Raw genomic sequence first — 72,089 nt, 5'->3', positions numbered from 1 at the left:
CCTTCTCTCTATCAACATGTTTCTTCATCACCATATTCTTTCCCTACTGTCTTCAAACATGACCAAGTCTCTTTCATTACAAAAGAAATCTTGCAAAACTTCCCTCTACTCTATCATCCCCTTAAGTTATTGTTCTATATGTGTTTCCCCTTTCTCAGTCAAACTCCTTAAAAAGGTTGTCTATACTTGATGCTTCTACTTCCTCTCCTTTCACGATTTCCTCAATCCTTTATAGTCTGGCTTTCAACTTTATAACAGTTACTATTGATTTCTTAATTGCCAGATCTGACAGTCTTTTTTTTTTCAGGAGAGACTTTAGGTAGAAGGCATCTCAGCTATATCTTAAAGGAACAGAAAGCAGCTGTGAGCTAGAGACAAAGGGAGTACATCTCAAAGGGTGGCAGTTGAAATGTCATGAGTGAGGAACCGAGAGAGAAGCCAGTTTGAATGGATTTTGGAGTGTGGGAGGAAGAGTAATATACAATGAGACCAGAAAGATAGGTTAGATGCAGGTTATATAGGGCTTTAAAAGCAAAACTGAAGAGTTTATATTTTATTTGAAGAGCATTAGAAAGCTATTGAAATTGTTAAAAACAGAGGAGTTACACAGTCAGGTTTGTGATGAAGGAAAATTGCTTTGGCAATACTGTATAGTTTGGACTGGAAAGGTGGTAGTCTTGAGGCAGGGAGCCTGGTGAGGAGATTGTCACAATAGCCTAGGTAAGAGGTGATGAGAGTCTATACAATGGTGGTAATTTTGAGTTTAGATAAAGGGTCAAATTTTTTTTCTAAATTGCACTTAGCCATGAATTACATGAATGATAAAATTTAGGAGTACATGGCTAGGTACAGTTAGGGACAATGAGTTATAGAAAATGCTGAAATTCCAAACCTGAGGTGTTGAAAAGATGGTGGTGTCTCCAGCAGAGACAGGAAAGTTTGTAAGAGAGGAAAAAAGTCAATAAGCATTTATTTAGTACCTTAGAATGTTAAGTGTTCTGCTAAGGGTCAGGGTTACAAAGAAAGGAAAAAAATCCTTTTTTTGAAGATCTAAAAATTGAATGTGGGGAGATGATACAAATAAATAACTTTGTAAAAATGATAATGTAATCTCATTGAAAGTAGAATTTGTTGTATTCTTTGAATTTGTATCTTCAGCACCCAGCACAGTGCCTGGCACAGAATAAGTGTTTAATACATACATGTGATCCATTAATTTCTCTCTGGAAATAGGAACCGTTTGGTGTTAAGTTGCATTGTCTAAATTCATTTCCACAAATATTTATGAACTGCTTCTTCCGTGTAAGGCATTGTGCTAGCTGATGGAAATAAATATAAGATTTAGAATATAATCTCTACTTTCCTTCCATAGTCTCAAAACTTACTTTCTTAACCACTAGATCTCTTTCCATTATCATCATTTTAATCCCCATGAAGTCCAAATTATATGCTACTTAGACCTTGACCTCCAAAGTCAGTTATTCTTCTATGTATTATTTACCCATCATTTCAAATGTTCATATCTGATCCAATTTCAGGTTGGAGCCTATGGGATAAAGGTCCTTTTTAGCCTAACTTTAAAGATGTGATATCTGTAGCATATATCATGAATGAAATCCTGCTGATTCAGTTATTATACCTTCACCAAGGAGCCTCACCTCAATAGGTATGCAGGTTATTGTCATGAAGATTTTTTAGAGATGGAAAAATGAAACACATGGGTTGGTAGTTATTTGATGGTTAAAAGCATCTGTGATCTTTTAGAAATATTTTGTGTCTGAAATTCAATGAGGACAAGTACAGTGGCTTACCTAAACTTTGTATCTTGCTTACCGTTTATCTTAGGTCTACACAGAATAGATGCTTAACCAATACTCTCTGAATGGAATTGATATTCACTTTAACTGATCTGAAGTGAGATCTCAGATACATAAGAGTCCTGTAGATACATTAAAATGGCTTAATTCAGTCTGTACTCTACTATTTAAAAATATATTTTTTTGTCATGTAAAACATACTTCCATATTGGTCATTGTTGTAAGAGCACACTCATACATAACCAAAATCCCCAAATAAAACCATAAGTACATTGATGTGAAAGATGACTTCAACAGTTGTTTCTCTGGAGGTGGATAGCATTCCCCACCATATCTTTTAGGGTTGTCCCAGATCAGTGCATTGCTGAGAGTAGCCAAGTTTTCCCAGATAATCATCATACAATATTGCTGTTATTGTGTACAATGTTCTCTCAGTTCTGTTTATTTTGCTGTGTATCAGTTCCTATAGATGTTTCCAGTTTTTTTTTCTGAAATCATCTTACTTATAATTTCTTCTAGCACAATAGTATTCCATTACCAACATGTACCACAGTTTGTTCAGCCATTCCCCTCCATTTCCAATTCTTTGCCTCTACAAAAAGAGCTGCTGCTCTAAATATTTCTGTGCAAGTAGGTCCTTTCCCTTTAAAATTATACTATAAAAAAATCTCCATTGAGGTAAAGTTATACAATTGATTATAAATTCAGCACTTGTCCATTTCCTTTCCTTCTACACCTTAACTATTGTGTTGTGAACACAGTCTGTGATGAACATGGTTTATATGTGGTTGCCTTGATTAATATCTACTTACCTACAAAGGACTTCTAGCTCCTGAATAAGTACTTTCTTTTAAAACAGAGAACAAAGTTATAGTAAAAAATTAGTAAAGATAAGTCAAAATGGGAATTTTACCATTTTACATATGAAATATTGGAATGGTGAGTAAAAGACAAGTTATCTGACCAGAGTAGTTGCATAATTATCTGCAGCATAAATGAATATATCATACAATAGGGAAATGGGTCTGTTTATTAAAGAGGAGGTTAAAGAATTATTAAAAAAGACAAAGCCAGAAAAAACAAAGACAAAATGCAAGAAGCTAAACTGGGATGAATAGGAAAATGGTGATACTTAGGAGGAATTTTTAATACTTCTGGAGACTGAGAGAGGAGAATAATCAGGTTTATTTGCAGTGCATACAGAGTGCTGAGTCTTTATAAAGAGGTCCCAATTTTCTACCTCACCTCTCAAGAAGCATTTTTTGGCATGCTAAATAGAGTGGCATGGATTTGAGACAGAAATATCTGAGAGTCAATTTTAGTTTTGGCCACATACTGCTATGGTTAACGCTGAGAATTCCAGAAGCAGCAGCAAGCTGGTAGCTTAGAGAAGAAGACAGCGGTTGTTCCACATTTACTTTGGGACCTGGTGCTTTTGAAGCATTGAATTACCACTTCTTGGAGGTGGTCACCTCTCTTCCTACTGGCCCCCTGCATGGGCTCAAACTTTGCTGTTGTGTAATTGTTCAGTTGTTTCTTCATCTCTTTGTAATTCCATGGACTAATTTAGTTAATAGGTTTTCTTGGCAAAGATCCTGGAGTGGTTTGACATTTCCTTCTCCAGTGTGTGTCCATGCTTTACAGATGGTAAACTGAGGCAAATAGAGATTAAGTGACTTGCCTAGGTTCTCACAACTAGTAAGTGTCTGAGGTCATATTTGAACTCAGATATTCAGGACTTTAAGCCTGGTGCTCTCTCTACACCCCCACCTAGTTGTCTCCATGAGCACAAATTTGGCACTTATCAAAACATGTAATTCTTTGGATACTGAGTCTAAAGTAATTGAGTAATCATGATAATGGTAATTATTATTATGTACATATAGTTATTTATGATTACAAAGATTTTTGAATTATCTCATTCAATTCTCATAATAATCCCATGAAGTGGGGTATTATTTCCCTTTTGCAGATGAGAACACTGAAACCTTAAAGTAGAGAGCTTGTATGTCAAACAGTTACAGTGGAATTACCTTAACCCGAGTGAATGAATGAAAAACATACATTTAGCACCTTACTATTGTTATGCCCAGAGAATTATCCCAATAAATGAGTCTTGAGCCAACAGTGCAAGATGCAAAGGGACTTTATTGTCTAGCTCGAGCTAGGGTCTCCCACCTAAAGTTGGTGAGTGATCTGGACTTGTGCCTGGGCTTGAGTTTTTATGGAGTAGTAGTCAGAAGGTAGAGAAATGTCTTTAAGTTGGGAAATCCTGCAGATGAGGGGAATGTCCTAAGGTATTCTTGTAGATAGGGGGAATATCTGCAGGGAGGAGATCCTGGGGAGAAGGGGAAAGTCTGCAAGGTAGATAAGGTCAGTCCCTGGAGACTGGAGGTCTGTAAGGTTTGGGATTCCTGTGGATAATTCTATTTCACCATAATGTCATATAAGGGTCAGGCCCATAATGTCACACAGGTTTTGGGATTTTTAATTCTGACTCTTTCTAGGTTCCACACTATGTACCAAGAGCTGGGGATACTCTATGAAAGCATGGCAATCTTTGCGAAAAGGAACTTTCATTTGATTTGGGGTGTGGAAACAATGCATGTAGGGAAGTGAAGACTAATGAAAAGGAGTAATGGCATGGAAAGTCACCAAGATGATGAGTAGAAGAATAGGGCAGTCAATTAACACCCTTTCCAGTCATGGCAATTTGATTGGAGTCATTGGAACAAAAGTAAAGAGAAGCAAGGGATTGAGTGAAAGATGGTGGTGCAGAAGAAGAGGCAAAGCAGTGTCAGGGAGTAGAGCTCCTTAGTTCCTTTTCAGTGTATTTTCTTGTGGTCTCATTGAAAGAGGGAAGTTACAGCAACAAAGGAACCTGGACCTACACCTTCAAATCCACACTAAGTGTTCTTTCCTCTGTGGAGTTTTCCTTGGTCAAATGCCTTCCCTCACTTTGTTTTCTTCCCCTCAGTGGTATAAGTTATCATTCTAGTAGGCGCCCACAGTTAGAATCCTTCTTTCCTACTTTCTTTCTACCAAAGTTGTTCTCAGGAAAACTCTGATAAACCTTTGTGAATGCTGTTGTATTAGCAAACAAGGCTTATCTAGGAGGATTAGCAATGGTGACTTTGAATGATACAATGCATTTTCTTCTCTTTCCTGAATTCTAGAAAAAATTCAATTCAACAATCATTTATTAGTTGCCTACCATGTGCCAAAACTTAATACATAATTAATTTGATTTAATTCATAAATAAAATAATGAGAAAAACTTACTGCTCTTCTCCCAGAAGATACAGAGCATCTCCCAGTGAGCCAAGATCTACTGCGATAAGATTTTTCGGTGTAATTTCTCCCAAGGGTATTTGAATTTTAAAAAGAAAATAACATAGCAAACCAAAGGAACAAATCCAAGTTGTGAAATTTCATGCATAAGTTATCTGGTGGGAATCCTACTGGGAATGGAACAGGGAAAGACATTTCCTTCTTATGGCCTCATTGAACACATAATCTATAATTTCATTCCTCTTGAACTTGAAGGCTATAAGATTTGGAGAGAAGTGCATATTTACCTGAATATAATCAGATACCTTCTTAAGTTAGTGAGGCTTAAAAATACTCTGACTTTTGAGATACCTTATATTCATGTGTACATACATTTTGTATATTTATGTATACCTATCTTAGCATATAAATTCCTAGTGTTTAGGGGCTGTTTCCTTTTAACTTTGAATCTCCAGTGCCTGGCACAGTTAGCACTTAATATATACTTATTTGTAGAAAAAGGAGAGAAGTATCTTTTCATAAGGTTCTGTCTGAGGAAAGAAAGAACAATTAACTAAAAGAAAGAACACATGTCAAAAGTTATAGCTTCCATCAGTTTGATTTCCACGTCTTAAAAATAATGCTAGAACAAATTATCCCAAAAACCAATTGCAAACAACTAGCAGATCACAGAAAACTAGCTGAAAACAGGACCTTGTATTTTACCATTTAAAAATTATTTTTTTTACATGTTGAGAGCATTTTAAACAATTGTTTTCTGATATTTTACAGTTCATGTTCTCTCCCTCTGGTCTCATCTCCCTGAAATGTTATAACATATGCTGTCATATAATACATATTTCTATGCTCGTCATGTTAAAGAAGACACTATAATATTTATAAAAGAAAAAAAACTCAAGAAGGAGATAAAGTGGGAAATGCTATGGCTCAATGTACTTTCAAATTCCATCAGTTTCTTCTATGGTAGTGCTTCTTTAGCATGCATCTCTTCGAGTTAACTTGGATTCTTGCATTGTTAATAATAGTTTAGATATTCACAACTGTTCATTGTATATTATTCTGTTTACTGTGTATAACATTCTCTTGGTTCTGCTCATTTCACTTTGCATCACTTCATATAAGTTTGTCCAGGTTTTTTTTTTTTATGATTATCCTATTTGTTATTTCTTATGGCACAATAGTATTCCAATACAATCATATATCCCAAATTGTTCATCTATTTTCCATTTGAGGGATATCCCTTCAGTTTCCAATTCTTTGCTACCACAGAATGAGCTGCTATAAATATTTTTATACAAGTATTTCCTCTTCTCCTATCTTTGATCTCTTTGGGATATCGAGCTAGTAGTAGTATTTCTATGTCAAAGGGTATAGACACAGCTGTATGGTCCTTTGGTCATGGTTCCAAATCGTTCTCCAGAATGGGTATATAGTTCACAGCTCCACCAACAGTATACTAGTGTCTCACACATGACCATTTCAATGATCTCTGACTTAACTGGTCGTTATTCCTTCTAACAGCATAGATCAACAGAGTCTAGAACCCTCTATACCTTTATAAACTGTTATAGCCAAAATAGTTCATTGCCTTCTAGTCATCCTTCGAGTGTAGAGGACTCCAAGCTTTGGTTCCAAAGAGAAAGATGAAAGGGAATTGCTAGATCTGTACTTGGAGCCTATCCAGCTTGAGAGCACCTTTCAGGGTTTGTGTTGCACTAGCCTAGAGACTGGTAACCTTGAGCCAGCTCTACAGCACATTTATATTGAAGCAGGAATTTAATAGAAAGTCCTAGCTAACCATCTGTTCTGTGCAGGTTCTAAGCAACCCTCTGGTAGATCAGTCATTTAGGGACAAAATGAGACACTTGTAAATCACTAAAGATGTAACAAAAGGTTTATTTATTTAGTTATTTATTTATTTAGAAAGGATATGCAGCATGGATACAGAGGCACTTAGCTTCTAAAGACTCTCCACACTTTTCCCTCTACTTCTCCCCTTCCCAAGTAAAGGTATCTGGTGAGCAGATCTTCAGATATCTACCCGGTAGGATCAGAGAGGGCCATTTTATGCCCTTATGCAATTAGAAAGCTGTGACAAGGGAGGAAGGAGCCAGTCAAGTCCAGGAGACAGCTTTGTTGCTACATAGAGAAAATTAATCCCTATTGGAAAAGGGGGAATTCTAGTAGATACTGGTCCTATCTCACGTCAAATACAATTTACCATGGATAAACTCAGAATGAATGGGTTTAAATTGCTGCAAGTGAGATTTATTTAGGATCAGAGATAGCAAGATAGCATAATTTTAACCTGCAGGTTTACTGTTCCTCATTCCCTTTTGTTAAAATAGAGCATAATAAGAAAAGACTTGAAGCTGGCTGTTTCCTTACAACTCTGGTGCTAACAGCTATCAATGTGAAAAGTATTTCTTCAGGGCAATAGGAAATTTTAAAATTCATAATTCACTTATTGGAACATTGATTTATTAAAGCATAGTTGTATTATCTTCTCTCTTTATCTTCCTTCTTTCCAACCCTGAATATTTATTCCTTTCTTTCATCATAATTTATGCACATGTGTGTACTTATACAATAAAAATGATGAAATTAAGTCATCTTCAGGCTAAGAGGAATGGTATTACTTTGTGTGTTCATATTCCATGAGAAGCAACCTCTGCAATAACTCCGTGGTGTTTGGCTCACAATTCTAGACTGGAGAAACAAAGAATGGGAAAAAAGGCAGCTTTTTTTTTATTGCCTATTGCCCCAAACAAGGATTGCATCCAATTCAGAATTTGAAGATAGCTATTATAAGAAAGAGAATGAAGCTCACAGATTTCTGGATTAATCAAGTGATTCAGTCTAACATTAACCTGATGAAGTCTTGGGTGCTCTGTTAGGGACAAACTTCTAATGTATACACTGGTTCTGTACACTCTTCTTATCACTTGGACCTGATTAAGCCACTGGGCTTATTGCATTCATGGGGAAACAATGAAAATTTTAACAAATGGACTATTTCATATAAAAGGAAATGGGACCAAAGGCATAACATTTTTTAAAAAATGAAAAATGACTTTTTCTCCAAGCCGAGAACAGCAGCAGAAGGATTTAGGAACATAAACATAACCAATCTGTCTATTCCAGGGGATAAAGGCTGTTTCTTAAATATAAAGGAACAAAATATCTAAGCAGCAAGTGAGTAGGAAGCATTTGCATAATGGATTTTATTTACATAAATTACATTGCTTATACCACTTGTCTGATATGACTTGGCAAAGGTGGAAGACAACAGTTTAAATGGAGTGTAAAGAGATGAGTAAAATGTCTTGGTATGGCACCCTTTTCAATATTTCTTCAATTTCCCCCATTTTCTGTAACCTGTGCATATGTAGGGGCAAATATATGCATTTATTTTCCCCTTCCCCCTCCAAATGTAGCCTCAAGGGCTAAGAAAGAGATCTGATCATTCACGAACTCTTCATACTTCTTATCTTGTTTCATCTTCTTTTATTGAAGGGAAAAATAAATGCATCTGTCAACTACTGGGGCATGTTAACTCCTGTATGTTGGGATTTGACAGCCACTGGCTGTGAATTTTCTCACCATAACAACCAAATGAAAATGTCAGCAATGAATCCTTCTGCTAAGTGCCAGATTTCTTCTTTCTTATAGGAACCATTTCCCTTTGACCAAGTAGAAAACTTTACTTGTACAGAGGCCCAAAGCAAAGCGCTGATTTCTAGTCATGTGTGACACATTAACAAAAAGGCTTACTCTTTTTCTCCAAGAATGGCCAGCGTTGGTGTCTGCTAGGTAGAGCTACAAGTGGTGAATTATCTTTAACCTTATTTGGGTGTTTTATGGGCATCTTTGATGGTCTGGTGAAGCTTATGGATTCCTTTTCAGAATAATATTTTAAATACATAAAATAAAATATATAGGATTACAAAGGAAAATTTTAAAATGCAAAGATCAAGATGAAAACCCCTAAGAAACAACGTTTCCAAATTAGGAACTCTGAGTTGATATATCTTGCAATTAGGTCCTGTAATGACTTTTTTGGCCTCAAGTCATCCATAGGATACAGAATGTTTTTCAGTATTCAAAAGGATCTCATAACATTTCCTAGAGGAAGGATTATTTTTAAAAATCCATCTAGTAGAGCAGTACTAGATAAACTACTTGGATTGCAGTAACTCTATCTTGTATAGCCTGATCCAAATATAATTAGGAAATATTTAGCTAAATAAATGTATAATAGAACATAGGTAATGATAATAAATGATTTTCTCATTCATTATGGGACCCTCAGAGATCCTTGTGTATGGTTTAGTGGTTTCCATTTATTTTTGAGTTTGACACTAGCACAGTAGAGCATGGTTTCCTTAGTAAGAACATTGGTTTAAGCAAAGGAAGATCTTCCTATGGATAGAGTGGTTTAAATAATCCATTCTTATGGAGTGACCAAAGAACTCAGAGGGGGAGCAATCAGATCTCATTCAGGCCCTGGCACCATAGGATCAAAGTATTCTGTGGCTGAATTATTTTTCTTTAACCCTATAATCTCAGGCCTTGGACAACTGGTGCCTCCCACAGTTTTCTTATGTTGTTTCCTCCTCTCTCTGGACAAGGCTCTCAATCACCAAGCTCAAGCTGTGGGATACATTTCTCCTCCTTTTTCTCTCCTCCCACCCCCTGGCTCTGCTCCTTAGAAAACAGCTGTCAATCCTTCTTTAGGTTTTTCTGCTATACAGCATAGAATGGTTGTAGGAAGTATAGCAACACACTTAGGAGTTAATTATGTTATGAACATTTTATTGTTTATTCCTGGTCTTCCATGCAAGGAGAGGAAAAATAAATGGAGAGAGAACTGGCCTTGAAGCCAGGAAACTCTAGGTTCAGGTTTTGTCTCATACATATTAACTGTGTGACCCCAGTAAATCACTTAATTTTTTTAATGTTCCAGTCAGCTCTCTCTGTTAAGACTCTAACTTGCAGAGAAAGGGTCAACTTGAATTGGTTGAGGGAGGTTCCCTATTTAGGGGCTGTCCATACCAATGAAATCATAGGTCCAATGCTATTCTTGGCTTCTATGTGCAAATCACAAGGAACCAGCTCTTTATGCTTTTTAGGAGTGAAAATGCCCACTTGTGTTTGGGTTATAGACAATCTCAATTTTAGCTCTTTTTTGGTGGATTCTGTTTAGCAAATTTGCTTGGCATTTCAAACTTATAGAATCCATTTTCCCAACTGAAATATGTGGTAAATTTTGCCTGACTCCACATATTCTCAACCCCTGAGTCCATCCTCTTCATTTATAATACAGAGTTTACAACTTCCTTTTTTCGCCCTAGATTCTCTGGCTTTGGACCAAAGGGAATGATGTCTTTGCCCCTGACTTTCTGGATGAGAATATTTGGACTCCTAAGCTCTTTCCCATTGAGTTTTAGGGATTCTAAGCTTACTCCTGGATATCTTAATATTTTGACTCCTGGAAACTCTCTTTTACCCTTGACATTTCCTGTTGACTTGCCAGAAGTGAATACACAAACTACAGAATAATAACTGATTGTCTTTGGCAGTGAAACTGCCTCTTGCACAATTCACCCTCTACACATACAGAAGACATCCCCTTTATAGAGATCCCGTCTCATTTCAATAAGCCTGGCCCTCAATGATCTTTCTCTAAGGCTAGAGTCCTTATTTGATTTTTAACATAAGTTAATGATGATGATGATAGCTAACATTTATGCAGTGTTTTAAAGTTTGGAAAGCACTTTAAGTATGTAATCTTATTTGATTATCACCTATTAGATAGGAGCTATTATCTCTTCTTTACAGATGAAGAAACTGAGGGAGGTGTTAAATGACTTGCATAGGGTCACATAACTAGTGAGTGTCTGAGGTAGGATTTGAACTTTGGTCTTCCCAATTCCAAGTGGAACTTTGGTCTTCCCAATTCCAAGTGGATGGTATCCATGGTTACCATCTCTCTGAAGTTTTTCTTTCAGATCATGCTTTGTGGTCCTGGATACAGATCATTAACTCCCTCATAACACAGGACATGAGTCTTAGAGATCTGTTTAAGGCCCAGAGAGGTTGTCTTGTTCATTTTCATGCAGCTGGTAGGATTAGAAGGCAAAGAATGTCTGTTTCCTACTTCTGCTCTCTATCCGCCATGCCATGCTGTATTGTGGCCTGCATAAATAATTCTTCCCTTGGAAGCATGATTGGGCATCTTGGTTCAGCTCTTCATCCCAAGGGCTTTCATGTGAGTTTGAATAATTCTGGAAATGTTTGCTTCTAATTTGGACCTGAATCCAGTAAGTAAGGATAGAGTTGGGGACTCGGACCCATAATTTCATTAGTTACAAACATTTCTCAAGTGAGAAAATGAAGTCAATGTAGTTTCTCTTATGATGTTAAAAAGAATTGCCCAGAACCCTGAGCTGAAGGGATTTATTTGGCCAGAGTCCCCCAGCTGGTATCCCTTGGAGGCTTTACTTGAACCCAATACTTCCTGACTTGGAATGTTAAAGAATTGCCCAGAACACTGAGCTAAAGCGATTGGGCCAGAGTCCCCCAGCTAGTATATGCTGGAAGTGATTCTCGAACCCAGAACTTCCTGACTCGGAAGCCAGCTCTTCATTTATCACACCACCGTGCCTCTCTGGCAAGAAGGCATTTTTCAAATTTTAAACTACTATCAAATTGACCAGTTGGGACGTTCAACATTAAGGGAATGAGTCAGCCCCCTGTGAGGTATTTGGAGCTGCCTGCAGATTAGTAGTTCACGCTACCTGCCTGTTTTTCTGAGTACTTACATTCTCTACTGTAGGATGCTTAAAAAAAAAAAAAAGCCGTTCTCTCCCGCCGCCCAAGAGCAGTGGTCACTGCAAGGTCCTACGGGCTGTCGCTTGGCTAAGTCAGAGGGCAAACCTAACAGGGCATACACTATCCCGTGCAAGCCCTCTTCCCCCTTTTCTGCAAAGACTAGGCGATGCATCTTGTGGAGAAGGGACAGACGCTTGGAGCTCTTCACTGGCGTGGCGCTGGCGGCAGCCGAGGGGAGCTGGCTGGCAAGCTTCCCGGAGCCGGAGCGGGGCCACAGGTTAGGCTGAGGAGTGCTCGCCATCTCATTATTTCATTGTGGTGCGGCTGCTCAGCACACGGGCTGACATGCGGAATCAAAGTAAAAATTACCACTGTCAGAAAGCGATAGTAATGGCAGTGCCTCGGCTCAGTCCTTCAGTGTCCTCTGGGGCCAGTCACCTCGCTTTAGCAGACCTGTTTGCGACAGCATTAACCCCCTGTGGCTCCGGCTGGAATGGGTCTCCAATACGGGGACACCAGGTGATTTGTTTTAATAATGGCTTTAGGGCCTGATGAATTAGTCACTGTCACTTGAAGGAGCAGGAGAGAATATTCAAAAGCTTCAGATGTATTACCCTCGCAGAAAGGAAATTAAAGCTCAAAGCCAAAGCTAGCGAACCCCCCTATCTCCTTTTCAAGAGGGGAATCACAGAATGAGAGACTCTTCGGTTGCCTCTACAGAACAGTGAAACGTTTTAAAAAGTGAAAAGAAGAAGCTGAAACAATCAATATATTTGTCTTCAGATATTTGAGTTTAGTGACAAAAAGACCGCCCCTCTCTCCACCAGTCTTCCCTTCTATGGTTCTCTGGGACCCTTTCTATTAAGAATACAGATTGTTTTTTTTTTTTAAAAAAAAGAATATAGATTGTTGAGGATGATATAATTTCTCAAGGCTTTAGTAATTAGGCAGCAATAGCTGCCTGTAGCTTCCCTGTTTCTAAGTCAGGCAAAAAAAAAAAAAAAAAAAGACAAACAACAAACATTTATTAAACATCTGCTATGTGCCAGACCTGTGCTAGGAGATGGGGGTACAGAGGAAGGTAGAAGACAATCCCTGCTCTCCAGGGGTTCCCGATCTAAAGGGAGACACAACATGTAAACAGCTATGTACAAAACTGCTACTTACAGGATAAATGGAAAATAATCAACAGAAGAAAGGCACCAGAATTTTTAGATGGGATCAGGAAAGGTTTCCCGAAGAAGGCTGGATGTTAGCTGGGACTTGAAGGCAGCCAGGTGCTCTGAACATAATAGGCACTTGGTACGTTTTTGTTGAATGAAGAGATGATGGTATGATATCACTGCCAATTAGAGTTTCCAGACAGCTGGCACTTGACTAGGTTGGCCAATATTTTATTACAGAAGGCCAGTTATAGTTATGATTACATAGAAGCAAAATAGTATTTGAGTTACACCATCATTTACAGTAAACAATTTACCAAATTAGATGGGAATTTAAGGGATGGTGATTATTCTGGAAAAGACAATTCTTAACTTAATGAGATGTTTGGTGGCCTCTATTTCGTGGTTTTCATTTTGATGATCAATGGGAGTTATCAAAATTGAAATAGCTAGATGGCTCAGGGAATAGTGCTGGATTTGGAGTTTAGGAAGACTTGGATTTAAATTTTGTCTCCAGATCTTATTTGCTAGGTAACAAAAAAAAAGGCGCTTAATCTCAGTGAGTCTCAGTTTTCTTATCTGTAATATAGCGATAACAAGAGTAGTTACTTCCCAAGGTTTTTGTGAAGACCAAATGAGTTAACACAGGAAATGTATTTTGTAAGCCCAACAGGGCTACATATATACTATTATGATTATCGTGCAAGTCAAGAGATTTATATCTCTTGGTGCAGTAGAGCAGGCTTTGGAGTGAGGAAAGCTGGTCTTCAGCCTCTTTCACAAACTTTGTGTGATTCTGGGAAAATTATTTCATCTCTCAGTTCCCATGTCATTTCCCCTAGCTGGAAGTCCTTGAATTTTTAAATAATTTCAATATATTTAATGCATTTCAATATATTCATTTTTCAATATGTTTAATATTATTCCTTTTGTAATGTTAAATATTTCATTTTATACATTTAAAACATGATTTAATAAGGTCTATATTCTATCTTATCAATAGGATTCATTAGGCTGGTAAATGAGTCCATGATACAAAAAAAGTATAAGAACCCTTGATAAGTCTGTGTTAAACACAAATTGATCATCTACATTGGTAGAAAAAAATTTCTTAACTAGGAGTTCCAGACATAGATGAACGACAGGTTCAGGCACTCTTTGCCCATCTTTCTTTGTTTCTATGTTTCTTTCATTCTCCTCTCTCTATATCTTTCTTTATTTCTCTCCTCATCTCTCTCTTTCTTTCTCCTTTACTTTGTCTTAGAATCAATACTAAGTATTGATTCCAAGGAAGAAGGGTGGGGAAAGGTTAGGCAACTGAAGTTGCCCCAGGGTCACATAGCTAGGAAGTGTCTGAGGTCAAATTTGAACACAGGACCTCCTGTGTTCTGGTTCTCTATCTACCTAGCTGCCCTTCTCTTTGCCTTTCTTAAAAAACAAAACAAAAATAAAATATAGATATTGTAGAAATTCTATTTCCATCATTGATTTCCACAGTCTTCAAATCCCTAATACAAACAAATATTTTTTAATAACACCATGAATAAGTAACCTAAAGTTTGTAGCCTTATATATTTCAAATGGAGTCACATCAAAGAAATAAGAGGAATTTTTTAGTGTTTTGAGGTGAAAGTCTAAACTTTTTTTTTAAATGAGGCACATAGCATTCTTTAAAACCACATAGTCAATTCTGCCTGTCCGATAATAACATCTGAGGATGGCTTTCATGCTTGGATGATTGGAGTTGGTTCTGAAAGATGGAAAAGCTTATTTGTTTTGGTATTCAGAGAATCTGTAGTCACATCATGACAAGTGAGGATAGTGCCTATAGATGAATGCAAATATGAATATATATGGTGCTTGAAGTGACTAGAGTGTACAACACAGAACACTATGTAACCTATGGCAAATTGCTTAATCTCTCTGAGTTTTATGTATTCAATTGTAAAATGGGGATAATGATATGGAAAGATAATAATATTTGCATTGCCTCTCTCGTGGTGGTGTTCTTTTAAATTTTTTTAAAATTTTGAATATTTTCCCATAGTTACATGTTTCATGTTCTTTCCCTCTCCTCAAGTCCCCCCTGTAGCTGATGCACAATTCCACTGGGTTTTACATGTATCATTGATTAAGACCTAATTCTGTATTATTGTTTAGTGTCTGCATCTCCAATAATATCCCCATCAGTCCATATGTTCAAGCAGTTGTTTTTCTTCTGTGTTTCTACTCCCACAGTTCTTCCTCTGAATGTGGCTAGTTTTCTTTTAAGGCCCTCAGCCTTGCTCTGGATTCTTGCATTGCTGTTAGTAGAGAAGTCCTTTATGTTTGATTGTACCACAGTGTATCAGTCTCTGCATACAACACTCTCCTGGATCTGCTCCTTTCACTCTGCATCAATTCCTGGAGGTCATTCCAGTTCACATGGAATTCCTCCAATTCATTATTCCTTTGAGCACAATAGTATTCCATCACCAAAAGATACCACAATTTGTTCATCCATTCCCTAATCAAAGGACATCCCCTCATTTTTCAATTTTTTCCGACATGGTGGTATTCTAAGGAAGGTCTTTCATAAATTCTAAAGACCTCTACAATTATAGAGTCACCAAGGCTTGGAGTTAGAAGAGATCTCCGAGTTTGGATTGTCAAAGTATAATCAGTGTTGCCAAAATATTTAGGTGAAATATCAAGCAAACAATTAGAACTACAAGAGTCACTTTCAGTGGATAAAATGATAGAAATTTTGGGGAGTGATCTGCATAGGAATACCCAACAAGTGGCCCTGGATCTTTGATTGAAGACCTCTCCAGGTACAGGTGCCCTCCCAAGGCAGACAATGCCACTTTTAGATAGAATTATTAGTCAGCTTTGCTTTATCTCATCAATCGATCTCTGCAATTTCTTCTTACTGATCCTCATTCTATCTTCTGGTCGGATTCAGAAATAGTCTAATCTATCTTTCAGGTTTCATTTTTCAAAAACTTAAAGACAGCCATCATGTGTCCCCTCTAAGTCTTTTCTCTAGGGTTTTCTCTATCCTCAGCTTTTTCCCCTTGATACTTGTTTGGCAGTGACACCAAAGTCCTTTACCAACTTAATTTCCTGGCTTGAGGGTATGATCCAGCTGATCAATGTTAGCTTTAGAGATAGTGCACCAGGATGGAATTATACTCCAGATATTGTTTGATCTGGGCACAATACAGCTGTACTCTTACCTCCTTTGTTATAGACACCATGCTCAATGGAGTATAAAATTGTTTTAGATTTCTTGGCACTGTTGACCTATACTGAGCTTGTAGTTCACTTAAACCTCTAAATATTTTCCCAATGAACTGCTCTGGAAGGTAACAGGATAAGTAACAACACATAGTATCAGAAAATCCGAGTTTGGGAAGTGGTCCCTGGGCTGAGTGTGGAAGGAAGTTAGGGACTTGATGAGTTAGAACCAGGCAGAAGGGAGCAGGTTTCAGATCTAGGAAACAGCCTGTGCAAATGCAGAGAGTTAGTAAGTCTTTTGAAATCTCCACTTTATTCTTCATTTGACTTTGTAGCAGGCTAGATTCTTTTGCGAAAGGAGAGGAGAAAAGTAAGCCTTATTTTCTATTCCGGGAGGCATCTACTCTAGAGCTTTCAAGCAGAAAGAATCAAATAGATACTTGGAAAAAAGTTTTGCTACAAACTGGAACTCTTGGAACTGTTGCAAACCATTCTGGAGAACCATCTGGAACCATGTCCAATGGACCATAGAACACCGTATGTCCTTTGAATAGCAATACCACTACAAGGGCTGTATCCCAAGGAGATTAAAGATAGAAAAAAGAACCTATCTGTACAAAAAATACTTATAGCAGCTCCTTTTATGGTGGCAAAGAACTGGTTCCTGGAGATATGTCCATCAGTTGGGGACTGGCTGAACAAGTTGTGGTATCTGATGGTGACGGAATACTATTGTGCCATAAGGAATGACAAACAGGATGATTACAAAAAAATCAGGAAAGACATGAGGAATGCAAAATGAAATGAGCAGAACCAGGAGGACATTGTACACAGTCACAGCCAAAATGTATGATGATCAACTGTGAATGACTTAATTATTATCAACAAGGCAAGGATGATCTAGGACAACGCCAAGAGACTCATGACAAAAAAATATATATATCTATAGTCATAGAAGGAATAGAGGGAGTCTGAATGCAAATTGAAAAATACCATTCTTTACTTTATTTCCTCCATGAATTTTTATCTAGTGTAAGCAGTATGTATCTTGTTTCACAACATGATGAGCATGGAAATATGTATCATATGATAATATATGTACAACCTATTTCCCATCTTCTTGGTTTCAGAGGATTCTTGGAGTGGTTCAAGCTTTCGCTGCTACTAAGCCACCATCTTGGTGCCACCTAGCTTCATGGGGAGTGAGTAGGAGGGAGGGAGAAAACATGGGCTGTAAGATGTCAGAAAACAAATATTAAAAATTGTATTGTGTAATTAGAATTTTGTAGCCTTGAACTACATTTCCCAGCATTCTTCTTTCATCCCCACGTTGCATCATTACGTTTTTGTAGATAAAAGTTTCTGTAACTCTGCCTCTCTCTCTTCAACTGCTATTGTGGCTGGGAAAAGTTCTCTTTACTCAGGCTATTTTATTCCTAACTTCAAGTGATTATTAATAAATCTTATAAAATATAATACTTGGAGTTATTGTATATGAATTTTTAATCTTTCAGTATTGACATGTAATATGGCAAAAAACAAAAAAATTATTACATTTTTAAAAATGTCCTCTTGTTCCTTACATCTGGCACAGGCTTCCCCTTCAGATACTTTATGACAAAAGTGATAGTCCAAGACATTTATTTATTGTGAATAGCCAGGAGAAGTTTTAGGTTAGAGAATGACCTTTGCCTCTTTGCCTATGTGGGCCACTCCTCAGTATGTAATTCTGTACATAAAGGGTTCATAAACTGGGATAAATTAACTTGTTTTAAAAAATATTTTGATATCTATATTTCAGTATAATTGGTTTCTGTTATGATCCTAAGTATTTTACTCTATGCACTTAAAAATATTACTTTAGGAAGGGACACCCATAGTCTTCAGTATCTATGCATATCCTCTTTATGTATATTGTAGATGATTTCAGTGATGTAGATTAAACTGTAAAGACTGTTGGCTAGTCACGTCCAAAGGTACTGCCATGTTGGAAAACCCTCTTGATTTACTTTGTTGACAATTCATCCAGGTGGTTCCAGGAGTGGCCTCTGGCTATGCAGGATCCTGTTACTCACTTTCCTTTCCTTCAGGCATGAGCACATTTCTTTCTTTTTTCTTTTTTCTTATTATTTTTAAAAACTCTTACCTTCTGCCTTAGAATTAATATCGTGTATTGGTTCCAAGGCAGAAGAGTGGTAAATGCTAGGCAATGGGGGTTAAGTGATTTGCCCAGAGTACACAGCTAGGAAGTATCTGAGGTCTTTTTAAAAATATATATATATATATTTTTAATTGATTTTTTTATCACCTATACCTATACTTATTATTATTATTAGTTGTTTTTCTTATTGTTGAGTCATGTATGACTCTCAGTGACCCCAAATGGAGTTTTCTTTACAAAGATACTGGAGTATTTTACTATTTCCTTATCCAGCTAATTAAAAAAAAAAAAACACAACCCAACATTATTACCTTCTGTTTGGCATCAAATTCAGCGAGGACTAGGCAATGAGGGATAAATGATGATTTTAACCCTGAACCTCCTAACTCTAGGCTTGGTACTCTATCCACTCTGTGCTACTTAGTTGCCCCTTCAGGTTGTATTATGTTTGAGGAAACTGAGGCAAATGGGGTAAAGTTACTTGTTTAGGGCAATACAAGTAGGGTCTGAGGCCCAATTTTAATTTATGTCTTCCCAACTCCAGGCCTGATGCTCTATCCTCTAGACCACCTGGCTTCCGCTATACATAGTATGTTCCTCCCCATCTCATGGACCTAGTCTTTGTAAAATACAATAAAAAAAAGAAGGGAGGAGATAGTTTAGCAAAACTAACAAAGAGATATAAAAAAGTCATCAAAAGGGAATGTCCCACACGCATAGTTTTCTGTTTCTGGAGATAATTTGGGGGATAAATGCCTTCTGAGATCCCTTCTGAGGCCAAGCTTAGCCATTATAATTACACAGCATTCATTTTTAGGATTGGAGTATTCTATAAAAAAAAAGGCTGTTGAACTTTGTGAATTTATTTTGTGACCTTCTATTTTACCCACAAAATGAAAGTGTTTCTTTATAATAACAAAATCTAGGAGGGGATAATAGAGAGAGTTCACATTCAGAATAACCACAAAATGCATAAAATATCTGGGAGTCAATCTACCAAAACATTCTCTACACCTGCATAGATACAATCACAAAGTACTCCAGAATAAAAAGAAAGGACAACTTAAATATTTGGAGAGCTATTCAGTGCTCAGAACTAACCTGTGTGGTAAAAATGACAATTGTAATGAAATTAATTTACGGATTTAGTGCCATACAACAAACCACCAAAGGGATACTTTACGGGTCTAGACACAATAATTACACAAGCCATTTGGGAACAACAAAAGACCTAGAATATTAAGGAAAATGAGGGAAACAAGGAGAAAAGATGGAGAAATAACATTTCTCGGCCTCATACTCGATTATAAAGCAATAATGTTCAAAATTACTTGGGAGTAGTTACAAAATAGAAAAGTAGACCTGTGGAATAGACTACATTAAATAGAATCAGGAATACATATAAATATTGAAGAGGATCTCTTTAGAGAGGCTTTGTTTTTGTTCTTCTGCCATCTTTCATTCTTACATGACTTTTCTTGGCCCCATCTGGGGTTTCTTGGCAGAGATATTGGAATGATTTGTCATTTCCTTTTCCAGCTCATTTCCCAAATAAGGAAACGGAGGCAAAACAGGTTAAGTGACTTACTCAAGATCACACAGCTAGTAAGTGTTTGAGGCCAGCTTTGACGCCCAAAAGATTTTTCTCAAACCCTGAACCTTAAACTTGTGTATGTCCACCCGCCTCATATGTGTTTCTTGTAGACAACATATGGTAGGATTTTGGTTTCTAATCCACTCTGCTATTTGCTTCCGTTTTATGAGCAAGTTCATCCCATTCACATTCAGAGTTATAATCATCAGTTGTGCATTTGCTGACATTTTCGAATGCTCTCCTATTCCTACCCCCTTTTTCCTTATACTTTTTCCTTTTAAACCAGTGGTTTGCTATTGAGCTGCTATCCCTTATCCCCTCCCTTGATTAACTTCCCTTTCTACGCCCTCCCTTATTTTCCCCCCTTTTTATTTTTAAAGGCCTTATGAATTCCCTCCCCCTTCTTCTCCCCTCCCTTTTTTTGACCTCCCCACTCCCCTGCTCCCCTTGGTTTATCCCTTCTTAACTTTCTCAGAAGGGTTGTTGTAGGACTTCAGGGCAATTTTGCTGAATAATTTCTGTTAGTATGGAGTCCAGGTTTCTATTAATTTCTGGTTTTTCTGGAAGACCAATGATTCTCAAATTGTCTCTTCTAGACCGGTTTTCTTGGTCTGTCACTCTCTCATCGAGATATTTCATGTTTCCTTTTATTTTTTCAGTCTTTTGACTTTGTTTTATTTGTTCTTGTTGTCTTGAGAGATCATTAGCTTCTAATTGCTCAATTCTAGCCTTTAGGGATTGGTTTTTGGCTATAATCTTTCAGTTTCAGCTATGATCTTCTGGTTTTCAGGCCATAATCTTCTGGTATTCCTTTTCAATCTGGTCATTTCTGGTGATCAATTTGCTTATCAGTTCATTTGGTTTCTGAGCCTCACTTTCCAATTGCAAGATTCTACCTTTTAAACAGTTATTTTCTTGCCAGATCTCTTCCATTTTCCTCAAAATCTCAGTTTTGAACTCTTCCATAGCTTGTGAGGAGTTTTCCTTATTTGAGGAGGGTCCGGATGCTTGTTTGTTCTCCTCCTCTGTTTGCTCGGTTGTCTGGATTTTCTCTGTGTAAAAGTTGTCAAGTGTTAAAGACTTCTTTTTCTTGTTGTTAATCTTTCTCTTCTGAACTTCCTGAGACTGGGTAGCCATCATTAGCCCAGCAGCTTCTCAGGTTTATCCTCGCGCTCAGGGTCTGTCCGCGGTCTTTTGGCTCCTGAGGTCTGAGTTCTGGTTTTTTCCAAGGTCAAGCCCCCTGGTGGACCCCTTTGCTTGATCCTCTGCCTGAGGTTCCTTTACAAGTCTCAGGGCACTGCTTCCACAGTCGTATACCCGTCTGCACTGGTTCCCCACTCAGGGTTTCAGAGCTTTAGCTCGTGGCTGTGTCTGTCTCCACCCTCGCCTCCATCTGTGTCTGCGCTCTGAGCCTGCGCTCTGTGCCCTGCGTCAGCTCTCTGCAGCCTGCTCCCACGTTCAGATTTTGTGTGCGTCCGTTAGCTTTTTGGGGTCCTAAATCTTGCTGCTCTCAGGAACAGGCCCCGGAGCTGCCAATGACTCAATGGATGCCCCAAACTTGCTCTATTTCTTTTTAGCTGGCTTCAGCGCTATAGGTGGTGTGTGTGTGTGTGGGGGGGTGTTGCTCAGCCAGCGATTTAGTGAAAGCTGTTTCACCCCTTTATAGCATGGAAATGCCTCGATTCCACGTATCTTCCACGCTGTGCCCTGTTGTAGGGTTCCTCCGTTCGTCTGGACTTGTTTTTATGTCCCCTTGAGGAGTTTTGTGTGTTTCGGCCGGGAGAGGTTAAGAGCTGCTTCTTACTCTGCCACCATCTTAACCCGGAACTCTTGAGGCTAGCTTTGAACACAGATATTCTTGATCCCACACCCAGTGCTCTATTCAATGCACCAGGTAGCTGCCCCTGCTAAAATCTTTAATAATACTTTGGCAATTCCCATAGGCTGAATTAGGTATGAAGTGTAGTTTAATGTGAAAAGTAATGTAGTTTAATGGTAAGAATTTTGGATGGAGCCAAAGGAACTGAGTTTAAAATTTAATTTTGCCACTTGTTATCTGTGTCAAATTAATTAGCTATGTGGTCTTGGGCAAGTCATTTAATCTCAGCCTCAGTTTCCTAAAATGTGGATAATAATGACACCTACTTTTATAGGATTGTTTCAGGGACCAATTGAGATATTTGTAAAGCATTTTATAACCTTAAAGTGTTATACATCATGCTAGCTATTATTGTGATATAATTAGTATACATGTTGTTCTGTAGTCCCTATGAGAGGACTTGGATTTGAATCTTAACTTTCCTACTTTCTTTGTAGGAATTTCAGATAATTCATTTATTATCAAGGCCTCAGATTCTATATTTACAAAATAATAGAGCTGGTACTAGCTGATATCTCAATTCCCTCGATTTAGGACTCTAAATCTGTGGTCTTTGAAAGCATTCATGTATGTCTTTCAAGAATTATTTGTCACCTAGGCAAAAAAAATTGGAAAATGAAGTGGTGTCCCTGGATTGGGGAATGACTGAACAAGTTGTGATATATGATGGTGATGGAATACTATTGTGCTATAAGGAATGAGGAACTGCTTGATTTCCATAAGATCTGGGAAGACCTCCATGAACTGATGTGGAGTGAAATGAGCAGAACCAGGAGAACATTGAACACAGAGAGTGAACCATTGTGGGATGATTGAAGGAGATTGACTCTGCAACTAAAAGCAATGCAATGATACCAGGACAACACTGAGAGACTTATGAGAAAGAATGCTATACACCTCTGGAGAAAGAGCTGTGGGAATAAAAATGCAGAAGAAAACGTGATTTATCACTTGTTTATATGGGGATTGGATGAGGGGTTTTGAATTCGCAAAATAAAAAATATGGAAATAGGTTTTGAGTGATAATATATGTGTAACCTAGTGAAATTGCTTGTCAACTCTGGGAGTGGGGAGGGAAGAGAGGAAGGCGACAACAAGAATCATGAAATCATGGAAAATTTTTAAAAAAGAAAAAAAGAATTATTTGGCACCTTTTTTAAAGTTTAATTAAAGCTCTCAGGTTCCTCCATGTCAGGGTGCTGGATACTTTTCATATAAAGCCAATGTGTTTAGGACTTTTTTCTCAAGTGGTATTATATGTCAGGATTATTCCTGTTCCTATAGTTCACCAAGATTCCTCCTTTACTTTAGTTAAGCAGCTTTTGAAATCCAAATTTCTATATGAAAACTTCCCTAATTGTAATTAGCAAGTTTCTTTATTTCTTCTAGCACATCCAGAGAACAGTGATAAATCAGTTCAGATCAATGTCTCTTCCTTGAATCTGTAGAGGAAAGCAAAGTTAAAAAAATTGTAGCTGTTGAGAAAGGGAAAGGTAGAGAAGAAACCTCACTTTTCCATGTGTGGTGTGAGTGATATCCTAACCACTTGAAAATTGAACTTCTTTTCCTTCAGATTTGATTAGCTCAGGCTATTGATATCACTGCCTGCTAATCTGAGTCCAGATCAACCATGAAGAGATCCAATTTCTTCCTGAGGCTTGGCTGCTAGCCCATGATGGGCAACTTAGAAGTTGAAGAGTGTCACTCAGTTGAGCCAATTTTCTTTTTTTTATGTCTATCTTTGTTGAATGTCCTTCCCCTGTTAGTAAGTCTTCCTTTGTTAATTCTTGAATGAGCCGCAAGTGTCTAATTTCATTCAAATATTAAACCTAAAATACCAGGGAACTGGTCTGAGTTAGGCCTAGCTGAGAACAACCCATTCCTTAAATTATGAAATTTTATCTAATGCCATTTACAATAAGAATCACTCTCATGACTTCTTTCTTGCCTGATATTCTTCAATGCATTCTTCTTGTACATGATAGTCATCTTTTATTTATTTATCTATTTAATATTTATGCTCAGTATATTCTTTGCCACTGACCATGTAAGCTTTGGTCCTCTCAGCGTGAGAACTCAAAGTTTCATGAAAAAGAGTGAGTTTAAGTATTTCTCTTGTGTATCCTGAACATGAAAATAATATTGTGTAATGAAAAGAAGTCTAGCTGGTGCTGGACATAGGAAGGTCTGGGTTCAAATATTGTCTTTTATATGTGCAAGTTGTATGACCTTGAAAAAGATTATAAATTATAGATAAATTATTGAACTGCATCAATAGAAGTTTTCCTATGAAATTTTAGTTTTTGATTGTCCTGATCCATTCTTCCTTTCTTTTCCCACTGCCAAAAAATCCTGACTTAAAAAACATTAAGTACAACTAGTAATAGGACTGAAGTAATCAAGTTAATTAAGATGGCAGATTTGCTTGGCAGTTACATCAATCTGTATCTACATGTATAGGACTCTAATCTTTAAGAAATTTTTATTTATTTATAGACCATCTATACTATATCTATCTTCTATTGACGTCCTACACTAATTAATGCTATGTCTTGGGTATAGAAGTGACCTTGAGCTCTTAAAGATTATAATAATCGTTCATTAACTATAGTTGGTCCTTGAAACGGGGACCAAGTACAAGGAGAGCCCTAATAGTCCCAGTTACAACTCATGAAACTTGCTGGGCCAAAATGCCGAACAGTATTGCCTCCTCCATTAACATGTAAACTCCTTTAGTTCAAGGACTATCCTTTCTTTTTGTCTTTGCATCCCCAGCATTTGGCAAAATGCTTGGCGCATAGTAAAGACTTACTGATTCCTTTTTTCATTGATTCATTAATTTACTGAAAATAACAGAATGGGAACTATACATTTATATTTTCATTTCAGTTCAATATGAAAACTTTCTGTTAAGGAATGTGATTCTGATTCTATTTACACTATCGAGAGCTGCTATAGTCAATTACATCATTTCATGTTTGGGAGAGAAAAAAATTACTTTTGGAGAAAATGGAAATGCAACTACCCTTTCCAATTCTGGAAGATTTTGATTTCAGTTGCAATACATCATCTGATTTCAGTGAACCCCAAGAAGAAATTTTAAAATATCTAATTTTTGCAGGTAGAATTTTAGCTAATATTCTGAAGTCTTCCCAAAACTGTTTATGTTTATGGGTTAGTGTACTATGATTGAGGTCCAACCATCAGTCATTTTTATTTCAAGACTGTAGTTGTTAAACTCTTATAAGCTATAAGAAGGTGAATGGCAGTGATATTATTGTAGAGAATCATATTGTACCAAGATGAGGGAACTGGTTGTATTTTCTCATCTCACCGAAATGTTGGACAAAAGTCATGGAACAAGGACAACAGGTAATAACACTTAAATGGCTTCAGTTATCTGTTGCCATGGCAATTTCGGAAGTCTTTATCATACTTTTCCTCTTGACCACTTAGTGATTCAAATGTAGATTTCTTAAAATTACAAACTTGTTTTTTTCCTCTTTAAATTCATCATTGTTAAGTGAGTTATATTATCCATTGTATAGGTGCTATATAAAGACCTTAAGTTTTCATGACAATTTTTGTGTCTTCTTCGTCATTATTGCTATGGCTTTGGAGTATGGACATACTTGCACCCATTTCTCTCCTTTTTTCTGACTCAAAAGAAAAATATGTTACTACCCACTAATCTTTGACTCTATTAGCTAGAACCTACGACTTCTTTATCCAGAAGGGTTAAAGTGCTATTTAATTTTGGATAAGCGGCTCTTTATCATCTTCAGAAAGTGTACCCAGCTGCATTCTCTGCTCTAAATTACATATAGGTCAAGTCTATTATGATGTATCAAGCATCATTTTAGAGTCATTTTAAAGGATTTCCTGTTTAACTCTTGTGCTCATAAAATTAATTAATCATAAGCATCTTCCAACAGGTCAATGCTTGGAAAAATGGATTTGGCTAATTTTTGGAGAAATGGAGGTAAAATTGACTAGTATATTTGTGTTAAAAATCAAAACCAGCAGCTCTTCTTTCCCTAACACCCTGCCCTATTTGCTCATTAAATTCAGAATCCAAGAGTAAGGAAAATCATAATTGACATAGAGATCCAGAAATACAAAAGGTCCCTATTGTTACCTTGTCCCTCTATTAATGCTAAGTAAATTTCCAGGGTAAATTGTAAGACTCTTGCTCACTGCTTGAATCATGATGGGAGACTCTAGGAAGCTCAAAAAAACCACACTCCCTCCATTTGACTCTTATGGTATTATTTGGGTACAGCTTTGGGTCCAATTCTCAGAGGAGCTGAAAAAGTCCCAGTTGGGAAAGGTGTGGGGATATTAGTCTGTTTATTAGTAATATCAGAAGGACTGATCTCTTCTACAACTGGTCTTAATAATAATAATAACTTTTATATATCTCATTTTAAAGTTTGTAAATCACTTTAGATATGTTTGCAAAGAGAATGCCCAGAAAACTGGGTTAAAAGAAACTAAAAGAACAAATATTGATTTGTGATGTTTCTCTATTGTGGAATACCACTTAGAATATACATCAATTATCTGTTCCTTAGAACTCATTTAAGTCAATTTTGTTATTTTGTATTTAAGGAAAATACATTGAATTTCTCTTTAATAGCTCAAATATTTGCTATTGTTGTTTAGTCATGTCTAATTCTTTATGACCCCATGGACCAAATGTCCATGGAATTTTCTTAGTAAAGATACTGGAGTGGTTTGCTATTTCCTTTTCTAGTTTTTGGCAGCAGTTAAGTGACTTTCCCAGGATCACACAGCTAGTAAGTGTCTGAGGTGAGATTTGAACCCCAGTCTTTCTGACTCCAGGATCAGCCTCTAGCTATTTTGCTGCCCTATTTTACCTTCCTTTCAAATTCTACTCTTTCTTTCTTAACTGTCCTATTTTTGTCAGTGGGCCATATATTCTCTCATTCATAAAGATTGAACCTAACTCCTTCCCATTTTTGCCCATGTAATTCAACCAATCAATAAGTCTTGCTGAGCTTGCTTTCAAAATATTTCTCAAGTCAGTCTTCTTTATTTTTCAGCATAATAATTCAGGTCTTTATAATAATTTGATTAGATTATTGCATAGATTTCAACTGAAAACCTAAGCAAGTGATGGAAAAAATCAGAGGTAGAAAGTGTCTGAGGTATGATACGCAAGGAAAGGAGAATAAACAAAAGTGGGATAAAAATGGCAGAAAGTTATATTTTTAAGTAAAATCTTGGTAGGAACTTCTATGTAATACTTAGGTAATAATTGAATGTCCCTTCCATTTGTACTACTTTTTTTTATTAATTACCTACTTTTATATTAAATATCTTTGAACAAACAAGCAAGTAATCTCACATGTGAAAAAAATCAGGGAATGCCCAAGAAAGTCTATTATACTTAAGGTTTTGATCAAGCCCCCCCCACACACACAGTAAATGACTAATTTGCTGTAGTAGTCAGTAGTAAAAGTTGACCTTAATAGCTAGCAGCAAGAATAACAAATTGGATATTTTCAATTCCAGTAAATATAAAGTCCAAGAAGAACTTTTTAGTGATTTGTGAAGTGTCTGCAATGTTTGTGATTCTGTTAGTGACAAGAAATAACCATGTTTACACAAAAATTCAAGTTGATTATATTACTTAAAAAGATCTTGGGAGGTCATGAAGAATGATTTTCTAGAATAGACCAGGATTCTTTCTAAAAGAGAGAATGAAAGAATGAGAATTTTCCTCAAGAGAATGAATGGAATAGGTGCCAAGAAGGAAAACAGAAAGAAAATGTAATCTGAAGGCAATGTGTGGAGTCTTATCCTGTGCCAGGAAGTTAGAGGCTAGAAAAATTGATAGAGAAGGTTAGAAGAAGAGTGTCTGAGTATTTGATCATATGTAGAAAGTATGAGAATCTTTCTATAAAGGATGGAGATGGAACTTATGAAGAGAATCATCTTCTGTTGCTTATTAGAGGACATCAGAAGAGAATGACAAGTCTGGGGAGTGAATAGCAGTTTAAGAAGTTAGAATCCAATTAATTCACTTGATTTAAAATCCCAAATCTGTCATTTACTATCTATTCAATCTTGAGAAAAATCACTTTTTTGGCTCTCAGTCTTATGTGTAAAAGAAGAGTTTGATTAAATGATTTCTTTATTCCTTTACAACTCTATATTTATGATTTTGCCATAATTTAGATGTATTTTTATATAAATCCTGTAGATATCATAGTTAATTTCCAGATATTTTATGTGGTTTTTAGTTATTTTGAATCAATTTTCTCTCATTTCTTTTTTCTACTTATTATCAACTTTTGCAAGAACGTTTTTTTCCTCCTATTGCTTCTACCACAGCTAAATAACAATGCAAACGAAAAAATTCAAAAATATGTGTAGTTTGGTAAAAAAAAAATCCTACATTGACCATGTCTAAAAATATACATCTCATTCTGCATTTCAAGCCCATCACTTCTCTGGCAATATGTGGGAGGTGTGATTAAATTTTCACTTCTCTGATCTTGGAGTTTATCATGGCATTAATCAGGGTTCTAAAATCTTTCAAAGTTATTTATAAATCCAAAATACCACTGTATAAATTGTTCTAGTTTTGCTCATCTCACTCTTCATATTAGTTCTTTGAGGTCTTCTGAGCTTTCTCTGAAATTGTTCATTTTGTAACTTTTTTAAAGGCACAATAATATTCACTACATTTATGTCATTTTTTGTTTAGCTATTCCCCAACAGGTGTGTAATCCTTTTAGTTCCCCTATTTTGGCCACCAGGAGAAAGGGCTAATATAAATATTTTTGTACATATAGGTTATTTTTTTCCTTCTTGGGTTTTTTAAGGAGCATTGGGCTGGCATTAATATTGCTAGGTCAAAAAGTAAGCACAATTTAGTAACAGTAGGAGCATAGTTTCAAATAGCTTTCTAGAATGGTTGGACCATTCATAGCTCCACAAATAAAGTGTTAATATGTATGTTTTCCTATAGTCCCTCTAATATCTATCATGGTCCTTTTTATGCAACTTTCATAATCTGATGGATTTCAGGTACAATATCAGAGTTGTTTTCATCAAATTATAGTTATTTGGAACATTTTTTCATATGGTTATTGATGCTTTGGATTTCTTCCTTTGAAAACTTCCTATTCATATACTTTGACCATTTATCAGTTGAAGAATAGCCCTTTATTCTTATAAATTTGAATTAGTTCCTTATTAGTTCCTCTTAAATTAGTTCCTCTTAAAAATGAGACCTTTGTCAGAGAAATTTGCTCTCAAATTTTTCCTTAGTTAATGGTTTTTCTTCTAATTTTAGCTGCATTTATTTTGTTTGTACAAGAAAGTTTTAATTTTACATAATCAAAACTGTCCATTTTATCTTCTGTGATTATTTCTCTCTTTTTTTACTTTTTTTCTGTTCTACGGTTTGACATATCTTGAGTTGATAGTAGGTGTTTAATAAAGGCTTGTTGATCACTTGATAAAAAGAATAACTGGGCTTAGATTTTAATTAGTCATTTGTTGAATGTCCTTCTGACTTGTTTTCCAAAATGTAACTCTAGGGATTTTCATTCAGGTTTTGGAAATAAGTAGTTGAATTTTAAAAATAATATTTTGAACATATAGGTTCCTTTCCTTTTTCCCTGATCACTTTAGAAAACAAACCTAATATTAGTATTGTTGAGTTGAAAGGAATGGAACTTTAATGTAATAAACAAATAAATTTTAAAAAGAAAAAAGTTATATTTTAAGTTCATTTACTTGTGAAATTTTTGTGGAATCAGGCAAACAAATTATGTAACAAGTGAAAAACATCCTGGGCTTTTGTTAAATTATTTTTTTGATAGAGTGAAGGAGAGGACTTATGGGTAGATTAAATCTTATTAGGGAACAAGCATATTATGTTTGTGAGATTTATTCACTACTATTTTATGTTCTAAATTGCTAAATTAAACATTTGTAACTCCTGAAACTTCAAATTTACATAAAGTTTACTTTGAAGTTAACAGGAAAAAAAATTAGGCAATTGAATGAACTTTCCAGGTTAATGAGATTTCCAGAAGAGACCTAGAGTGAGTTTTTCAAGAGAGAAATTATTACTATAATGGCATTCCTTTTCATACAAAGTGAATTAATTTCTGGAAGCAGAACTAAAAGCAATTTTTTCCCAAGATGAATTCTATTTTTTTTCAACAAATCACTTTAGTTCTAAAAAATATCAAGGAATCCTTCTCTTCTCTCCTTCATTTCCATTTCTCCCTTTTCTCTCCTTTCCTTCTCTCCTTTCTTTCTTCCTTCTTTCCCTTTTCCTGTTTTCTTTTCAACACTTCCTCATTTCTTTCCCTCTCTCTCTTTCTTCCTCCTTCTCCCTCCTTTCTTCCCCATCCTCTTCTGTTGTTGAGATGGCAAACTGAGAGTGATGACACAGACCAAGAGATTTTGAGATTCTACTTACATCCCCAAGCAGGCAGAAGGTCCTCACTGTCAGTAATTAGCATTCATACTGGGAAAGAAATTATATATTAACACACTCTGTGCTCTTTCATTGGGAGACTCATTTATTTACAGTGATATGCCTCTGGATGTCGATATAATTCTTCAGAGAGATTGAAAAGATTGAGACTACATGCATCTCCCCACAATTAATCACAAGACTGAGCAAACTTCCATCCATGGATTTTTGTATTCAAGACTTCTGGAAGCAAAAATGGGTTTTCCAGTACATTCAAAGCAATTTGATACTCCCTTACCCTGTTAAATGTATTGAATTTTCTAGTATAATCAATACAATATTTGACCTCCTTCTTTCATCCTCGTTTTTTAAAAAAGAAATGAGATGACTAACAAAGCAAAGAATTTTTTCCATTTATTTCTAAAAGTTATAATTCTGTTTGTTTCTTTTTTTTAAATTGGGTTTGCAACTTTAGACTAATGGTGAGTGCCACTTGTTTGTGTTTGTGTGTGTGTGTGTGTGTGTGTGTGTGTGTGTGTGTGTGTGTGTGTGTGTTTTGCTAATCAGCAGTACAGGAGATAGAAGTAAGCAAAATGCTAAGAGGAATAAAAAAAAATAATCCCAAGGATTTACTGGCATTTTATCAGTAAAGTAATTTTTATACCAGCTCATCTTCTTCCCTCCTTTCTATCTGTATGTGTATATTTATATGTGTGTGTGTGTGTGTGTGTGTATTTAATAATGCTTGGCTGCTTGGTAGACCAGGGACCACATTGTTTCCAATCATATAATATGTGAAAGCAGAAGTTTATGATATAATAATAGCATTAGGTATAAGGCTAATCACCCTACAAGCATCATTACATTTTGAGGGAAGCATTAGGGTGTGGGACTCTCCAGTTTATCCTCAAAATTTGCTAGCATGGAAAATAGAACTTTAAAACCTTTTTATTTTTTGTGAGCCTACATAGCAGCACAGTTTCAAATGACATGATGTGAGGCATGGACTGCATTCATACATGAAAATGAAATCTGACTGCATTCCACTAATGGAAAGCAAAAGTCAATTGTCATTTGGGTCACTGTGTGATGGTAGGAAATCATTTTAATGAAGCTCACTCTGTTCAAAACTGTTTGGATTTCAGGATATAAAAGAATATGAGTACTCAAAACAGGATTTGACTGGAGGCAAATACTATCAGCTGAACAACTCAAGTGTACAGTAAAGTCTCCCACAAGCAAAAAAAAAGTTGAATAAGCTTGAATCAATAGAATAGATTATTTTAAGTATTATGTTCTCCACTTTAGAAGCAGTGTCCGGCTGTCTGCACTGTGTGAATTTTGGGAAAAAATGATATATTTTGCAGTGTTTTAAAGCATTTAAAAACTTCTTTTGATGAATTAAAATTGTCCTTAAGTAATAAACAGTGAGCCCAAAGGGGCCTCAAGAGCATATTAGTTTTTTTTTTCAGAAAAAAAGGTGAGGTTGCTTAATCATTCCTTTCCCTTGAATTAGCTGTCTCTTCTCTCCCTTCCACCAATCAAGTGTGCCTTTTTCCTCCTTCTCCCCTACCAATTCCAAAATTGACAACCAGTCTTCTAAGAAATGAAAGCCTCAGCAAGGATTCTAGTTAGATCCCTAGGTTTTTAAAGGTATTCTTTATGGAAGATTAAATGGTAATAAGGACCCCTACATGCCTACCTTTACAACCATTTTCAAAAGACAGCAAATTTGGCCATGGAGCTCAGAAAGTCTGGGATTTAGTGCAATCTGCATTTATTCAAGGTCTTGCTGTATGCCCCTGGGCAATCACAGAGACCTGCAAATGTGTGCCCTGAGTGTCATGTCATTGAATGGGTTGCTGCTATCAGTCTCCTCTCACCCAGGCATGCTGTGGGGGAAGATTACTTCTCTAGGGAAATCAAGTCAAGTTGATTCAGCTTTCCTCTGTAAGATATTAGAGTAAGAGATGATGGGAGTTGGAGATGTAAAGGCCCTTTATTATTTTTAATTTAGCACAAGGGGTGAACTAAATCAGTTGTAGTGAGATTGACTAAAGGATGAAAAGGAAGAAAAAATGATAAGCCTATAACTATTCCTCTCAGCTGCAAAAATGCTATGATTTTGGAACTGTGTGTTTATGCTAGAATTTTGCAAGACTCCCTTGTAGGAAATGTTCATGGGTGTTTGCATTTGTCCATTTTATGCAAAATGTCCAACCCTAGCATATGCAAAGGAGCTAATAACTAGCATCCTTGGTAGTTAGTACTCCCATTTCATCTTTGGTTCCAGACATCTAGGTGTTTGCTATCATGTACACTAAACACTCTAATGATGGGATTTTCAGTTTTTATCCAGATATTTTGGTTCTGTTATCAACTACTCTTGAATATAAAGCACCAAAAAAGAAACTATACTTTGATTATTTGGGGACATTTTAGCTCAAAGACAATTACATAAACACACATTTGTGCAATATTCCAGAGCACTTGAAATTCCCTAGGCATATGGGTCTGTCCCTGATTCAAGAAGGATTTGTGGCCAATTTCTGCCCGTAGGTATTTCTGTCAAACTCCTGCACCCTGGGAATTTGGCTCACTGAGCTATGAGAAAACATGGGGATGAGAGCTATTAATGAGCTTTCTTCCAGAAACACATGCCTCACTTATGCAAATTCCAAGCATGTCATTAGGATCTGCTGACCTTGGCAGCACATTGCCTAGGTACGTTGTGTCAATCAATGCACAAACATTTATTAAGTGCTTATGATATACTAGAGTCTATTCTCCAAGGGATCATACTTAAGCTTTCTTTTTTTGGAAAATTTGAGTACTTTAATTCTTCACACAAAATTTAATTATTTGCTAAATAAAAGAAATATCAGTTCAAAGGCAGAAGCAATTATTGGTCATCATAAATAGGATTTTAGTTTAACCAATGAGTTAAACCCCCTACAATCTGCCTGCCAATATGCCTGGCACTTGGGATACAAATACAAAGAATTAAATGACCTCTGCCCAGTTTGCACCATGGATTGCTTTAATAAATCCCAATAGTAACTCATACCATCATGCAGAAAAAAATATGTACATAAAAGTGGACTGACATAGGGTTTATAAGAGAGGAGATGAAGGTATAGAGCAGAAAGGAGGTACAGAAATAAGAGAAAATTACCTCTAAGAAGGTAGGAAAAAATGCCATAGGACTGATGGGGTAGGTTGAATCTTATGATTAGTTTAGAGAGTATTTGAACTTTCAGGATTCTAAGAAAGAGTTAAATGAGATAGGAGAAGGAGGGAGAAAGTTCTCCTAGAGAAAGAAAGTTCCTTCCAGATCCATTACACCCACCTTTTTTCCTTGGGTTATTGTCTTTTCCGAACTATAATATTCTATTACATATATTATTGGCCCTCTTGTTTTCCCATAGCAAAGATATATATGAACTCTTTAATCTATTCTCTCTCTGCTTGTGCTTTTCTCATCATCCTTCCAAACATTTGTTTCTTTTCCTGAAAAAGAAAACTAGCTGGCTGAATGAAATATCATTTTAGAATATAATGTGGAAAGTAGAGCAGGAAACCCTCTTGGGAACTTTATTTCTCCAGACTGACCTGTAAAAGTCTGACCTAATACATTTTGTTGGCCATGTTCTTGTCTAAACTCTCTTGGATCATGGGTAGTTTTGTACTGAATTATCAAACAAATGATTGTCTCCATACTTGTATGGCCTCATCAGCTGCATTTTACTCTATTTGCCTTTTATATATGGTTACTTTATGGTCAAATTGGTGGTTGAAAAATTAGGAGATCCCCCTTGAGATAGGATACAAGTGAATTTCTTGAAGAATTTTTGTCACCGTGTTTTCTTAATTCCTCCTTCAATCAAGGAATCTTAGGATTTAGAGCTAGAGAGAATTTAGAGGTCACTTAGTATAATCCACTCATTTTACTAATGAAGAAATGGAAATCCTAAAAGATTATTATTTTAGGAAGTAAGTAGCAAAAGTAAGATTCTCAAAACCTCAGAAAGGAGAACAAGTCCAGAATGGTCAATTTATTTCAACCCATACCTGAACAGGAACCCTCTCTATAACTTGCCCAGTGAATGATCGTCTTGAAAACCTCTAATGGGGGAAACAGGCTACCTCTCCAGACAGTTAATTTTTCACTTTTGCATAGCTCTAATCCTTAGGAAGTTTCCCCTTATGTCAAGAACAACTTTGCCTTGAAACAGTCACTAATCAGTTCTGCTCTGTGAGGCCAAGCCCTGCAAAAAAAAAAAAAAACAAAAAAACACAACAACAACCAAACAAACCCAAAACTCTTTTAGATAACTGCCCTTCAAATATAAGAAGTTAACTACTATTCCTTGCTTCTCCAGAAAGTTATTCTTTCCTCCCCTCCCCTTCCTTCTCCTCTCCTCTTCTCTTTTCTCTTCTCCTCCAACTAAACACCCCCAATTTGTTCAATCACTTTTCCTATGGCATGCACTTGATGCCCTTTACAATTCTGGTTGCCTTCCTATAGTTGATCTCTAGCCTACTGATAGCTTCAAACTGTAAGAATTTATATTCATCACCCTTAAATTTCACCTTACAAGACTCAACCAAAAGTTTTATCCTATCAAGATATTTTGGAACCTGTCTCTGGGATCTAATGTGTGTGATCCAATTCTTTCAACTTTGGGTCATCTACACATGCAAGAAGTATGCCATTTTTATCTTCAAATGAATTTGGATAAACATGTTAAAACAGTAAAGGACAAAACAGAAATCTGCTGGAAAACATCTCACAACATATCTTTGAGCCATTAATGGTTATGATTTTTGGTCTGGTCATTCAAATAGTTGCAAATTCACCATATTTAATTATATTTGATATTCAAGAGTATCAAATTCAAATAGAAACAGGCCCCTAATCATATAAGGATCATTGTGGGCCACATATTGATTTAGAAAGCCATATTTTAATATTAATGATGCTTTATTTTATTTTTATTAATCTTTAAAATATTATCCAATTACTTTTATATTCTGGTTTAGGTTAGGATTGTTGTGGGTCATGTATGGCCTGCGGATTATGTGTTTTGGTGCTTCTGATCTAGCCCACATCTCTCCATCTTTTACACAGGAATAACATGAGAGACATTCTCAAATGCTTTTTGAAAATCTAGGTCAACACTTATATAATATTCCTGTGATCTAACAATCTCAGAATTTTGGAAAAAGAAGTGATGCTAACTCAACTTCATTTGCATCTGCCATCTTCATTCAAATAGTCAAGACTTTAGTTTAGATCTAATCACATACACCATTAGAAAAGCAGCACTGGCACATTTCACTCTACCAGAATGGCAGTTTCTTGAGGGTAGGAACTGTTTTTTCTTTATAACTCCAATACCTAGAACAGAATATTATACACAGTACCTTGCATAATGTATTTGCAAATTACAAATGAATTGTTCTTTAGGCCATTCAGATTATTCCTGACTGCTAGTTGTCTTTCTAGATGTTTGTAATCATTCTTTTTGTGATGTGTTCAATAATTTTGCCATCAACCAAAGCCAAACTCAAAGATGTATGATGGACATATTTAATTCTCTTTATTTTTATTTTTTTTGGTTTGGATTAGACATGCTGGGGTGTGTTGGAAGGAGGACAGTGTATGCCCTTTTTTAGTCCTCTAGAATCTTTTCTATTCTTCACTTTTCCCCAAAGACTATGGAGACAATGTCCCAGCAATGAAACCTGCCAGTTATTTCAGCTTCTCAAGATGACTTTCATCTAGGTCTGGTGAACTGAATTAATCAAGGAGAGAGTTAGACGCTGCCTTCTCTTCTTACTTATCTTGGATTTAAAGTTCCCATTAGCCATATTTGTACTTTAAAAAAAAACTAGTCCAAATTTCATTCTACATGGCAGAAAAAAACTCTCTAGAAAATGAGGTAAGTAGTATGCCTGTTCTCAGTCATCAATTATCATTCTTGCTATCTCAAGAAGCAAGCCTCATTTGTCCTTTTCACCCTCTGTTTTCAGTTAAAAATCCCTATTTGGGGTCTTTAGTTTTCCTCACTAGCTTCAGCTCAGTCTTAGCTTTAAGCACTTCTGACATTGACATACTTTTGAACTCATCTTCTAATACTTATCTTTGCTTCTGTCTTCTTTACTTTTCTTTTTAAAGCTTAGGCTGGTTGATTTATTCCCTGTGCATTGCTATCATTCTATTTAGATAACTCACCCTTTCTCCCCCTCACCAGAAATGGTGACTGAAATTTCTTTCTTGAGAACTTCTCTTCTGAGCTGATTTTCCTTGCAGGATTTTAGGTCATAGTATCCTACCTATACTTCTTCTGAGTGGCATGATCTCTGTCTTTCTAAAATCAGATGTACATGCCAATTGACCAAGTTTTCTTCTCTTTCAGAATTTAAGATAGATGACTATAGCCTCTCTACAATCAGTTCTTCCTTCTTTTTGGTAAGAATACATTTGAATACATATCAAAGTTAGTTGGCCCCAGCAGAAGTATACACATTATACAATTAAAAAAAACTCCCCAATCTCCTTTATAGTTACTTCTCCTTTATGAGTTTAAATTCTCCTTATACTCAATCTCCCACTGAAGCTGGAAAAAGAATGCCTCAAACACTCAATCCTTGGTCTCAAAATTTAGTGCTCTTTTGCCCTAACCCATAATCTTTCCTACTTCTTCTAGACATCAAGCTGGGATCAGTTAAAGAGAGGATCTCCACAGAGCCTTAATTACAGCTTCATTAGGCTCTAGGAAGGCAAAAGCTAATAGTTTGGGACGTTTGAAGGCAAATCCCAAACATATAGGTTAGAGGAGTAAGAATTTTAGGGCCACTTGTCTCTGACTTTGCACATCTTTCTGATAATCCTTACCACCCTTCACTACCTTTTCTTTGACTTCTTTTGACTATTTTCTTGGCCATATGCTTTAAGTATATGAGACTAAAGTTATATGCTAAAAATGATAGTTTTAGACTCAAGAATCCTGGCCCTGACTCTCACTGGCTCTACGACTTTGGGCAAGTAGATTGCCTAATTTTTCAACCTTCTTTCCTTGTCTCTAAAGAAGTAGTGCTAATACATAGAATATCTACCCTTTAGATTTGTTTTGACCAAAGAGATTGAAAATTTAGAGCACTATATAAATATAAATGCTAATTATTGTCTCTATCAATGGGAATTTATGAATGGGATGTAGAAAATAAAGGAAAAAATGCTAGCTAGGATGATATGACATCTGAAAATTATCTGAGGCTATGATAATGGGATTGTAGACATATGCAAACACAGATTGACATTATCTGTGTATATGCCTCAAAATTTTTTAGTAGAGATCGTTAGGTTATTGTTCTAAAAGAGAATTACAGGAAGACTTCTCAACAATGAATCAGATCAGTCAATATTTCCTATATTCTCTCTCATTCTTCTATTTGTCTACTCTCTGTAGATACACTGTGGTCCCTTTTTCTGAACCTTTTCCCATCACTAAGAAACCTATAGGGACCAAGTTATACAAATAATTACCGAGAGGAATAAGTAATTAAAATAAATCAAAAGAATCTTGGGAAAAACCAGACTTGATGTGTTTCAATCCCTCTTGGTTATAGTGTGTTCCTTCTGTTGATTTTCTCCAGTTTTCCCTCTATATAGCTTGTTTGTTCCTAGCTGTTTGCACATTCTCTCTCCCTTTAGAGTCCTTGAGAGAAGGTATTGTTTTTGTCTTCTTTTTATTTCTATCACTTAGCATAGTGCTGAACATATAAATACTTAATAAATGCTGTTAGGCTTGGTTTGCTCCTTTGAACAGATTCTTTTTACTTTAACGCTGGCTTTCTATCTTTCAATCTTGTCCATACTTTTTATTTTATAGTATTTGTCTTTTTAAAAATATTGGTTGCAACATCAAGAAGTTTGATTTGTTTTACTCTATGATTAGATTTTTCAATATTTGGAAAGTAAAAATAGTGCAAAGTTAAAGAGTAATTCCAGATAATTCTAAATAGTTGATGAATTATGACTTTTGAAGTGCATCCCTTAATTTAGAAAGAGTTTATATTCTAAAAGTTTGCAAGTCAGTTGCCTGAAACTCATTGGACTTTTTGTAGAAATAATTTTGTAGAAGGTAGCTGGATTTCTAGCAGTCCCATAGAAGCTTGGGCTATTCTAAAAGTAATCTACTTTCATTAGTTCTGCAATGATGCAAGCCCCAACAACTAACTGGGGGATGCTGAGCTCAATGGGAATGGTATAAATATGACCATAAAGAAACTATTGCTTGGAAAATTAGCTCAATGGGGTGAGAGGGTTCAGGTAGGGAGAGACAAATGCTTAGCCAAATTCACCTATTGTCTAATTTATGTCTCAGGTGATCAGCCACATGACATTAAAATAGGATTTCTATTTGCTGTATTAATGTTAGCATGAAAATACAGTGTTTGGGGCAATATTATACTGTATGTTCCTATTTCTCATTTCTTGGAGAAGGAATGAGGAAGAAGGGAGGAAGATAGAAAAGGAGCGACTTCTTCCAATCAGAGCAGTGGGAAAAAAAGAGAAATCTGCCCTGATTGGAAGAAATGGGTCCTTTTCTGTCTTCTTCTTTTATCACAGCCAGGGTTGGGAGGGATGCTTCTTATTTGCTATCCCATCAGAGGGATAGGAAGTGATGAGTCCCCTGCTATAATATGATCCATGCACAAAGAAAGTTTCTAAGGTTTGTGTGTATGAGCATGCATGTGCATGTATTTTTAACTTTTTTATGACTTTAATAAGATTTTGTGGATCTTTATTGCAGAGATAATATATTTTATAATTGTTAATGACTTATGTTAGGCAATTGTGTCATATTTATAAGTTGTCTTTTGAAGTCAAAGCCAGTAGGCCCTTCCCTTAATGAAAAAAATCCTTTTTGAGGTGCAAGACTGATCCACTTTTCTTCATTCCCTCCCTTCTATTACTATATATATACTTATACATGCATTTATATATTCATATGCATTCTGTAACATACTGTTTATTTCACATGTGTTCTCTCTCCCCTTTTTGTAATTAATTTCTAACCATAGAAGGTATCCAAAATCATGATTTTCATGATTTGGAGAGAGGATTTTAACTCAATTGATTTAAATATTAACAATATTTTATTTGTTTTAATAAAGAATTAGCAAATTGAATAATAAATGCCTTTCATTTGTAAAATGCTTCTTAGTCATTCAAAATTCCTTTAACTATAGTAAATCAGTACTTTGGACATCATTGGTGAAATGTTTGTTGAATAAATTTGAATTCATCCATAAGATGTTATGATTAAAAATAATTAAATGGCACTACCCACATTTTGAAGATGTCTGAGGCCATTTCATTTTCCCTTGGTATTATAAAAATGGTGGCATCGACAGAAACTTCACAGTTTCTTGATGCCAATTGAGAATCCTTTTTAGTCACAAACCATGCATATTTTTCTATGTTAAGCACTGAGTTCCAATACAAACTCTAATTCTTCTATTATGATCACTATTAATAGTGATATAGAAATAGACCGGAAATCAGTGAAATACAAGTTGTCATTATAAGAACAATTGTTTTAAAGAAGACCGTGTATGTAGATTTGGGTGTGGGAATAGATCCTTTTGGGACAATAGGATTCTTGGATATGTTAGGGTAAAATGATGCAGCAGATTAAACAAGAGAAACTATCTGTGAAGTCAAGATGATGATGATTATTCTTGAATTAGACAATAGAGTTCTCAATATTTCCTCCAGCAGAATCATGCAACTTAGGATATCCTAATATCTACAAGCACATTAAAAATATCTTTAAACACACCTTTGGTGACAAGTTAATCCTAAATTTAGTAGCCTTTGGATTCTTCAGCATCTTAGGAAGTATTCTGGTCAGTAGAGGACCAAATGCCAGTGGTGTCATAAGGTAGGGTTCCCTTAGTGGAAGGACTCATTGTTATGTCAGTGACATAAAGGAAGGCAAAGCAACAGAGAGATGACACAGGCAACAGGACTATGCTGTGTTTGCACAACCTTTATTAAATGGAGCCGTTGGCGACCACCTGTGGTTCCTAGTGGGAGCTCCCCCTGAGCATACATTTGATCTTCCAGTTAATTAGGTGCACCTTGGCTGGAAGCCCATAGATCAGGCATACATATTTCAAAGCTTAAACTGTGTTCCTCCCAAGATGAAAGCAGAATGTTTCAAAGTGCAGCATAAATCCAAATGTCGTCTTCTTGGAGAATGAATGACTTTAACAACATTAATTTATTGATAAAAATTTAAAGAGATAAGGAAATGTTGCACTTCAGCTTTTATTTCTAATTTGTATTTTTTATGACAAGTTTTTTTTATTAGAATAAATTGGCAGGGATCTTTTTTGAGCATATCTTTAATTAGAACAGCTTAATTCCATCCCTTCAGCATTAAGAAGACAAGAAAATTGGATTCCCAAAGACATTGTCTCTAGAATGTTTAACAGACTACACACATTCTTTCAGAGAAGGAGAAAATGTATTGCTTAAAAAAATTAAATTCTTTCCTTAAAATGACTTAATATTCTGTGTGACAACTCGCATTTTCTTATTTAATTAATATTCTATCTCTGAGCCAAATCACAGTGCTCCTTAGTTAAGGTGTTCCAACTGTCTAAGGCTGTCTGTTTATTCTTTTTCCTCTGACTTTTTTCCAAATGTGTGTCTTTCATCTCTGCAGTAAGCCTTAGAATAGTAAGCTAAGACAGTCCCTGCCATCTTACCCCCTTCTTCGTGCTAAGATGATCTCAGTATGTTGTGCTTCCCTTCTCCACAGTGGCTAGAGTACTATCAGCATGGGAGACACCAAGCAACTCATTTCCAATCTTCAGCCATGTAATTAACAGCAAAGATGAATAGATACAACAAGAGAATTCATTTGCACAGCACTGGTGGTTATATTGGTGTGTTATCCAAGATGGATGTTCTATATTTTTATTTTACCTTTCATTTGATAGCCTTAATTGGGTAACCCTGATAAATTTAAGGAAGCAACCAAACAACATTTTCTCATCAGCTCTGTAGGAGAGATCATTCATTTCTTGAACTATAGTCTAACCAAGTATATCTAAGTAAACTTCAGATAAGATTTCAGGCGCAAGATATAGCCTTTCTCCTTTCCCTGTTATCGCTTTCCTTTAACATTGACACTAAGACTTTAAAAAAATTCACCTTATAATAAAATGAAGTTTCTTGTTGTTTAACATTGAATTTATTTGCATTGCTTTCCCATTGGTGGCCTGATGAATGACAAAACAATTGCTATTACCTCATCTGGCCCCAGGTAGAAATACTTTGCTAACATAATTGATATAAAAAGCTTTATTTACTTCCTTATAGTTTTTTTCTAACGTCATAAAATAAATTTATATTTCTTTATGTTATTGTATGAAATAGTACTAAATAATGTCAGCATTATTCAGGCCACATTATGAAAATGATCATTTGTTTGCTAATAACATAGCTTCTGATTTATTAAATAACCAAAATTTACTTTTATAAGTCTTTTATATAAAGAAGTGACATGAAATCTAGTTATCAGAAAGACTGAATTGGCCAGATCCTTCCCCAAAAATATTACCAACCAAAAGTCATGTTAACCAATTGTTTAAGGTATTCTCCACAAGATCCCCTCTCTTTTCTTGAGGAAGCATTTTATGATATCTAGCCCAACTTTATTTAAAGTTTTATTCAATTCATTTTGCTGTGCTATTTTGCTAGTTTAGGTATGGTTTTTATTCCCCCTCTTTGGTAGGTCTTTGATGCCTTACTTCCATATACTCCTCAATGAATTTTAAGTTGGACTCAATAAGTAAGAAGAAATTTCATTTTTCATAGGTATTATATATCAATGATATCCCAAATTGTGAAATTCTCCAAAATATGTCAGTCATAATTCTGTCAAATGCCAGACAAAGAAAAAGCTTCCTTAATAAAATTCAGAGTTAAATCAAAGAGACTCTTTTCACTATCCATACTAAGAAAATAAAGTGGATGAAAAATATGCAATTGAATGGGCAACTGATTGAACTAATCCAATAATACATATGTATTTTGGATATGTACTCAAAATAGTGAGCTGGACATAAAACTGAGCAGAAAAAGAAGATTAAGATATATTACATTTTGAAAACTATCATGTTTTCCGATACTGCAAAACTTTTTACCACAACAAAAGCTCATTGTTTTAATATGAATGTTCTACAGCGATATGCTGTGGTTCCAAGTAATAAATACCACAAAAGATTTAAAGTTTTAATATCTAAAAATGAAAATGAGACATATGAAGATATAAAAGGCTTTTAAGCATTATAAATGAGAATTTCTACCAGAAAACTGGATAAAAGTCATTATCAAGGAAATATTTGACTTGACAAGGATGTGAGCTAATTAGTCACACAGCAAGAATGAAAGACAACAGTTGGAAAGCTATATGTAGACTTGAAACTAAAAGATACTCAAAGAACAAGAGAAAAATGTCCAGAAACTGGATTAATCCTTTATAGAGAATGTATAAGTAATAAGGAATGGTATTAGAATCATAGAAGATAAAAAGGATTTAAAGAGCTCAATCTACCTCTGTAGAATAAATACTTACATTTACTAAAATCAGAGATCCATCATGGTAGCAAAGTGATGTACATGCCATTACATTTCTTCATCACTGTGTCTGAATTGGCTTCAATCATAATTTCTTTTTTTTTCTTTTCTTTTTTTTTTTAAACCCTTGTACTTCGGTGTATTGTCTTATAGATGGAAGATTGGTAAGGGTGGGCAATGGGGGTCAAGTGACTTGCCCAGGGTCACACAGCTGGGAAGTGGCTGAGGCCGGGTTTGAACCTAGGACCTCCTGTCTCTAGGCCTGACTCTCACTCCACTGAGCTACCCAGCTGCCCCAATCATAATTTATATAATATAAAGTTGGTGGCATTTTTGTCCATAATAGTGTTTATACGATATTTAAAATATTACTATGTGATTTCTAAATATTATTTATTTTTATCTTCATAACAGCTGTAGGAGGTAGGTACTATTGTTATTCCCATTTTATAGATGTCGAGATGGTGGTAGGAATAGGTTAAGTGACTCGTCCATAGTCACACAGCTAGTAAGTAACTAAGGCAGGATTTGTCCTCAAATTCTTTTCACTTCAGATCCACCACTCAATCCACTGAGCAACTTAGTATATAAATACTTCTTAATCTAGATATTTTGGAGGCAAGATTTAATTTCCTTCAGTTATTAAGTGTTCATCAAACTGGTATAAACAGTTGAAATCATTCATGAGGGAAGTTCAGTTGGGGAGAGGCATATGGGGATTGACTTGAAGTGGAAATCTGGGGAAGATATACCAGGAATGCAGACAGTCTGAGATGTAAGCTTTGAGGAATGGAAGACACTAGTAGAGGATGGCTAGTTCAGTGGGCAGAGGATAATAAAAAGGAGAGTGAAATAAAAGACAGTAGGGTATGGAGTCTCAGAAGACAACCTTTTCCTGGGAAGCATTAACCCCCAAAGGAGAGAGTCTGTCTCCCAGAAAGTCCCAGATCAATGGAGGAAATAACTAAGCCCCTCCTCCAGGTTAGTATACTGAGGCAAAGTCCCGGTTGCTGAATTGGCAGTCATAGCTCTGTACCTTCAAGGTTCATATCTCTTCCTACTAGAATTATAAAAATAAAATCTAAAAACAAACAAAAAAGTCACAACTTGACATATTATTATTATGAACCAGTCAGCCTTCATGATGTAAAACTGGCCAAACTGGCCACATACTTATAGGTCAGCAACCCTAATCCTTTCCCTCAGCTGCTGTTCCACTCACATTAGAACAAAATTGAGGTGCAAGGTCATCATTCGATCATGAGTTTCTTACCATGTTTGACTGTCTCTTTGAATTAGATGATCCCTAGGACTTAGCATCACACTATCAAATCCTTCACAGCAGTTGCAGAGTACCTCTTCTGTATCACAGAAGTATAGTCAGCTTGTTCAAAGCTCTAAGAGAAAAGGCATTCTTTCCTACTATATGTAATTTCGGAAGAGAAACTCTCAGAGACCTCTATCCATATCCTGCAGTTGTGATGTGGGATTGTAGATTAAGAGTTGGGAAGGACCTTGGACACCCAGTTTTGTCCCCTTATTTTAAAGTTGATATCATGCAAGAATAGGACTGGAACCCAGATTCTGAATCTTAAGCCAGCTCTCTTTCTAGCACTCTTCTTTGAAGTTGGAAATGCTTTTGTGCCTTGTTTGAGTGGCTGGGTTCAAATACTTTAAAAAGCATTACATTCTACTACTTGAAGATTACATGTGTTTTGGTGAGAAAAATAGATATCTCTGAATGAGAAGCTGGTGACCTTCCTTCACTCTCTTGAATCAATCTTCTAGTCATTAATACTGACCATCTTTGCACTTTCTGTAATGTAACTATATCCTCTTGGCACTTAGCTGACCAGGAGTAAATACATTTCCCATCAAGTCTCCATAAACTTGTGTAGACAGGGTCTAGTTCCCTTTCCTTCTTGTTACATGAACTACTCAAAATAAAATTTACATCAATTTCCCTCCATGCTATATGATTACTTCTAATCTAAATATAACTTCTGCTATCACTCATAAATTTTTTTTAGCAAAGTTGTTTCCAAGTTTCTCCTGTTAATAGACCAATGCCTATCAGACATTTTCAGGAACAGCATCAGATGTCCCTATTTCCCCTTTCTTCTTCAAATTATTTTCCTTTTTTAAAAGTTTCATTACATTTCTTTACTTTAAATATTTCTTTTATTATCTTCCTGAAGACAGGGACTATTTACATTTTGTTTTGTTTTGGCTTGTCTTACTTTGTCTTTGCATTCCCAACAGTTATGCCATGTCTGGCACCTACTAGGTAATTAATTAATGCTCATTGAGTTAATTTGAGTTAATCTGTTGAATTTTGGCACTGGCAACATTTAGGTATCACTATGAACTTCAGTAATTCACTTTTTGTTATCTTCCTGATGACACTGTAAAGAGAAAAGTACTGGATCACAAAGTCCTGGCTCTGCTTCTAACTTGCTGTTTGTCTTTAGGTAAATCACTTAATTTCTCTGGAAATGAGGAATTTAATATAATTTCTTCCTCTGTTAAATATAATGTGGAAGCACATAGAGATATATGCAATATTTTACAAATGTATTATTAGCATAATGTGTATACATAACCAGTACCTTGGGGTTGAAGTGAAGCTCATAAATGAGTATTTGGGCAAGTATGTTTTCATTGATTATTTGTTTTCATTGAAATTTTCTTTTCTTTGATTCATATCACTAGTGCTGGTTAGCATAGACAAGGGGTAGCAATAAGAATAGGATAAGATAAGTATATGATCAAGATTATTTTTTGAAATATAATAATAATAAAGTTAGGTATAATTTTAGAATTACCTAGACTAGCGAGCATACGGGAGAGATTTTTATCTCTCCCATATGTTTGAAGGGGGAAATTTTAAGGATAATATTAGAAATTAGTTATTGTTATATTAGTTTAGAGATAAGAACTGAATAAACTGGCTTGAGAAAGAATTGGAGTTTGAAGCAGAGCTGAGAGAGAGTGTCAATTTCAAATGTTGACAGTTGTAAAGGTTTTTCCGTGATAATTACTCTTTCTGGGCATGGCAGTGGCAGTTGGTCTCTAGCAGTTAGCAGTCACACACAGAGACTCTCTCTCTCTCTCTCTCTCTCTCTCTCTCTCTCTCTCTCTCTCTCTCTGGGCTGGAGGAGGTAACATCTTTGCCTCTTTCTCACTGTCTGAGGAAAAGACTTGAAGGAGCTTCATGTTTTCTTTTTCCTACTTAGGAAACACTATTAACCATCTACTGCTGTTTTTATAGATTGATTTAACTCTGAGAAGACCAAAGAAAACCTGGTCTTTCATTTGGACTCTGAGTCTGCTAAGGTTCAAAGTCCTAACTTGATTTTTGTTGAGACTCAACCAGCTAGCTTTTGTTATTTTTATAACTTGAAGGTGAAGTTAAGAATTATAAGGATAATATTGTTAGTTTATTTAGAATAATAAAAATTTGGGTTAGATAAGGAAGCATTAATGTAGCCTGTGAAAACAGGAGAAGCGGTTCCTTGCAGAACCAGGGAGTTTTATTTGGGTGGAATTAGAATCCCTTAGAGTTAGAAATCCTTTTTATCTTTATATATTTAATAAATATTTTATTTTTCATAACAAGAGTCTTTTTAGTGTCCCTGTACCTGGCCTGAAGAGTTCATTTATGAGCTTCACTTCACTGATATGACTGAAGATACTTTGCAAGCACAGCAAGCAGAGCATCCAAAATCAGTTTATAACCAATAATCAATCCATTGCTATATTAGTTTTTGCAGTTGCTTTTTATTTTTACAGTATATATGAGATATTTTGGGAGAACTACCACCTGTGTGTGTGACGGCTTTCCAGTCCTTTTCAGTGCTCCAATCCATCTTTGGTGTCCAGCCCATCTCTCAGAGGTAGTTACAAGAAGCTGTAGTTCACATAGTGGTCACACTTAGTAAAATGGTCTCTGTAGATGGACTAACCCAGGCTGAGGGTAGCAGACAGATTTTAGGGGTGTCTACCCTGAGCATGTAATAAGTTTCCCCTGGCAGAATAGGCAGATGAGAGCAATTTGTTCCATTGGCCATGAACACAGCTGAAAAAGGCTCTGTGGAATGCTAAGAGCATGTCCAGTCATCCAAGGCCACAACCAATTGTTCTGACTTTTGTCTTGCCACTGAACTTTGATGACTTTAGAGCAGAAATTGAGGCTGACAATTGTGTTCCTCTGCTCCACTTAAATCAAATTCATGCTCAAGGCAAGAAATCAGCCTCATGATGTCATTGGTCCTCTTAGAAAATGAAATGATGAACAACAGCTTTGTGGTTCTTCCTATACTTGGAATATGATATGGCACATATTTGTAGGATCTTTGAATTTTTATCAAAGGATATTGATATAAAAACCCAAGTATGTCAATTAACTTTTAAAAAGGGTGATCAACATTGAAAATTTTAAGTTAACCATAACTTAGGCTTATGAACTGAAATGGACCATGAAGATATTTAGGTCCAACTCTCAATAAAGAGATAGAAAAGTTAAGTGATTTACTCTAAGTCACACAGGAAATAAATAACTTTGCCAGGATTCATTCTCAGGTCTCCTGACTCCAATTCCATTTTCCTTATTGCTATACAATTCTACTATTGGGATGTGGAGAATATATAGAACTGTCAGCCAAAGAGAAGTAACTCATGATATCATGTTTAATAATTTGGTTTTGATAATGTAACTGTATAGAAAACAGCAGAACATGTTTATTTGAATAGGTCCCATCTTGGCATTTGCCAGTAAACCAATTGTATTTTCATATTAGTCTTTTCCTCTATTTTAATTATTTTTCTCTGTCTTGCTAAAGATCAGTGTAATATTTTGTCTCTTTTCTTGCAGTTACTTAACTTCTTAGACTTTTTTTTCATAATTATCAGTGAGTGTCTTAGGATTTCAGTGTTGTCTAGACATACTGATTTCTACTTAAAGTTTTTATAAGAATTTTCTCTGTGACAGTTAACATTTTATGAATTTTCTAAAATGTTTTTCCTTTCTGATTAATGCCTTTTGCATATACTTAAAATATGTTCAATAGTTTTAAAAATAAAATACTGAAAAGGCTTATTTAAAGATAGATTTAATTGCAGAATGTTATTTGAAAAGTCATTAGCTTGATATACGTAGTTTGCTTTTATCCTTTCCTGCAATAAGTTTGAAAAAAGACCCCTTTATTCTTTTAAATTGTCTTTGCTAGCATCAGAACAATATTGCTCTTGACTGTTATTATTTCTCCCCAAGCAACATAATCTTTTCATTTGAGGTCAGCATGGTGCATTGGAAATAGTACTGGTTTTGGAGTCAGAGGACCTGGGTTTGAGTTTTGACTTTACTATTTACTACCTATATTGATTTGAGCCTAGATTTCAATAATCTTCAGAAATTTATGTTAAATATTTCCCCTTCAGCTTTTTTCTGTGCTTTCATCCTAGCATATCTAAATACAGTGGTTTTAGAACCAATGGATCTCTCTTATTCTCTCCTCTTTTTTCCTTCACATTTTTCTTTCTCTGCTCTCTTTCTTCTCATTTCCCCTTCTTCTCCCTCTTCTCTCTCTCCATGTCTCCCCCTTTTCCTCTTTTCTTTTCTCTCCATTTCTCTTTATCTCCCCTCCTAAAGATGTTGTAGATCAAGGAAACTGATTGATTATAGAATCACAGATCTAGGGCTGCAAGGGATCTCCAAGGCCATCTAGTCCATATCCTTTATTTGACAGATGAGGAAACTGCAACCCAGGTTGGTTAGATGATTTGCCCTAGGTCACATAAGCAGTAAACCAGAACTGGGGAAAAATTAAACACATTTACTCTGACTACATTTTCTTTATATCATTAAAATTGTTTTAAAGAGGTCAGTTCCAATTTATTGAGGTAATACTTTCCTTCTATTCTGTTGAAAAAAAAATTTAGCCTTGGTTTTATTTCTTCAGTTTTCTTTAAAAAAAAAAAACAAAACAAAACACAGACACCAATTCAAAGTTTAGGATTTCATTATAGCTCTCTTTCAGTCTTGGAAATATTGTTACTTTAGTCGACTGCTTCTTAATGCATCCTCTTCTCAAGGATGACATCCTGCTGAAGTATGATTATAACCATCAAGATTAGCTACTTCCTGTAACACAGTCTTCGGGAGTCCAGAACTTTGTCTGCCATAAAAATGTGCTGCCATCAGGAGGTGGGTAATTAATATAATGGGAAGTAATGATGTTGGGGGTAAAGGTACAAGAGCCTCATGGCAGGCAGAAATTTATGACAGCAGGAACTTTATAATGAGTGCAAAGTGTACATTAGTAAATTTATCAAAGGGTCAACATAGAAAATGGATGGAGTATGCAGTGTTGCTCAGTGACTTCTTTTTTAGACCAATCAGTACTGAAAGGCTCACCGGCTCCTCAATCAGCTTATCCCTCCTTGACTTGGCACTTACCTAGAAGGGTTTTTGTGAGTGTCTACTTGTGTGAAGGAGAGGAGAATGAGATAGAAACAAAATTAGAAGAGGGAGGTGGGAGATTGAGGAGTGAGGTGAAAGAAGGTGGTAGCAGTTTAAATTTTTTTTTTTTATTAATTTGATTTTCATTAAGAGTTTTTGACTTTTGAGAGAGGCTTATTAAGCAAATGAATAACAGGTAAGACTGGAAGAAAGGGAGCGACTTACTGAAGAGAACTATTTTAAGACTTTTTGAGATGACATCTAAATACAGATTATTAATCGTGATATAAGTGATCGCCATTATTGTCTCAATTATATTACTTGAATCAGATTATGAATTATAATTAAAGTGGAAATAGGGATCAGCATTGGTAAAATTCATGCTTTGATATACTAATTATGTGTTGCCTACAAGAACTTTCTCAAGTTTGTATATAATTGTTTTCATTAGTCTTTGAACTCCTCGTGGACAGGGGTTTTCTTGCCTCCTTAGGGCAGTTATAGTGGGAGCTTAATAAAATGTTGGTTGATTGACTGACGTTATTTGTTTTTAAACCAAGAATCACTATTCTTATAGAGAGGTGGTATAAAACTGGCTTTGGCATTAAAGGACAAGGCTTCAAATTTCATTTCCATTGCTTTATTATATATGTATAGACTTGGAAAAGTGTCAGTCTCTGAATATTGGTCTCCTCTTCTTTAAAATGAGGGTATAAACTTTATTGCCTCTAGAGTTACTTCTAGCTCTATGATCATATTCAACTGTATATAATTAAAAGGAATAAAGATAACTTCAAAGATAATTTAGCATTCCTGTTGATTTACTTTCATGGTCTGAATTAGTAAAGTTTTGTCACTGCTATTATTTAAAGATATTTCCTTATATAGGACAATATGTTGGGGGGGGGACCATGCCTTCTTAAGTATTAGTTTTCTATGGGTATTGTTTGGCTTCTTAGACTTGAATTAAAGAGATTTAGTTCTAATTCCAGCTCAGCCTCTAGAAAAATGAGTAATCTTACACAAATCATTCCATTGCCCTGTGCCTTGGTTTCTCTAGATGTAAAATGAAGGAGTTGGACTATATGAATTCTAAATTTTCTTCCAGCTGTTTAATTTTCAAATACTCAAATGAATCTCTGATTTTATTTATAGGGATGTTTATGCCAAAGATGCATATTGTATGAACGTACTCTAGCTTGTCCATCTTGTGTAATTTTTGTTCATGTCCTGCAATATATTTGCTACTAGAATGACCACCCAATGTGCCAGATTTCTGCTAACATCACAAGTATAGCAGTGGAAGCATTATTCATTGTAACCATGTGATCATGCATCTTTTTTTAAGTAAAATTTCAAGATTCCAAAATAGTTTTTTTAATACCCTTGCATATTTGTTCATATGGATAATAAAATGCAGATATCAGTTTCTCTAGTTTTCAGGACCTATTAGGAAAAAAAAAACAATTTTTTCCTCTTGTAATTTTAGATTGCAATTATTCAATGTATTTTTTTACCTTAATGTTATTTCTTGTATCAGACTAGTTCTTTTTTGTAACTTTTGCTTATATGTTGATTTTTATTGAATGATAGTGCTCAATATGAATATTAGGGCTCAATGGAGTTTGCAGCCCTAAAGTAAAGTCTACAAATTGCAGATGAGTTGCTGATCTGTATTGGTGGAGTTCTGCTTGCTGATTAAATCACAGTAATGTTTATATTTGTTGAAGAACTGTCAAAAATTTGCCAAAGTGGCAGAAAGGAAAACATTGGCCTCATCTATATGCAAACAGTCATAATACAAAATTAAGAGATTAGAGCAATGCTTTCTGGAAAAGATTGAATTAACAATGTGAAATATAGAGCCCTCTTATTTGTATAAAAGCTATGGAATTCAAGTGCTTGGCTGATCTGGATAAAATAATTTTTAAAAAGGCAAAAAAACAAATGAAGAATCAGAAATTCATAGAGGCTCAAACAACTAAGGCAAATTGTTCTCTTACTGTGTTCATGGGATCCTTTTGAGCTGCCTAGATAACATGGATGCTTTGTCTTTTGCTGGGTCTTTCTTAAAGCACTGGTTCCCTGATGGCTCCCATATCTGAAAAGAATTATAGATGTGATAGTTATTAGATAAATCTGGTCTTTCCAATGAAATTATTTTCATTTTTTTAATTTTTGGTATTACTAGTAGCACAAATTTGAATTAATCTATGTGAAAGAATTTCAAGTGGGTTTTCCTTTTTCTATGAATAACAAAAGATCTCTAGTAGAACAACTGGTTTCTTCCTCTCATGGAATTTTCTTCAGTGCAAGGACTCCGTGGGCAATAGGGGCAATAGTTATGCCATTTAATATAAGAACTACTAACAAGGATAAAATACCATTTGTGAATTAGCATAATCTAGAATTGGATAGAAGTCAATTCAGTTCCCAAAACATACATTAGTGATCTACTCTGTATAATGGTACTGGTCTAAGTTCTGGGGATCCAAGTTGAAATGAGGATACATTCCTTGCCCTAGAACAGCCTACAGTCTGGTAGTGACACCTGAAAATTTTTTCTTCAAAAACAGTTTATGTACAATGACTTAAAATATTAAATTAGAGAAGAATTTTCTAACTAAACTTTTGCTTTTTTATGTAATTCATTATAATGGTAATATTGATTTGCACTGTGGGAGGAAATGTCTAGCCTGATGAGCTCAATGTATCATTGAAGTATTTCAATGAAAGACTAACTTGTTCTTAAAAGACAAGGTCACCTCCTGATAAAAGAAATGATGGACTCAAGATGCAGTATGAGATATATTCTTTTAGATATGGCCAATGTGGAAATCTGTTTTACTTGACTATATCTTTGGTACACGAGCTTTATTTTTTTTTCAGAGAAGAGGGGTAGGTGAGAGGGAGAGCAAATAAGTACTTATTAATTGAAAAAAGTAAAATACGAAATAAAAAATTAAAGTACAAGTATTGAAAATTCTATGGTAAATTCCTTCAAATTTGCAATGTTATATGGCATCTGAGTCCTTAAGTATATTGTTAAGTTCCTGGTGTTCAGGAATGTCAGAAAGAGGAAAAGTCCTCAGTTGGAGTTTGATGGTTGATTGGCAGCTATAATTTTCTACACAAAATTTTTTTGCTCATATAAAAGCTACCTCTGGGCATTCAAAAGTTTAATGGAATCTAGGCACCAAAGTGTGTGTCCTAGCTAACAAAGACTAAACGAGTAGTAGGGAAACTTAGCATGTTGAGTTCTTCTTTCCAAAATCAACCACCTAAGGACCAAGGATTGAGACTCAACTCAGGGGTTCTTGGTACATTATTTCTGAGTTATAAAACAGCTTTTATATATAAGCCATGTGACTTCAGCATAATCTAGTAATGTTTATATTTGTTGAAGAACTATAAAAAATTTGCCAAAGTGGCAGGATGCAAAACATAGGCCTCATCTGTATGCAAGATAGTCATAACATGAAATTATGAGCTCAGAGAGATGATTTCTGAAAAGATTGAATTAACAATGTGAAATTTAGAGCCCCTCATTTGCATAAAGCTAGGGAATACCAGTGTATGACAAAGGCAGGGATTTGTTTAATTTCATCAAAAACTGCACATCAGAATGCTGCCTTCCTGGGGATAGACAGTTATATTTGCCAGAAAGGACCCTGGACTATAGATTTAGAGAAGGTTCTGTTTCCTACTCAAAACCCACATCACCTTGATGGTGTGTGTCAGGAATACCACTGGAAAATCATTAGGAAATGATTACCATTGTTTATAGGTAGAATTTCTTTAGAAACCCTAAAAGAATTAGAAGTTCCAGAAATGCTTCCACAGAAATGCTTCCACAAAGGCAATTACATCAGTTCAATCAGGCAGTCTCTGAGGATGCAGATGTTGTTGTTCAGTCATTTGGTCACAACCAACTCTACATGACCCTGTGGACCATATTGGCCTTGGGGCTTTCTTGACAAAGATAACAGGAATAGTTTGCCCTTTCCTTTTCCAGTAGATTAAGGAAAAGAGGGGATAAGTGTCTTGCCCAAGGTCCCATAGTCAGTGAGTGTTTGAGGTCCAGTTTGAACTCAGGTCTTCCTGACTTCAAGACCAGTGCTCTATCCACTGAGCCACTTATCTATCTCCTGGATGTAGATAAGGTCTATGAAATTACCCATGACTCATAGAAGTTAAGTGATGTGTACGTGATGAGACAACTGCTAAGTTTCTGAGGTAGGATTTGAATTTACATTTTTCTGACAGTAAACAAATCATTCTATTTATAATTCCATGTGGCTTTGAAGTCTCAGAATAGGGGAGTTAATTTTTTAGATAAGATAGGATTTGAAATCTGGCACTGGAAGAGTCTTCAGAGACTATTGAAGCCAAACCTCTTATTTTATAGAAGGTGAAATTAAGGCTCATGGAAATTAAATGACTCATCTAAGAATAATCTTTTAAAAAATTTATAGTTATTTATCAAATAATAAAAAACAGGTTAGAGAAAGAGAAGGCACCAGTTGTGTGTGTGACCAGCTATCTTCTTTTCCAAGAGCCTGGACCACACACCTACTCACTCTGGATTTCCCCCAAAGCCAGGCAGGAAGTAATCTTCAGTGGCTTTTCTATTGCCATTGCTGCTCACTCATACCTGGGTTCCTTAGTTAGCTGGGTTGAAAGAAAACAGTGATCTTAGATGGAGTCAAAATTTTTATTTTGAGCACAAGGATCCTTCTCATATTCTTCCAGGATCTGGCTGACTTTGCATTGTAAGATATTGCTTATAAATTCTTAACAAAATGGAGTCATTGATTTATTGAAACATAAAAGTGGCCAACAGGCAAAAACAAACAGCCAAAAGATCCCAAACAAAAATTCATCTCAGCCTCCCACTTGTTACTACTTCTATTTGCTCTAAATTGCCATTAGTGGTTCATTTTGAACTCTTTTTTTGAGATCTAATAAAGTTTGCAAGGAGTTCTTCATGTATGTATATTCTGATACTAGCATTGTAAACAACAGTGAATGAGACCAGAGAAGAAAAATGAAAACTGATTATGGACTATCTTTTTCTTAGACCAATATTTCAGGAAAGTTCAGCTTTGTCACTGTGGTAACCATAAACCAAGGTTAAATCAACTCTGTCATTATACTGGGATGGAGTGTGCCAATCTATTCCACCATCCCCTAAATTGTAAGAAAATAATAATGTCCATTTAGCTAAATGACTCAGTGGATAGAGTGCCCATTGTGGAATCAAGAAGCTCTGCATTAAGATCCATTCTGAGCCACTCTTTGTGCAGCTTTGAGAACATCATTTAACCCTATTTGCCTTGGTTTCTTCATCTGCAAAAGGAGATGGAGAGAAAATAACAAACTACTCCAACATCTTTGCCAACAAAATCCCAAATGATCTCATGAAGAGTTGAACAGGACTAAAATGACTGAACAACAATAGTGCCTGTTACAAGAAAACATGTTAATAACTAAAGCTTGACCTTTTCTGAGATGGATTGAGATAGGACCGAGGAGCACATGCCTGGCATTAATGTTATTCACATATTTATTTCATCCTCACCAAAATCACAGACAGATTAAAGGGGGCTCTGGGAATCATATGACAGACTAATGAAAGGCTTCTTATAGAGCCTTGATAGGGGAAATAGGAAGCAAGATGAGCTGAGCCATTCTAAATAACTTAAACACACAATGGTTCCAGAAGTCCCTGTTTTATATGTTAACAATTCCTGAGAAAGATCGTGATGTACTGTGAACCATGTAATGTCTCTAGCTAAAGAAGCCAACTCTTCGTTGAAGAGAGACCTATGAAATTGGCTTCTGCTTCCTAATAAAGCAATAGCTTTATTTTTTATTGAATTATATAAATTAAACCTAGATAATATTACACAAATAAAAAATAGGTTAGGTTAAACCACAAATGGGTAATGGGAAATTATCCATAATGAAATGAGTTCTACTTACACTGCTTCTAAAATAAGGTAGGACAATACATAGACATACAATTAGAGACAGAGAGGTAGTCCAGATCTTAGCTTGCTCCAGTTTATGAGAGCTCTTATTGAATTTCCTAAATTCTAAAAATGTCTGTATATATATTTTTGAACATGGAGTTTTTGTCTCTCATTGCCTTATTTTAGTCCACCTTCCAGCCAGATAATATTTATTGTTCTTTCAACTTGGTCATTTGGGCTCTCCCAAAGCAGCCAGAGAGGTAGAATCATGAAATCATTAATTTAGAGTAGAAATTTTTAACCTGGGGTCTAGGACTTAAAAAAAAACCCATTATAACTATTTTTTGATATAATGGTTTTCCTTTGTAATCCTATTTATTTCATTTTATGCATTAGGGATTCATAAGCTTCACTATATTGCTGAAGGGTTACATCAGCCCCACCAGAATGCCAAAGGGGTCCATGACACAAAAAAAGATTAAGAAGCCTGACTCAGATAAATCTCAGAAATTATTTATCTCAACCCTCTCTCTTTACAGATGAGAAAACTGAAGCCTAGGGAGTTAGTTGCTTTCCTCAGGGTAGATTGGGGAGAGTGGGTTAGGTAAGTAGTAAACAAAGAACAGGGACATATTGCATTCCAAGGACTTCAGTAAAGTTAAAAGATGGAAGCAAGAAAGTATAGGATTATTTCCTGGACCTGAGAAGCTCAATTTAACTGAAGTGACATGTCCATTAAAGGACATGACAACCAAGGAAGTGCAACTAATATTGTGGCCATTAGCTAAAGTCTTGGAATGAGATCTGACTTCTACCAGGGGTTGGAATTGGAAGCATCATCAGCACCCAGCCTTCCCATCACTACTATGGCCATGTGCAGAAGAGCGTGGCTTACGGCTACCATTACCATTCCTGAAATGAACATCTACATTTTTTCCCCAGTCAGTAACAACTCTCACTTTCTCAAATTCATATAGTGTTTTAAAGAATACAAAATGTTTTCTTCATAAGGATACAGTGAAATACAGAGTCCCTGTATTATTATTCCAGTTCTACTAATGAGGAAACTCAGAGGGTTTGGGTTTTGCTGGTGTTCACACTCATAAGTGGCAACCCAGATTCTGTAGAGCTCTTCTGATCTCCCTTTTCTCCATGCCATTCTCACTTTCTGGTTTGTTATTATCAAATGTCAATAGCATCCTCCTTCTTGGAAGGTCCTTGGTCACTTGACCATTTTTCCTTTCACAAGCATATTCCTCTTCAAAAATAAAGGAAGGAGGAGACAAAATATCTCACATCTTTAATGAAAACCACCACCTGGTTCTCTCGAACCTGAACATAAATGATCTCTTCCTCTTCTGAAGTATCATTTGAGGATTTCATTTGATTTTTTAAAAAGAGATATTTAAAGGATTTTACTAGACTGTAGAGTCTGTAAGTGAAGCCAATTATGGACCAACAGGCAGCAGCTCAAATATCCTTACACTACTTGCATTTACAATGAGCTACATTGAATACTTTTTCTCTCTCCCAGGTACTGGTCCATATTGTGGACCTGGATTTATGATGAAACAAGTAATGAGATTAACAAAAAGTACCCATGAGTACTTGTATGTTTTTTCTCTCACATGTGAATGACAATTGGAGACATTTATGCCTTATACTATTAGAAAATTTTTCATGTGTCTATGATTTATCTTTCCAATTGAACAAATTTTTTGAGGGCTGGAGCCTTGTTGCTTATACCTTTTGCACTTACTGTTTGGCCTTGTACGATTATTTGTCGAAAATCTGATTCTAAGTGTTTTGTGCAGCAGTGATTTGGCCTGGATTTGGAGTGAAAGGCCATCTGAGGTTAAATACTGGTCTTGGGCAAATTCCTCATAGTGTATTAAACTGAGTAACTGGTTACCAGGAGAAGTTGTGTAATATCTTCCTTTGGAAGTCTTTTTGTTATTGATAGTTTCCCAATGGTCTAGAAGGTTTTAAGTACAAAAGGAGAGGAAATAAGCATTTATTAAATTCCTATGAGTCAGGCACTATGCTAAACACTTCACAAATATTATTTGATTTCATTCTCATAATAACCCTATGGTTATTATGGGAATGATAATAATAACTATTATAATCCTCATATTATAATGGAGAAACAGGCAGGCAGAAGTTAAGTGACATTAAGTAAGGACACATACTATCAAGTGTCTGAGACAAGATTTGAACTCCCAATTTCCTGACTCAATACAGTTCTCTGTATATTTCTAGCTGCCTCTTGTATTCTAGCTTTGATTTTGCCCCTAACTAAAAATGTGTGACCTTAGACATGATAGCATCTCTATTGTTCCATTTCCTTATATAGTAAATCAGAATATATTTAAAGTCTTCCCTTTCTCAAAATATTTTTGTAATATTAGAGGAAATTTCAATATTGTTGATCCTTATTTTTCACACATATTCCAGAAACCATGACATCAGTTATCTCCACTTTTCAATATGATACAAGGTGGCCCTTTTATCCATAATTTTCCCAGCTTAGAATTCTTATTTTATTATAGTTTCATATGATCTGAATTCCTGATAAGTGAAACTCCTAGTTATTCTCCCAAACTTGACATTCCATGCAGTTACTCTCCTAACTAGAACATTGTCACAACTAGAATGTTACTCCTTATCTCTGACCCAGAATTCACACCTTCTTTCAAAGCTGAGCTCAGGTGACCTTGAAGACTTGTATCATGAAAGAAGACAAGCAAACTATGCACATATTGGGACACTAACTTTCGTGGAACTGAATGTTTATTCTCTTGGATATATGGCATGATTTTCATGCAATTCTTGAGAAGTACATGAATTTTTTAAAATAAATTTTGCAATAGAATTAGTCAATATACTTAATGTGTGCTCACTTAAAGAAGCCAATTTGGAAGCAGTTAAGTGTCTACTTAAATGTCTTGTGCTATAGTAGTAAAGATTCTGTACTAAAGATCTGGCAATCTTGGCGAGAGGATTGGCTCTGTCACTACCTCTTTAGGTATATCATTTATCCTCTTTTAAAAAAATATTTTTATCTTTAAAAGAAAAGGATTGGACTAGATGTATCTAAGTTCCCTGTAAGCTTTTAAAAGAAAAGAATCAGCATACATCTAACTTATTTCTGATTATATGCCCCTTAAGTAAAATATTTGCAATATACAAATATACACAGGGGAAGAAGGAGATATGCATTTATTAATTGCCTGTGATGGATTAGACATTGTTTCAGGGCTTTGCAAATATTATCTCATTTGATCCCTAAAACAACCCTGACAGGTAGATGCTATTATTACTTTAATTTACATTTGAAGGAACTGAGTTAGGGATTATATGACTTGCCCAGATTCACCCAGCTAAGAAGTATCTGAGATTGGATTTGGATTCAGATTTTCCTTCCTTCAGGTCAAGTACTCTATCTGCTATGCAACCTAACTGCCTAAAAGGTTGTTATAATATCTTTCAAGGATCCATTATTTGATTAGAATAAATATTCCCTCAACTGACAGCCCCACTGCACTTTAATAGATGGTGTTCTTAAGATGAAGAAACCAGAAAAAAATCTGTTTCATGGGGTGACTCTACTGAATCTTTTTGCCCTTAGTTAAGTTGGTCCTAGGATGCAAGAAGCCTTTTCTATTTTAGAGGACCTGTCAGACCTCATGCTCCTCTGTGTACCCTTTGACGAGGACGAGGCTTTGCAGAAGGGTTTTCATGGACATTTGTCATATACATTCACTAGAACACCTTGAGCAGTTCCAGTGTTCTTTTCTGGCATTGCCAATGAAAAATAGAACTAAGCATTGAAATTTTTGGGGTGGTGGTGCTGACTAGGGGAGGGACTAGAAGGAATGAAAGAAACCCCCACATCAATGTTTCCAACATTTATATTGCCATGACAATGCTAGCTTAAGTTTCAGAAACAAAATTTTTGAATCTTGATTCCTGAGAGAACAAATGCAGATTGATTTATGCTCAGAACTTTTCTAGCATCTTGTCAACACCATGACGGTTGCCAGAGCTCATCATATAAAGTGCTGACATTTTCTGGGAACATACTTGTCTTTACACAGACGCTCCAGGAGGTTACATTTGCACACTTGGAACTTTTATTTTTAAGCACATGACACAGATTATTGATATTAGAATCATTCTAACGTCATTGTACTACAGTTGCTTAACAAGTGTTAACCTGATTTATGCCAATGCAAAATATTCAGGTGCCAGTGTAATGTTCTAAAAATGCAAGAAACTTTTTTCTTTACTACTAGAAAGTACAAACTTGCAAAGGGTACAAACCGACTCTGCTTACTAGCAGCTAGATATAGTGGAATTCTCTTGGACTTAGAGTCCATTTTTCTTCTTTTGCCACAAATTCAGGTCCACAAAATGGTGAATGTACCTTCTCACATGCATATCCAAAAAACAAAAAAAAATAATTGCAGAACATTGCAAAGTCAAGTATCATAGAAGTATTTGAGCTGCTGCCTCTTGGTTCATAATTGCCTTCACTAACAGCTCCCACAGATTAGTAAAATCCCTTTTCTAAAACTGGAAAAAAATAAAAAGAGATCCCTCAAAGAATTGTTTTCCTTCTAACTGTAAGAACTACATATCTCTCTTTATCAGTTTCAGCAAATGAGTAAACACATCAATACCATAATAGAATACCTTCATTTGATGAAGTCTGCCTAATAGTTATTCCAAAAAAACTTTCAAAGATCATCTGATGTTTAGATTTCCAGAACTTACATTTCTTTTGGAAATGTGATGTGCTAGGGTTTTGTCTTTAATCTCATTATCAAGATGAATGATCAGTAAGTAAAAAGTCTGTGCTCACATTTTGAAAAAGGGAATCATTCTATTTTGTCTGAGTTTTATTTTCTTACTTGTCTTTTCTCTCTTTTTCTTCCTGGCTCATTCCCTGTCTCTGACTCTTCTTTCTCATTCTCTTATAGGACAGAAGGGAAAATTGCCACTGGAGTATTTTAATCTCTGTATGCATTAGCCCTTAAATTAAAAACCTGTAACTGTTGAACTCTTCTTTATCTTATTATAGGCTATTGGAGTATTAATTATAGAGCTAGAGGATTTTATTATCTGTACTCTGTATTCTTGAAAGGTTGTTTATAAATGAGTAAAAAGACTGAATCACTTCCCATCTATCAATCCGTGCTATTTTTCCAGCTCATTTGCAGCTCATTTCCTTTTTCAGTCTCTGATGTGGGACCAGCTCCCAATAAACTTCCTGATTGATCTTGATTTTGCTTGCATTGAACATCATTCAGTTTGTCAAATGCCATTCAGATGCAGATGACTCAGTCAAGTGAAAGAAAAGGGTTGTTAGAGAATAAAATGCCATGGTGAAATGAAGAATGGCTAGAGAGAAGGTCAAATTTCACTTCAGGACTCATATTTCCTTTTGTCCTAAGTTTAGAGAAACCTTGACTTTACATCTAGAAAATCATGTAGGTTCAAGTACTGTACTCTGGCTTCATAATTATGGTCCTTGACTATTTAAACTCCCACTTATTACTCTGGGGAGATCCAATTTTAACAATGGGTTCAGGAGTATAGATTAGTAAAGCTCATGGACCCAGGGTGGAAACTGTGATATCCTAATTGGATCACCTTCAATTTCCATGGCTTGGACAAGTCTATATGAGAATGATTTTTAGTAGGTTATTTCATCATCTCCTTAAATCATGCTTTTCTAGGTTGCTAAATGATATTTTATGAATTAAACATCATAATCCATTCACTTTCTCCATAGGATTCTTGGGATTTGTATCTTTGTATCTATTGATTACCTCATGTCTGGGCAGTACAGTTTAAATTGGGTATCTCTGGATCAAAAAGACTTAAAACCCTGTGCGTGCCAGTTTATATGATATCAGGCTTAAGGATAGCAAGAATATTAGGAATGAAATTCCATGCATCAAGCAGTTTTGTTCTTTTTTCTCAATAATTAGTTACAAGGGTGGTTCATTGCTGAAAACTTTTCTTATTATTAAAATAAATTAAATGTCTGTGGCTGTCATTATAACATGATGGTCCTTTTTAAAATTAAAATTTAAATATTCATTAGTTAAAATATTAATTTCCAGACATATTCTTTCCTGTACCCCTTTTTTGGCCATTAAAAATATAAGAATGAATAAAAAAGAAAAGGAAAAAATGTTCAACAAAATACTCAACATATCAAAAGGCAGATTTTGTGTTTCACACTTATAATCCCATACTTCTGCAAAGAAGAAAGGGAGGTATATTTCCTTATCTTTTCTCTTAGGACATGTTTGGTCAGGATAATTATCCTTTGTTATTTCCATTTCCATTGTTAGTTGTGTTTATTATTTTCCTGTTTCTGTACACTTTGTATCAGTCCAGATGCCTTTCCATTATTTTCTAAATTCTCATGTTCATTGTTTCTTATAGTGCATTAATTATTAATTATACTTACATCATATAATTTGGTTAGCCATTGCATAATCACTGGGTTCCTACTTTCTTTTACTTATTTTTTTTTGCTGTCACAAAAAAGTAATGATATGAATTTTTGTAGTATATAAGTCTTTTTCTTTCAATCTTTTATTTCCTCCCTGACACAGTGTGTTTTCAAGCACATAATAGGTGCTTAATAATTACTTGTTGACAAATTGTCATAGAAATGATTGAAAATCTAGCAGCAAAAAGAAAAAAAGTGGGAGATGCAAAGGTAGCTGTAACCCCTCAGTTCCATAGAAAACTAGGAGAAAGTGATAGGGTTAGGGGAATGGGCAGTTAAGGTTGACTAAAGTAGAAAGAAGAATTATTGAAACTGACTGGTTCCCTTTTGGCTCAAGCTTCCATTTCCTAAAATTGTCTCCTTTTGTCTTGGAAATAAAAATCTCTTTTATTTTAGATTGCCATCAAAGCTAGAGTGGAGAGCAATAAGATAAAATAGAGAATAGTAGGTGACATATTCTTAATATATACCATGTCTGGTCAGCAGTCCTGTCACCCTTTTAAAAAGAACCCTTTACTCATTTTTTTAGAATAAAGAGGACTGTGCTGATACCACAAAAGGCTGATGTTAGATTTCCTTTGCTGATAAATTATGAATATCAATTAGATTTCTATTCTTTGAAACTTTCAAAGCTCAATTCACATCCTTTTTTAGCATTCTTCATCTAATAGTAATGTAGATGCCTGTGTTCTTTCATTATCCTTAACTCTGCTACTTAGTTTAGAAGAACTGTAGATGGCAATCCAACCACAAAAATGATAGTGTTAGCTAAATTTAGCTACAGAATTTTCTTTTTGCTAGAGGCATAAAATTATGTTGCTCTGGAAGGGCAGCATATCAGGGAAAAGAATCATAAAAAAAAACAAAAGCAGGTCTTAAAGAAATGGAAAACATAAAATAATCTCTTACAAGCTTCCTTTCTAAATTCCACTACATGTAAGCCTACAAAATGCCATTCTGGGTTCATGAGTGTAATCAAGAAGTACTGGGAAGACATTTCAAATTGTAGATGTAGTAGAAACTCAGTTGCCATGGAAACAAGGTACCACATATGAGAACAGGCCATATCATATAGAAGATTTAATTACAATGAACCAACTAATGAATAAAGGTAATTTCTTAGATTATTTGTGGCTGATGTCCATTAAAATTTAGTTGTCAAGGCAACCCATTTATGAAAGCAGTTAAGGGAAAAATTAGTGCAAAAAGAGAAGTGGCATTTGAAAAAGATTTTGAAAAAGTAGAAGCAGCTTAATCTATTACATGTATGTCTAATTGAAAAAGGATCTCAGTAGAATGAACTTAAGTTTTCCATGAGAACAATGAACTATTCATAACTGAAACAATATATGTACTTCCCCAGTATAGTAAAGATATTTTTTGAAAATCCGCAGAAATCTACTTTTTACATACAATTGAAAGGGAGAATTTAGATGTTTTCATTTAGGAATTATTTTATTTATTTTTTAATAAATTGAAACACTGTCTAGAAACCTGCCTTGGTCAAGATAGGAGATCTTTTGGATTCTCCATGCAACCTTCTATTAGCAGATTTGCTATTGATTTATGTATATGTGAATAGATAGGAGCCATTACTTGATAGGTCTCTTTAATGACTTTTAAAAATATGTGTCATCTAATAAAAATTTATAGGGAATTGGATTTAAGTGGTAGAGATCAAGAGAATACTTCCAGCCACTTGTTTGACCAATGGGAAATGATAGTTGACAAATGGGAGTCCCTACTGTGGCGTATATAGGAAATGTAGATTGAGAAGTGGAGCTGCCTTTTCTGACGGGATGTAAAGTCCATGTTTTATGGGGCAGTCAACTCTATCCTTTTTGTTAGGGCACGAATATACAGCTATTATATTCTGAAATATGCTTGCCCAATGGACTACTCAAACATATGAAACAGCTCAGTGTTATGTAGCATTTAAACAACATAATTTACTAAGTATAAATATCCAGTAAAATATAAGGTCTTTGAGTATAGGAACTGTCCCACTTTTCTATTGGAATGTCCAGAATGTAGCACAAAGCCTGACACATAGTGGGCAGTTAAATATTTGCCCATTGATTAACTTATGTTGAAAATTAGAAGGGCTAGGGCTTTGCGGCCACTGGGAGTCTTTGATTGCCCCGCATTTCCAGTGGGGATGGAATCTCAATGGAAGTGAAATCATAAGCTACAGGCTCACTCTAGAGAAAAGTGGGGTGATTTGATGGTGATGGTGGCAGCCATGGTAAGTACAAGACTTTATAATAAAGGAGATCCAGAAAGCATTACTGTGGAACTGGTTCTAAGAGGTCAGATGAAGAGATCAGCTGTGTGGGAAACAATATTGGAACGATGATGGCCAATTGGCAGGATTTTTGTGCTTAGTGTGACCTTTAGATTGTTCTTATGAGTTGGTATTATCCTGGTCTTTCCTTGACCCTGTTAATACCCTGCAGGTGCCAACAGATTACAAAGAGAGACTTTAGTAATATGTTACTTCAAAAATGTTATTGAGAAGAGACCACTTTACTGAGCTTGAACAATAATTGTGGAATGACAGGTATGCTGGAAACTGTGATCACATAAAGGGAGGAATAACTCTGTATTTAACCATTTTAACCACTGAAGCAGAATTAAAAGCTGTTAATAAATTCAACTGACAAATCAATCAACTTAAAGAATTTATTATGCTCCTACTATGTGCCAGTCACTGTGCTAAACACTGGAGTTACAAGTATGCTGAATAAAATAATTTTTACCTGTAAGGATTTTAAATTACAAAAGCAGAGACAACAACTATATGGACAAAATATAAAGAGTAAATACAAATAAACACAAAAGTATTCAATTACAAGATAGCTTGAGAGGGAGGGCATTAGCATTTTAGGTGCTCAGTATGGCTTCATGTATGAGGTGGTGCTTGAGTGGTGTTTGGAAATTAGAAAGGGATTTTATAAAGCAGGCAGTATATTCTTAGCAATGGAAGCAGCCAGTGCAAAGGTATAAAGACAGGAAATGGACTACTGTGGATGAGGAATAGACTGAAGGTCAGTTTAACTGGAATTTCATGTGTAAGGTGGGGAGTGATGCACAGCAGAGCTGGAAGGATAGGTTGGGACTAGGTTGTAAAGGTGTTAAATCTGAGTAACTTAATCGGAAACAGTACAAGTACATAATGCGATACACATTGCCCAAGCGAAAGCTGGTCAGTTGGAAGCTGGTATAGTTTCAGTAGTGATGGCAGATGGGATGATGAGGCACCACGGTCTCTAACTCCAGTCCAAACCAATGGGTCTCAGAACATGGGTAGCACATTCCTAGGCCTGTTATCATGATCACATTTGGCAGGCTATTTGCTCAGCATCACCAATGAACCTAGGCAATCACTATTAAAGTAATACTTATGATTAGACATGCATGAGGAGATGACTAGGTAAACACTAATAAGAGGGAAAGAAGAAAAACTAATTTCTAGATGTATTTTCTTTTGATGAATCAATTTCTTCAAGAATAGTTCTCCAGGGTAGCTTCCAATGGGAAAAAAAGTTAAGTAAAACCATAAAGTATAGCATTTGAAGCTGATGGTACACACACTTTTTGCTTTAAAATATTATTCCAAATGTTTACAAATTGTATAATTAGAAAATCTTGAACCCTTGGACTTCATCTCCCAGAATCTCTTTGTCCCCATGTTTGTATCCTTATGTGTATGGATAAATTCTGTACCTCTACCCTCTCTCTTTCTCCCCTACAACTGCGGCTCTCTTGGCTCCCTCTTTGCTCTAGCTTTTTACTTTCTTCTTGCTTCAAGTTATTATTAATAGATTTATTAAATATAATACTTGTAGTATTGGATATTAATTTTTAATATTATAAAATCCAAACAAAACAAACATTTCCATATATAAAGAAAAGGAAGATATTACACAAATTAAATCATAGAACTCCTCATGTTTAATTTTCTTCATATGTACATAATAGATTCTTTCTACAAGTGTACTTGTAGAACACTCTACCTGTATCATATAGGAGATCATCAGGGAGGCCAATATATTCATGTAAATTAAGTCTTTCACGTTTTATCTTTCTGTTCACTTTCTAGAAATAGCAGTCTCAGTTTATTCTTCCGGTGTTAGTTTTATAGCTATGTATAATGTTCTCCTAGACATTTATGCCTTTGTGGTTTATAAAGGAAGTATGTTTCAACTCATTACATAAAAATATTATTATAGGCATTATGGATATTATCATTTTAGTTCTTTTTTGAGAAAAGAAACTCTTAAGGAAGAACAACTTCAGAAGATATGTCCAACTGTGGGATTCTGAGAAATTGAAGCAGGAAGCAAAAAAAAAAAAACAACCAAAAAACTGTGTACACAAAAGTCTAAGATGGGCTTTGAACAGTTTTGAAACATTCCTGGTGTGTTAGTGTCAGACAGTGCTAAGTTTTTTTAATATATCAACTGGAGCCATAAGCATCAAGAACTAAATCTTGCAGTGGCAGAGAATGAAAACAACTGACTCCCACGTAGACCTTTGGATTCATACCTGAAGTGGAGTTTCATCTCTCATAAGTACTACCTTCTATCATTCATATCCATAAATTAGTACTCTGGGTGAGGCATTGTGCTAAGTACTTGGGCTACAAAGACTGAAGTAAAACAGTGCCTGTTTTAAAGTAGCTTTCCTTCTTTCATTTTAGCCAATCTGCTAGGTGTGAGGTGATACTTCAGATTTGCATTTCTCTAATTATTAGAGATTTAGAACACTTTCTCATGTGCTTATTGATACTTTTGATTTCTTTATCTGAAAATTGCCTGCTCATGTCTCTTGCCCATTTATCAATTGGGGAATGGCTTGATTTTTTTATACAATTGGTTTAACTCCTTGTATATTTGAGTAATTAGACCCCTGTTAGAGTTTTTTTGTTATAAAGATTTTTTCTCAATTTGTTGTTTCTCTTCTGATTTTGGCTACATTGTTTTTGTTTGTACAAACGCTTTTTAGTTTGATATAATAAAATTCATTTATTTTACATTTTGTAATTTTCTGTAACTCTTGCTTGGTTTTAAAATCTTTCCTTTCCCAGAGATCTGACAGGTAAATTATTCTATATTCACTTAACTTATTTATAGTTTCCCTCTTTATATTCAAGTCATTCACCCATTCTGAATTTATCTTGGTGTAGGGTGTGAGATGTTGATCTAAATCTAATCTCTCCCATATTGTTTTCCAAATTTCCCAGCAGTTTTTGTCAAATAGTGGATTCATGTCTCAAAAGTTGGGCTCTTTGGGTTTATCATACACTGTCTTGCTGATGTCACTTAGCCCAAGTCTATTCCACTGATCCTCCCTTCTGTCTCTTAGCCAGTACCATACCATTTTGATGACCGTTGCTTTATAGTACAGTTTAATATCTGGTACTGTTAGGCCCACTTCAGTAATGAATGTTGGAGGGGATGTGGCAAAACTGGGACATTAATACATTGCTGGTGGAGTTGTGAACTGATCCAACAATTCTGGCTGGCAATTTGGAATTATGCTCAAAGGGCTATAAAAGAATGCCTGCCCTTTGATCCAGCCATACCATTGTTGGGTTTGTACCCCAGAGAGATAATAGATAAACAGACTTGTATGAAAGTATTTATAGTTGCGCTTTTTGTGGTGGCAAAAAACTGGAAAAGGAGGGTATGCCCTTCAATTGGGGAATGGTTGAACAAATTGTGGTATATGCTGGTGATGGAACACTATTGTGCTCAAAGGAATAATAAACTGGAAGAATTCCATGTGAACTGGAAAGACCTCCAGGAATTGATGCAGAGTGAAAGGAGCAGAGCCAGAAGAACATTGTACAGAGAGACTGATACACTGTGGTAAAATCGAATGTAATGGACTTTTGTACCAGCAGCAATGCAATGACCCAGGACAATTCTGAGGGATTTATGGTAAAGATGCTACCCACATTCAGAGGAAGAACTGCAGGAGAGGAAACAGAAGAAAAACAACTGCTTGAACACCTGGGTTGAGGTGGACATGATTGGGGATGTAGACTCGAAACTACCACACCAATGCAACTATCAACAATTTGGAAATAGGTCTTGATCAATGACACATGTTAAAACCAGTGGAAATGCGCATTGGCCACGGGGGGGGGGATTTAGGGGGTGAAGGGGAAAGTAAGAGCATGAATTATGTAACCATGCTAACTTTTCTAAAAAATAAATATTAATAAATGTTTTTAAAAAGTAGCTTTCCTTTTACAGGGGAGATAAACATGTATCTATATAGGTATATACACATTATATACAAGGTAATTTTGATAGAAAGAAGTATTAGAATTTACAGGGGTCACAAGAGGTCTTATAAAATGTAGAACTTGAGCAAACACCCAAGTGTCATAAATCACAAATTCATAAATCAGATGGTCTGTCCACAAATGTTGTCTTTTATTAAGAATTACCATTGTTATTCTAAGAGATAGTTATGACCATTACCTTGGCCAATGCACATAAAAGCTGTATGACTAGGGCAAATTTCTTATCTAATCTCCCATGGCCTTAGTTTGTTCTTTTGTAAAATGAAGGAGTTATACTGAAAGGTTTTCAAGATCCCTTCTAATTCTAAAATATATGATTCTATGACTTTAAATTGTATGTAGCAAATTAGGAATTCTCACATGAAAATACAAGTTTGATGCTTTTCTCATAACCCAAAACTGATTGATGCTAAAAAAGACTCTAAGGCATGATAGGACAGGCCAGGATATTCAGTGCAACTTGCCATAAGTATCTGCCATTCATTGAAAAGCCAGCTAGACGTCTTGGGCAAGAACCCATAATGATTTTTGAGGGTCATTTTGGGAGGAGAGCTCCTTGATTTTGATTGACCCCTTCTCAAAATAGCTCAAAGGGTTTGTAGTTTCATAACAAAATTCTCTGCCCATTATTATAATGCAATAAATACCAAATATGATTTTTTTTTCTGAAAATGGAATAGCATTTACTTCAGTTGAGCTCATGGCCTTTTGTGGAAAGCAATCTAATCTGCATGCTGTCCCTTTTGCATTTATATCCTCAAGCAATCTCAAGGTTAGTCTGAAATGATGGTACAGAACACCAAGGATGCTCTGGAGTGACTTGTTAGAAAAGGTTATGCATAGCTTGGCACTGACTTTCCTTAGTCAACAACAAGCATCTCATCTGCTAGGTTACCATTAGGGCAATGTTCCAACATTTGCCACAACTATCCCTCTACTGAGATGTTTTGGGGGTGGAATCTGTATAATGCTACAACCCCAAAATCCACCCTTCTCCCAAAGCCCACAGGAAATTCAGGAAGGTAATAGTGGAATGGAATAGGGAAGGTCAGGGAAGGTCCAGAGAAGTTAGCTAAGCTCCAAAAATCCAAAGACAAAAGCATAGATTCAAGGCAAGGTTTCAGCCTGAAGGCAGAGCCCACTTTGGCCCTCTACTCTTCACAAGCTTCTCGGACCAACTGTCCCTTGTCAGAGTTCTAAAGCTGGCCAACTGCCAGAAGAACTACAGTTAGGTTTTGCAAGGGTAAATGCCTTGATTGCATCTCTGCATTACATCTGTAATTTCATTAGTAAATTTCTGGCGTGGAAATTGCTTCTACCAACATGCCTGTTCTGTAACTTGTTGTTTTAGGGAGTTATCAATGTGTTTGTCACAGGCAGAACTTGAACTCAGATCTTCCTCACTCTGAATCAAGTTATCTATCTACTCAGTTATGCTGTTCTACCAAGACTTCAGGAAATTAAAATAATGTTCATAATTACCTATATATCTACATCTATCTATCTATATAGGTATATATATATATATATATATATATATTTATGTTTGTGTGTATGGTATAAATACTATCATCTTCATTTCTACAGATAAAAAAACAGTCCATGAGAGGTTTAGTAACTTATTTATGATAATATAGTGAAAGGGTCTGAGGCAGGATTAAAACTCACATCTCCTGATTTAGGTGCATCGCTCCTCACAATGCTTCTTATTGATCCTTTAGCAGAATGGAGAGATGGATATGTTTTTAGACTTGAAATGAGGAAAATCAGAGTTCAAATCCTGCCACCAATACTTACTAGTTGTGTGGCCTTGGACATGTAAGTAGTGCAGTAGATAGAGCATTGGGCTTAAAATCAAGAAGACCTGAGTTCAAATCCAACTTGACTGGGTAACCCTGAGCAAGTCATTTAACTCCTCTCTACCTCTGCATCTTCATCTGAAAATAGTAGCGCTTAACTTATGGGGCAGTTATGAGCATCGAATGAGATACTATTTGTACAATGTTTAGTGCAGTGTCTGGTCCATAGTAGATTCTATATCAATGCTTATTTCGTTCTCCACATTTCCTTCACTTACTTCTCTCAGTTTAAGCTTGTTCATCTCTAAAATGGGTAAAATGGTACCTACATCACATAATAGTGAGGAGGGTCAAATGAAATAATATATGCAAAACACTTTGGAAACCTTAAAGGGTGATGAAGATATTTATTACAAATTAATTAATATTATTTTTACCCCAAGACAGGACCTCAACTAAATGGGGTTCCTGAGAATGAAAAAGTATCATGTGAATTCTAATACTATACTGATCAAGAATAGTTTACATTTGTATGGATATTTGCTTGGAAAAATGCTTTCTTAGGTCATTTTCTTATGATCCTGTGATGTGGGAAGGGAGACTATTATTATGCCTATTTCAGAGAGGTGGCAATTGAGGCTGAGTAATCATCAGCTGGAGAGAATAAAAGACAGAGCTGGAACTAGATAAAAAGAACCAAGACTCTTCTACTCCTTAAGGCTATTTGTGATCTAAATCTTCTGATTTAGATCCCTCCATGGCTGACATGAGCACTGCAGAACCATCAGAAGCATCTCCGGTTGTTTTGTCTGGAATGGATCTTTTGGTCATGTCTTCTGAGATATCACTATAGCCACAAAGTGAAGGATGTTATCATTCTTCTGAAACTGCTGGAGAAGTCACCTGGTATTTAATATAACACAGAGACAACTTAGCAAAGGGTACCCCTTTCTGGTTCAAATATTATGCTAGTGAAGGAGATAGAGAAGTTAAGTACAAATGGCAATGCAATGGGATGAAGCGATTTCACTCTTTTTTGGTGCTTTTGGCTTTTCTGTACCTTTTGAGTGCCAGTAATTGAGTTTTGCTTTGATTTCTAAAGTGGAATTAGGTCAGAGTAGTTGGTGCAAAAGGAAAGGACTGTCATGTGAAATTTCACGGATGTTGTGTCCATTTAATGTTATTCTAAGACAGCATGGAGCTGAGTCTACTATCTGGGAGGAGTGCCATAGTGGGGCCACCTATTTGAGAGTGATTAAAAAAACAGGACCCTAAAGGAGATAATAAAGGAGGAATCACAACATAGCACAATTTTTGTGTCATGAATCATTCTTGCAGTCTGGCAAATCCTATTGACCCTTGTAAATATAATATTTATATAGCTGGAGAAAATGCTAACTTTCAGTTAGAGATTAGTGAAAATAAAGGTATATATTTTTTTAAAGCTTTACCTTCCGTGTCTGAATCAATACCAAGTGTAGGTTCCACGGCAGAAGAGGAGTGAGGGCTAGCCAGATGGGGTTAAGTGACTTGCCCAGGGTCACATAGAAATGTCAAAGGCCCAGATTTGAATCTAGGACCTCCTGGAACTAGGCCTACCCATTGAGCCACCTAGCTGCCCCAAGGGTATGATTTTTTACTAAATTTACAGACCCCCCCTGAAATTTCTGGATTACAAATTAAGAAATCCCAATCAAGTAGAGAGTACAACCAGTCCTCCTGAGTTGCAGGCTTAATTTTAAACTTACTGGTTGACTTAGCATTGGCCAAATCTATTTTTAAACTTATGTGTGTGTGATGGTCTTTGCCTTGTTTAAGAATTTATTCAGATTAAAGAATTTACTCAGATTCAACAATAAGTGCTAGGGAACATACGATCCAAATAAATTAACATCTTGAAAAACAGGAACTTTGTTGAGTC

Source organism: Gracilinanus agilis, chromosome 6, assembly GCF_016433145.1.
Source record: "Gracilinanus agilis isolate LMUSP501 chromosome 6, AgileGrace, whole genome shotgun sequence".
In the NCBI taxonomy this organism is placed as follows: Eukaryota; Metazoa; Chordata; class Mammalia; order Didelphimorphia; family Didelphidae; genus Gracilinanus; species Gracilinanus agilis.
This window is presented reverse-complemented; position numbering follows the sequence as displayed.